Genomic DNA, 63,059 nt, shown 5'->3' with positions numbered 1-63,059 from the left:
TTTCCATTAATACCATTCATCTTTCTGCAATTATTATAATACATTTTTTTTTATTAAGTTTCTTTCCTTTTTAAGGTTTTTTTTTTAAAAAAAAAAATCCCCTTATATCTTTCCTTATAAAATTACGTCTTCAAAAAATATTAACAACATTATATATATATATATAATTTTATCATGAAAATTAAATATATTTAAAATTTTAAATTATTTAATTTTTATATAAAAGAGTTAAAATAAGTTAAATACATTTTTTAAAAACATTAAAAAATAATTTATTAATTTCATTTTTTTTTTCTTTCCTTCTCCTCACATTTCCCCTAAAACAATCCATAATAATAAATAACACTTTATTATTCCACATGGGAGACATTTAACCATAAAAGGTATTAGATCTCCTGATATTTGTATATTCCTTATAACTTTCACCCTCGATAATAATCTTTTGTTTATATAATAGCTTAATTTTTACATAACAATTCCATTTTTGCCATATACTATTGATTGAGATAATACTCCATGCCACCTTTGATGGTCCAGTCTCTTAATGGCTCCTCTCGTACGACCCATTGTCACTTCCATTTAAACCATTTATTACATTATATTATTGGTATCTTATTTGATGTATTTTTTAATCTCTTTTTACAGCAATATTTCCCTTTTCTTCTTTTTTTTTTTGTCTCATGTCATGTAAAATTGTTGAAATACATATTGTAAAGCTGAAGAGAACTTTTTCTGTCCGACTTTGTGAAATCATCCTTTCTTTTATATATATTTCATCTTGTATTTATTTATTTATTTATTTATGTTTGATATTTTTATATTCAAATTTGACTACAAAGTGAATACACTCGTCAACATCTCTTTTTTGTCTTTATATTCTTTGCTTGCAGGTGGTATCCTACCTTTGCGCTTTAGCCTCGCGCATGGATGCTTTAAGCTAAAGGAGTTGGTGACAACATTTGTGGGTTAAGGAAAAAAAAAAAAAAAAAAAAAAATTGATTTGGACCGTGTGGATTGATGTAGGGAGCTTTCGCCTGCGGCAATGAGAATTTCAAATCTAAGCATTGTTACTTTATCTTTGATTGGAGAGTCGTTGCTTTGCCCGTCCCCATGTGCCTAAAGAAATTTTATTTTATGCTTTTGAATATTCTTTATACTATTTATTATTAAAATTTTCATTTTACCTAGAATTTATAAATTGAGATGCTTAAGAGCGAGTCTTCAACTAATAAATTTGTGCCAATGATATTATAAGATACGTTTTGGTCACTTAAAAGAAAGCATAAAGATTTGAGTATGCTTTTCTAATTCCTATTGATTGCCAAGGGGTATGGTAATGTTGCAAGCTAAAGAAATGTAGGAGGAAGTGTGAAACTATAGCAATGTGATTCCACCTTGGGGTTTTGGACATGGTGGATAACTACCACCTTGGAAAACAAAGGTCAATGGTTTGCTAAAGCTAACAAAGGAATAAGAAAAAATGGAGCCAAATTGGGGTGCTTAGAAGCATGGTGATTTGTTCTAGTAAATGGACAAAACCTAAACAACGATGAAATTATAATGAGTTTTGAATTATAGAGGTCAACGATTTTTATTTTAGAATGTTTAAAAGTGTAATAACAAAAAAAAAAAAAAAAATCATCGAATGCCTTAATTAGCTGCAACATCATTGTTTGTGTTTATTTGACTAATCATAATTGAGTCGAGCTTTGAAAACCTCAATAACATATAATTATTCAATAAACATATTAAAAAAAACATTATTTATATGATTTGATTAAGATTTAACTTTCTTTGAAGTAAAGATCAAAGTTTTAGTATTATCCAAAATAATGAAGATAACCATATTTGAGTAAATTGAATCATCAATTTAAAAACCTGAGTCTTTAGGTTAAAATTTCTCATATCATAACATTCAAAAGTTTTTTCAAAATAATTTTCTTTGTAATTATCGACAAAATAGACACAATCTTGTTTAAATTCAATAAAGTCTTTCATTAATACTAAAATAGAATGATTATGATCCACAAATAGTGTATTATCACCTAAATTATTTATTTCATTCCAAAACAAATTTCTAAAATTGAATTTAAATATCTCAAAATTTGTTGTATGGTAAGGAGAGTCACCCTCATTCTCATCTTCCCAATCCAAGTATATTAAATATTAGTAAAAGATCTCTAAATGACTTCAATAAATATTTTTCGCTTCACGCATGCCATCCAAAAGGACGGTGCAAACATAAAAATGATTCTTGTAATATATAATATCACCATAATTATTTTTCTCATTTTTTTTGCATAATTTAGATGTTTAGAAGTTAATAGGATCATTATGTAGATGAAGTAACATTATTACTGTTGCTAATTTCATAAAAGTTCATTGATTCATGTTAATAGAGGTGCAAGCACGATAGTATTTGGAGATAACCATATGTGACTAGACCGAAACATCAGTCCACATACATGAGCCTTTAGATTAAAAATTCCTATATCATGGCTTCCGACAACTTTTTCAAAATAAGCTTCTCTTTATAATCATCAACAAAGTAGATACAGGTTTAAATTCATTGAAGTCTTTTGTAGATATTAAAATAGCTTGGTTATGACCCACGAATAATGCGTTATCACCCAAGCTATTTAATTCATTCCATACCAAATTTTTGAAATCTAATTTGAATACCTCAAATTTTGGTGTGTAGTGAAGAGAGTTGTTCACATTCTCGTCTTCCCAATCCAAGTATCGTACGAGTAGTAAAAGATCTCTAGATCACTCCAACAAATACTTTCGGTTCACACATCCCATCACAACGGGTGGTGCAAGCGGTATGACCTTATATGCACAGAACCAATGTCACATTGAAATACACCCAAGGGCCCAACAGTAATAAAATAGTTCTCGGAATATATGATTTCATCACAATTATTGTACTCGCTTTGTAACCCTTGGATTTACAGAATGCCAACTTTCTTCATGGTAGCACAATTGGGATCTAAAGGAGTTGAAGAAGGTATGGCTTTGTATATGAAACTCTCAATTGGTGCATCATCTACATCAGCTGGAGGATCTTGAAACATCTCTGGGAGAGGCAACTGGATTTGTGCCCTCGACATAGGATTAAAGAACTCTATTGGGTAGGGAGGAGAACACGTTATTGTTACTAATCATCCATTCCACGAATGGCAACACCACTTACCGTAAACCTCCGGGAGTGGAATCCTAAGAGCCTTGTTCTCGGAGAAGTCAAAGAGGTGGTGAACTTCATCATCTTTGTTAGAAGGCAATAGCAGCGTTGGACTGAGAGGCTTGAGGAGTTGAGATCTTGCATTGGAGGCAACCAAGCCCCATGACGAACATACTGCTCTGAACCTAATTATATCTGAAGATCAACTCCTGTGGTTCCTCTTGGCTGCAATCGACATAGGTGTCTGGTTGTGCAATTGTGTCATCTGTTTTATAATAATTTACATCACAGGTAATTCTGAGTGTTCATGCAAAGCATTATTGGAAAGAAAGAAAAAAGATTGTTCCTCTTAACATTACTAGTGAATGTGCAGAAAGTAAAGATTCAAGTGAATGCAGGAGATTGTTGGTTACATAATACAAGCCTAAGTTAATTACAGGGGACATGGACCCAAACAAGTGCAAGATAAATGACATTACCTCCTCCCAGCTTCCATTTGATCCAAAGAATCAGTAGCATCATGGTCAAGAGATAATGGCACAAACCCGTTGTTGTTTCGTGAAGGTTGCTGAGGTAAAACAACCTCCATTCCTTGCGCATCTTGCACATTCACAGAATCGGCTGCTTGTCTGTTGGCCCTCAACCCCTCTAACATTTTGAAGTATGCATAGGGGCCCGATCCTGTGTACAGAAAATCAGCAAGTGATTTTATCCAAAATCAATACACAAGTACCTCATTAATGGAATATCAATCAATCACTGGCAATAAAGCAGAGAAGAAGAGCACGTTACTCAAAATCTATACAATTGATGAAGCCAAATTTATTGCATAGAATTCAGTTGTCAAGACTACCTATAATGAAAACTTAAGCTTCTATCTAGCATCCCCCTTGCTTTCCAGCACTCAAAATAAAGGAACAAGGAAAAATAAGTTGGGCTTTAGTAGCTGGCTAAGCCAGAGATTTTAAGACCAATCAACTAATCATTAATTCTTGACAACTATACCCCATAAATAGAACATTAAGAAATAGTGAAGCAAACAGAACCAAAAATTTTTGGGCCTGCTTCTGAAGTTCATGGATTTTCTTTTTTGGTTCCATTATTATCTTATCTGGTGATTTAGTTGATCCTAAATGTAAAAACGTCTATGTTGTGCTGTAAACCACTGTGTGATGGACAATGAACTGATTCAATTTTCTTAGGATATCCAGATGCCAAAGTGAATTGTTTGGCTGAGCAACAATCTCTTTTATCAAATTAATTTTATTTTCCTACTTATTAAACAAAATGGGGAGCTAGACCCCTCTTGTCCCACTTTATGAAATTTGCACAAATAACCTTCTATTTAGATCTTCTTTTCAGTACCCCTCGAAATAAACCTCCCATAAGGTTAATCAAAATTGGGTTCAACCTGTTCTCTACCATAGTGCCAACATATTCCATTTTCTACTTTCCCATTCCAGATAAGGCATCCCCACAAAACAGAAGGCCCAATTTTCTTGTTGATGGACTTTTGACATACAACCGAAATGGCACTTAAAAGAAACAATTTTTTTACAAACCATAGTTAATAAAATGTAATTCAATGATCTGAAAAAGAAAATAAATAAATAAATTCTGGAAATCTTTTAAGGCAGATATCACAAGGATGTACTGACAACGGGCAACAGAAGTCAAGTGAAGATGAGAAAATTAGAAAATGAAGATTTTTACCATTATTATCATATGGAGGAGGGAAGAACTGCAGATAGCAAAAAAATGCAACAACAAGCCCTGAAAAAAAGAATCACATAAATCCAGTGAGATCAAACAATGAAAAAGCATTTCAGTTTACTTGACTAAAGGACAGCCTGCACTAGAACAAACCTAGAAGACCTCCAGCAAACACATCTTGCCAATGGTGCCAATAGTCATCCACCCGAGAAACTCCAACGAGAGATGCAGCAAGTAGAGGGAGGAAAACAATGCATAGTTTTGCAATATGCCCTTTGCGGTCAAATGCTTGAATCTTTCCTGTTAAGTACAATGATAGGAAACCCAGGCCTGCAAAGGACCCTGCAGAGCAATCATAAATTTCATCAGATATGAGAAAAACATGTACTATTCATTTGGTAAACTAAAAAGACAGAGCACACTTCAATCTGCATTTTCTTTCTATGAATCAGAAGTCTCTTTCAAGTTTGAGTTCCATCATTGAAGACACCACTACAGCAGCACTAGCAGCTAACTCAAATAAAAAACAATTGAAAATGAAGGCATTGTATAGTTATCCCATTGGAAGTATTTTTCTTGATTCCAAGAGAAAAATTTTTTAGTGTTTGCTCTTAAATGTAGGAGAGTGCTTCCTAAATGTAAACCAGAATAGTACCAAAGTAACAGCATCAGGTATTTTTCTTCTATTTTTGATCCATCAATTGACTTTTATTGTCCATTAAAACTTCTGCTAATATTATTCGAAGCTAAACATTAAGCACATAGCAGGAACTGTAGCTTACACGAAGTGTGACCACTTGGGAAGCTCTTATGTCCCTCCCTTATAACGCTATCCTTTCCATGGCATATAACATCTCCCCACTGATCATACACCTGAAGAGGGGATGAGAAATAAAATGAATCAGCAATCAAGAATCTAAAAATGCAAATTAACATAAAACCATAGTGACAAATTTTGAGAATCAATTTTAATCAGCAAGTAATATTAAATTTTATTGGAATGGTACATTAAATGAAGGAAAAAAGGTTGAAAATCCAGCAAAGTCAGTTCTGGACAGCATCAAATTCCAATTTTTTGGAATGATGCATTAAAATTAAGGAAAAAGGCAGGAAGTCCAACAATCATGTTAGTTTTGATCAGTAAATTCCAACATTTTAGGACAATAACTTAAAATTAAGGAAAAAGTTGGAACTCCAGCAACCATGACAAGATTTGATCAGGACATTTAAATCAATTCAGTGAAAAATTAGGCAGAATAAGTTCGATTATCTTAACAATTTACAGTACTAAATCTTGAGCCCTGTATTTGAATTGACCAACTTTCACAAATATTCATGGATATTAGGATTCTAAAAGATAAAATCTGGTAATTTTTGAAGATCAACTGCACAAACTATTATGAGGAAAAAGATATTCACCTCTCACAGTAACAAGGCATGAAAAGAAACTAGGGTTAAGAAATAGATATTGACATACATCTTTTCCATCAGGAAAGCAGCGCCAAAAGAAGTCTGGCCGAGGCCGTCCAACTGCATCTTTTATTGCTTCCGTAATAACCGCAGTGATCAGCATAGAAAAAAAGAGGCCTGCTTTCGTGAATTCATATCAGTCAGCAGATTTACCTTCATAGGCACTTCCTTTAAATAGGAGCAAAAAAAATTATCCCCTTTGGGGTTTTATATATATAATAGTACCTAGTATGCTGTGGTGCAGATCATATACATCCCTCCTACGAAGATAGAATAGAATAAAAATGACAATCGGCAACAGAACAGCATAGATCTGATAATCAAGGGAGAGAAGTCTTGGTTAGTTCCACTTGCTTGAGCAAATTAACGCAGATAAAACTAAGGTAGCAGGACAAAAAATGGAAGTTTGTTTCATTTTGATTTCTATAGCATTTGAAGGCAAAAATCTGGTCTTTCAAATGGAATTATTACCAAAAGGAAGTGAAATGAAGTCAATCAGTAAATCCTGTCATTATGTTAATTCGTTAAAAACACAAAATTAGTCTTATATACAAGTGAAATAAGTAATTTCAAATATTCAGGTAATATAGAATAAAATTGAGCAAATGCAATGTCAGAGTCAGTCCAAATGGAATTATTTTCAAGTTTCACTTGGTTTTCAGACACCCAGTTAAAAGATTAACATGCTATATAAAGGAAAACTTACTGGAATAGCCCACACAGGTACTGTGTTATCTTTCAAAGGATATTTAAGGTCATCCATCATATCTTTTCCCACAAAGCGGTAAAATGGATGAATGACAAGTAGAATGATCGCTATCATTACAAGAAGCAGCAACATAAGCCAATCATACTTGTGATCTTTTGCAACTTGGAGTCCATGAGATTTGATAGTGTGACAACCAGGTTCAACCTCCCTTATTGTGCCCTGCTAGAGCAGACAGAAGAAAAATTAGACATATTGGTGAATGAAGTTTCAAATTAAACACTGGCTTCCACCAAAAAGGCACAATCCAATGTAAGGGCAAACCACAATGAGACATTTAGTTATAGCAGGTAGTTACAAGTATCCTTAAGACTATTTTTTTTTCTTCTAATGTTTAACTGTTGCATGCCAGTGGCTTCATTTGGTGCAGTAAAAATGATTTCTTCAGAGAAACCTCATGTTCCATCTGGTTACCTCATTACACAAGCTGCTATTTAAGCTAATATGATGGCAGATAGATACACAGTTTTTCCAAAGTGTGTCATGGTCTTTGTCAATCTAGGATAATTTTCTTAGAAAAGTTCAGATTGAAGTAGTTTCCTTCAATTTTTGTTCAGCATGGAGACAAAGAAACACATCATATTACTATCGAAAAAAAAAGAACAAGAGAAAGATAAGAAATACATTAAATGCCTACCATTTGAAGTATTGTTATCTGTCATCTTTTTTTCTTCTAGGAGAGTTTCAATTGCAACAAATGGAACCATTATAAATAGGTCTTCACATACAGATCTCAACAGAATAGCATATCCGTTGAAATATTTCTCTTCATTTCTTAACTTTTCTTCTTCTATTTTTTTTAAAAGAAAATTTAGATGCTTCGGATTAGAAATAGCTAGTATCATGCTTCTTTACTCTGCATGGCAGTGGACAGGCACCATGGCACACCAGCATCTACAGCAGATAATGGAAAATTCTCAAATGTTACTTCAAAAAAACCATTTCTCAAGAAACTAATCCCATGCCCAAATATTATAGGCTTTCTTTTCCCAACGTGAAATGACTAATGAAACTAAAACTCGTACTCCTACCAGAAATATGCAGAACTACTGGTGCTTCCATGAAATCTCATGTAAATGTCAAGAAAATAGCTCCATACCTTGAACATCATGAAATCTAAACTTCAATAGCAAATAATAATAAGTCACTGAGGAAAAAAGTAGATGTCCAGAAATGTGATATGCATTCTTTTCTCAACATGGGCTAAAGAAATCAAATTAGAACTCATAATCCCCAGCATACACATGCACATAATCTTTTTCATATATGGGTGCCATGATTCACTTAACTCTCATATGAATTGTTTGGTCTTGTGTTTGCAGGATTTGGAAATCTAAACCAAATCCCATTCATATAGCACACAAAATTAACCAATGTTTAACCAGTGAAAAACAACCCTCAGTCCAACATGTTTTCATGTGTAAAATATGGATTAGGATATATGACACAAGAATTACAACACTTCCAGAGATCCCAATTTCTCAATCCCTTCAACATATGATTCAGTAATTTCATGCTATCTGGTGACTGGTCATGAACTCAAGAACTAAATTTTTGGAAAAGGCTTCTAGACATATTTTCTACAATCACAAAGTAAAATCTTAAACAAACTGGTATTACATCAGAACTAACCAAACCCCACCAATTATAATCCAGCATCTTTGGGGAAGGAAAAGCAAGTGATGAATTTTTATTTTTAATTTTTAAATCATCATTCCATGGTAGCCCTGTATCCTAAAAGTTTGGAAAAAAAAAATTACAATGAAGATACTAATAATTAGAAACATTAACAAGAAAACAAACTTACCTGAAAAACACTCGAAAAATTCCAACGGGAACCAAAAAGGCTACCCAGATACCTCCAAGCCATAGATCCACTGTCAGGAACTAAGGTCAAAATGTGCCTAACAAAAGTATAATTAAAAATCTTATATAAAATTTTCAGATAAAGGAGGACGACAAACAGAATCCTATGAGCGACGAAAAGAAAGAGCAGTGAGTCTGAAGCAGTGAAGGGAAGTGGGTAAATGAAAAATGAAGCGAAAGCAACTTGCTTCCTTACCTGGGAAAGATTGTAGACGTAATTTTCTGGAAATTTTGGGTTTTTCCAATCCGAAAATGGAATCCAAATGGGACCCAGGCGCAAAGATATCTTTATTGCTCCAATCAGGAACTTTTGAACCACGAATCTAGAGAGAAAGTGGGTTTTAGGGAGAGAGAGAGAGTTTGCAATGAAATGAAACGATACAACGACGGTTGGTGATATTCCTTGATCACCATTAACGGTACTGCTTGCAGGCTCCGCCCACGAGATAACGACTACATTATTTCAAATTTTATTTTAACAAACACACCCTGGAAAATTAAAAATTTAAAACATCCGATGGTCAAGGCGGCGACTTAGTTTTGATGAACCGTCTCCGCTCGATCCTTTAACTTTCATCCTGGCGGCTTCATGTTGGCTACAACCTACACCTACACGCCTTTCCATAGAGCCGTTTGGAGCGTTGTGGGTTGGCGACCAATGCTGCGACGTCGTTTTATTGATTGAAATGTTGTTGTCACGGGCTCACTAGGAAACGCCAAAGACTAGGTGGCTGCCTGGTAAAAGTGGACTGGCGGAGGGCCAACTTGGTGAGTGATCCTTGGGGTAATCAATGCGACCTGATGCGAATCACATCATCGTTGGGTGTTTTTCAATTTCAGCAAGATTTTAGCCCACCCACCACATACTTAAGGCCAATTATTGTCGAGTGATCATTTCTTTGATAGAATTTTAACACAATGAAAGAGATTTTATTTGCCGACAAAAACAAGTTACAAGTCTGAGTTTGATCAGTTTGATTTAAATATTTCAGAATAATTACATTTTACAATTAACAACTCATTGGGTCATTTTCTAAACTTACATTCAGGCATCTTGAATGCTTCGATCAGAGCAATTAGGATGGGATGGTGGCATGGTAAGAATTATTCTGGACCATATGTTAGAGGCGCTCATAAATATCTGATGGCATCACTTTTGAATTTCCTTTCATTTCCCATTGACAAGTTGGAGAATCACCCTCATTCTCATCATCTCATCTTCCCAATCCAAGTATCTTAATATTAGTAAAAGATCTCAAAATGACTCCAATGAATATTTTTTGCTTCATGCATGCCATCAAAAGATGGTGCAAACATAAAAATGATTCTTGTCATATATAATATCACCATAATTATAATATATTAATAATTATAATTATGTTACTTTGATATATCATTTTTTGCATAATCTAGATGTTTAGAAGTTAATAGGATCATTATGTAGATGAATTAACATTATTACTATTGTGTTGCTAATCTCATCAAAGTTCATTGATTCATGTTAATAGAGGTGCAAGCACGATAGTATTTGGAGATAACCATATGTGACTAGACTGAAACATCGGTCCACAATACATGAACCTTTAGGTTAAAAACTCCTATATCATGGCATCCGACAGCTTTTTCAAAATAATCTCTATAATCATCAACAAAGAAGATGCAGTCTAGTTTAAATTCATCATAGTCTTTTGTAGATATTAAAATAGTTTGGTTATGACCCAAGAATAATGCATTATCACCCAAGCTATTTAATTCATTCCATACCAAAATTTTAAAATCTAATTTGAATACCTCAAATTTTGGTGTGTAGTGAAGAGAGTTGTTATCATACGACTAGTAAATGATCTCTAAATCAACAAATACTTTCGGTTCACGCATCCCATCACAACGGGTGGTGCAAGCGTTATGACCTTATGCACAGGACCAATGTCACATTTAAATTAGGAATGGCAACGGGGCGGGTTGTCCCCATCCCAACCCCGCCCCGTTTATTAAAAATTATTCTCATCCCCGTCCCGTTTAAAAAATTAAACGAGGCGGAACAGGTATGGGAAATTCCCATACCCGTCCCGTCCAGCCCCGCCCCATTTAGTTTTTTTTTTTATTACTTTTAAATTTTTTAATTACATTAAAATAAATATATTTTATAAATAATAAATTATTATATTTTTATAACTTATTTTATTAAATTTTTTATTATTATTTATATATTAAAAATAGTAAAATAAAATTTAAATTAAATTAATTTTAAATTTTAAATTAAATTTAAATTTTATATATAATCGGAGCGAGATGGGGCAATACCTGAACCCGTCCCAAGTTTTAAAAAAAAAAAATCATATCCGTCCTAAACCCTTTTATTAATTTAAATTTCGTCCTATTAGGGGCAGAGCGGGACGGGTACCCGAAAAAACCCGGCCCGTTGTCATCCCTAATTGAAATACACCCAAGGGCCCAACAGTAATAAAATGGTTCTTGTAATATATGATATCATCACAATTATTGTAGTCGCTTTGTAACCCTTGGATTTACAGAATGCCAACTTTCTTCATGGTAACACAATTGGGATCTAAAGGAGTTGAAGAAGGTATGGCTTTGTATATGAAGCTCTCAATTGGTGCATCATCTACATCAGTTGGAGGATCTTGAAACGTTTCTGGGAGAGGCAACTGGATTTGTGCCCTCGACATAGGATTAAAGAACTCTATTGGGTAGGGAGGAGAACACGTTATTATTACTAGCCATCCATTCCACGAATGGCAACACCACTTACCGTAAAACTCCGGAAGTGGAATCCTAAGAGCCTTGTTCACGGAGAAGTCGAAGAGGTGGTGAACTTCATCATCTTTGTTAGAAGGCAATAGCAGCATTGGACTGAGAGGCTTGAAGAGTTGAGATCTTGCATTGGAGGCAACCAAGCCCCATGACGAACATGCTGCTCTGAACCTAATTATATCTGTAAGCCAAATGAAGATCAACTCCAGTAGTTCCTCTGGCAGTTGGCTCCAATCGACATAGGTGTATGGTTGTGCAATTGTGTCATCTGTTTTATAATAATTTACATCACAGGTAATTCTGAGTGTTCGTGCAAAGCATTTTTGGAAAGAATGAAAAAAGATTGTCCCTCATAACATTACTAGTGAATGTGCATTTCTTTACAGATACCACAACTGTAAAATATTTAGTCAATGCAAGGACTTGATTTACATCTTGAAGTTGCAGAAAGTAAAGATTCAGTGAATGCAGGAGATTGTCGGTTACATAATACAAGCCTAAGTTAATTACAGTGGACATGGACCCAAACAAGTGCAAGACAAATGACATTACCTCCTCCCATCTTCCATTTGATCCAAAGAATCAGTAGCATCATGGTCAAGAGATAATGGCATAAACCCTTTGTTGTTTCGTGAAGGTTGCTGAGGTAAAACACCCTCCATTCCTTGCGCATCTTGCACATTCACAGAATCGGCTGCTTGTCTGTTGGCCCTCAACTCCTCTAACATTTTGAAGTATGCATAGGGGCCCGATCCTGTGTACAGAAAATCAGCAAAGTGATTTTATCCAAAATCAATACACAAGTACCTCATTAATGGAATATCAGTCAAATCACTGGCAATAAAGCAGAGCAGAAGAGCACGTTACTCAAAATCTATACAATTGATGAAGCCAAATTTACTGCATAGAATTCAGTTGTCAAGACTACCTATAATGAAAACTTATGCTTCTATCTAGCATCCCCTTGCTTTCCAGCACTCAAATTCTATCTTGATGTTTCTCTTTATAAATTCCACATATGATATGGTCCCCTGCTTACTTTCTTGATTAATTTTTAAAATTCTTAATAATCCGCCTTGCAGAATGACTCAACTTCTGAGTTTGTAACAGTGATAAACATTAACATAGACCACATTCATACAAATTCCTAAGCATATATCTGCCTTCTAATTCACATAAACATACCCTGAAATAAAGGAACAAGGAAAAATAAGTTGGATTTACAGATATCAAGGTTTTAGTAGCTGGCTAAGCCAGAGGTTTTAAGACCAATCAACTAATCGTTAATTCTTTACGACTATACCCCATAAATAGAACATTAAGAAATAGTGAAGCAAACAGAACCAAAATTTTTTGGGCCTGCTTCTGAAGTTCATGGGTTTTCTTTTTTGGTTCCATTATTATCTTATCTGGTGATTTAGTTGATCCTCAATGTAAAAACATCTATGTTGTGCTGTAAACCACTGTGTGATGGACAATGAACTGATTCAATTTTCTTAGGATATCCAGATGCCAAAGTGATTGTTTGGATGAGCAACAATCTCTTTTATCAAATTAATTTTATTTTCCTACTTAAACAAAATGGGGAGCTAGACCCCTCTTGTCCCACTTTATGAAATTTGCACAAATAAATCCTTCTATTTAGATCTTCTTTTCACTACCCCTGGAAATAAACCTCCCATAAGGATAATCAAAATTGGGTTCAACCTGTTCTCTACCATAGTGCCAACATATTCACATTTTCTACTTTCCCATTCCAAAAGGCATCCCCACAAAACAGAAGGCCTAATTTTCTTGTTGATGGACTTCTGGCATACAACCGAAATGGCTCTTAAAAGAAACATAATTTTTACAAACCATAGTTAATAAAATGTAATTCAATGATCTGAAAAAGAAAAAAAGAAAAGAAAAGAAAAGAATTCTGGAAATCTTTTAAGGCAGATATCACAAGAATGTATTAACAACGGGCAACAGAAGTCAAGTGAAGATGAGAAAATTAGAAAATGAAGATTTTTACCATTATTATCATATGGAGGAGGAAAGAACTGCAGATAGCAAAAAAATGCAACAACAAGCCCTGAAAAAAAATAATCACATAAATCCAGTGAGATCAAACAATGAAAAAGCATTTCAGTTTACTTGACTAAAGGACAGCCTGCACTAGAACAAACCTAGAAGACCTCCAGCAAACACATCTTGCCAATGGTGCCAATAGTCATCCACCCGAGAAACTCCAACAAGAGATGCAGCAAGTAGAGGGAGGAAAACAATGCATAGTTTTGCAACATGCCCTTTGCGGTCAAATGCTTGAATCTTTCCTGATAAGTACAATGATAGGAAACCCAGGCCTGCAAAGGACCCTGCAGAGCAATCATATTTCATCAGATAGAAGAAAAACAAGTACTATTCATTTGGTAAACTAAAAAGATCTAGCACACTTCAATCTGCATTTTCTTTCTATGAATCAGAAGTCTCTTTCAAGTTTGAGTTCCATCATTGAAGACACCACTACAGCACAACTAGCAGCTAACTCAAATAAAAAACAATTGAAAATGAAGGCGTTGTATAGTCAGCCCATTGGAAGTATTTTTCTTGATTCCAAGAGAAAAAAATTTTAGTGTTTGCTCTTAAATGTAGGAGAGTGCTTCCTAAATGTAAACCAGAATAGTACCAAAGTAACAGCATCAGGTATTTTTCTTCTATTTTTGATCCATCAATTGACTTTTATTGTCCATTAAAACTTCTGCTAATATTATTCGAAGCTAAACATTAAGCACATAGCAGGAACTGTAGCTTACACGAAGTGTGACCACTTGGGAAGCTCTTATGTCCCTCCCTTATAACGCTATCCTTTCCATGGCATATAACATCTCCCCACTGATCATACACCTGAAGAGGGGATGAGAAATAAAATGAATCAGCAATCAAGAATCTAAAAATGCAAATTAACATAAAACCATAGTGACAAATTTTGAGAATCAATTTTAATCAGCAAGTAATATTAAATTTTATTGGAATGGTACATTAAATGAAGGAAAAAAGGTTGAAAACCCAGCAAAGTCAGTTCTGGACAGCATCAAATTCCAATTTTTTGGAATGATGCATTAAAATTAAGGAAAAAGGGTCCAACAATCATGTTAGTTTTGCTCAGTAAATTCCAACATTTTAGGACAATAACTTAAAATTAAGGAAAAAGTTGGAACTCCAGCAACCATGACAAGATTTGATCAGGACATTTAAATCAATTCAGTGAAAAATTAGGCAGAATAAGTTCGATTATCTTAACAATTTACAGTACTAAATCTTGAGCCCTGTATTTGAATTGACCAACTTTCACAAATATTCATGGATATTAGGATTCTAAAAGACAAAAATCTGGTAATTTTTGAAGATCAACTGCACAAACTATTATGAGGAAAAAGATATTCACCTCTCACAGTAACAAGGCATGAAAAGAAACTAGGGTTAAGAAATAGATATTGACATACATCTTTTCCATCAGGAAAGCAGCGCCAAAAGAAGTCTGGCCGAGGCCGTCCAACTGCATCTTTTATTGCATCCGTAATAACCGCAGTGATCAGCACAGAAAATAAGAGGCCTGCTTTCGTGAATTCATATCAGTCAGCAGTACCTTCATAGGCACTTCCTTTAAATAGGAGCAAAAAAATTATCCCCTTTGGGGTTTTATATATATAATAGTACCTAGTATGCTGTGGTGCAGATCATATACATCCCTCCTACGAAGATAGAATAGAATAAAAATGACAATCGGCAACAGAACAGCATAGATCTGATGATCAAGGGAGAGAAGTCTTGGTTAGTTCCACTTGCTTGGGCAAATTAACACAGATAAAACTAAGGAAGCAGGACAAAAAATGGAAGTTTGTTTCATTTTGATTTCTATAGAATTTGAAGGCAAAAATCTGGTCTTTCAAATGGAATTATTACCAAAAGGAAGTGAAATGAAGTCAGTCAGTAAATCCTGTCATTATGTTAATTGGTTAAAAACACAAAATTAGTCTTGTATGCAGGTGAAATAAGTAATTTCAAATATTCAGGTAATATAGAATAAAATTGAGCAAATGCTGTCAGAGTCAGTCCAAATGGAATTATTTTCAAGTTTCACTTGGTTTTCAAACACCCAGTTAAAAGATTAACATGCTATATAAAGGAAAACTTACTGGAACAGCCCACACAGGTACTGTGTTATCTTTCAAAGGATATTTAAGGTCATCCATCATATCTTTTCCCACAAAGCGGTAAAATGGATGAATGACAAGTAGAATGATCTCTATCAGTACAAGAAGCAGCAATATAAGCCAATCATGCTTGTGATCTCTTGCCACTTGGACTCCATGAGATTTGATAGTGTGACAACCGGGTTCAACCTCCCTTATTGTGCCCTGCTAGAGCAAACAGAAAAGAAAAATTAGACATATTGGTGAATGAAGTTTCAAATTAAACACTGGCTTCCACCAAAAAGGCACAATCCAATGTAAGGGCAAACCACAATGAGACATTTAATTATAGCAGGTAGTTACAAGTATCCTTAAGAATATTTTTTTTTTCTTTTAATGTTTAAATGTTGCATGACCATTGGTTTCATTTGGTGCAGTAAAAATGATTTCTTCAGAGAAACCTCATGTTCCATCTGGTTACCTCATTACACAAGCTGCTATTTAAGCTAATATGATGGCAGATAGATACACAGTTTTTCCAAAGTGTGTTATGGTCTTTGTCAATCTAGAGGATAATTTTCTTAGAAAAGTTCAGATTGAAGTAGTTTCCTTCAATTTTTGTTCAGCATGGAAGCAAAGAAACACATCATATTACTATCGAAAAAAAAAAAGAACAAGAGAAAGATAAGAAATACATTAAATGCCTACCATTTGAAGTATTGTTATACTGTCATCTTTTTTTCTTCTAGGAGAGTTTCAATTGCAACAAATGGAACCATTATAAATAGGTCTTCACATACAGATCTCAACAGAATAGCATATCCGTTGAAATATTTCTCTTTTTTTCTTAACTTTTCTTCTTCTATTTTTTTTAAAAGAAAATTTAGATGCTTCGGATTAGAAATAGCTAGTATCATGCTTCTTTACTCTGCATGGCAGTGGACAGGCACCATGGCACACCAGCATCTACAGCAGATAATGGAAAATTCTCAAATGTTACTTCAAAAAAACCATTTCTCAAGAAACTAATCCCATGCCCAAATATGATAGGCTTTCTTTTCCCAACATGAAATGACTAATGAAACTAAAACTCATACTCCCACCAGAAATCTGCAGAACTACTGGTGCTTCCATGAAATCTCATGTAAATGTCAAGAAAATAGCTCCATACCTTGAACATCATGAAATCTAAACTTCAATAGCAAATAATAATAAGTCACTGAGGAAAAAAGTAGATGTCCAGAAATGTGATATGCATTCTTTTCTCAACATGGGCTAAAGAAATCAAATTAGAACTCATAATCCCCAGCATACACATGCACATAATCTTTTTCATATATGAGTGCCATGATTCACTTAACTCTCATATGAATTGTTTGGTCTTGTGTTTGCAGGATTTGGAAATCTAAACCAAATCCCATTCATATAGCACACAATTAAGCAATGTTTAACCAGTGAAAAACAACCCTCAGTCCAACATGCTTTCATGTGTAAAATATGGATTAGGATATATGACACAAGAATTACAACATTTCCAGAGATCCCAATTTCTCAATCCCTTCAACATATGATTCAGTAATTTCATGCTATCTGGTGACTGGTCATGAACACAAGAACTAAATTTTTGGAAAAGGCTTCTAGACATATTTTCTACAATCACAAAGTAAAATCTGAAACAAACTGTATTACATCAGAACTAACCAAACCCCACCAATTATAATCCAGCATCTTTGGGGAAGGAAAAGCAAGTGATGAATTTTTATTTTTATTTTTAAATCATCATTCCATGGTAGCCCTGTATCCTAAAAGTTTGGGGAAAAAAAATTACAATAAAGATACTAATAATTAGAAACATTAACAAGAAAACAAACTTACCTGAAAAACACTCGAAAAATTCCAACGGGAACCATAAAGGCTACCCAGATACCTCCAAGCCATAGATCCACTGTCAGGAACTAAGGTCAAAATGTGCCTAAAAAAGTATAATTAAAAATCTTATATACAATTTTCAGATAAAGGAGGACGAAAAACAGAATCCTATGAGCGACGAAAAGAAAGAGCAGTGAGTCTGAAGCAGTGAGGGGAAGTGGGTAAATGAAAAATGAAGCGAAAGCAACTTGCTTCCTTACCTGGGAAAGATTGTAGACGTAATTTTCTGGAAATTTTGGGTTTTTCCCTCCGAAAATGGAATTCAAATGGGACCCAGGCGCAAAGATATCTATATTGCTCTAATCAGGAACTTTTGAACCACGAATCTAGAGAGAGAAAGTGGGTTTTAGGGAGAGAGAGAGAGTTTGCAATGAAATGAAACGATACAACGACGGTTAGTCATATTCCTTGTCACCATTAACGATACTGCGTGCAGGCTCCAGCCACGAGATAACGACTGCATTATTTCAAATTTTATTTTAAAAAACACACCCTGGAAAATTAAAACATCCGATGGTCAAGGCGGCGACTTAGTTTTGATGAACTGTCGCTGCTCGATCCTTTGACTTTCATCTTGGCTTCTTCATGTTGGCTACAACCTACACCTACACGCCTTTCCATAGAGCCGTTTGGACCGTTTTGGGTTGGCGACCAATGATAGGACGTCGTTTTATTGATTGAAAACAATTAAATATTCTTAGAATGTTGTTGTCACGGACTCACAGGGAAAAGCCAAAGACTAGGTGGCTGAATGGTAAAAGTGGACTGGTGGAGGGCCAACTGGGTGAGTGATCCTTGGGGTAATCAATGCGACCTGATGCGAATCACATCATTGGTGGGTGTTTTTCAATTTCAGCAAGATCTTATCCCACCCACCACATATTTAAGGTCAATTATTGTTGAGTGAATTTTAACACAATGAAAGAGATTTTATTTGCCGACAAAAACAAGTTACAAGTCTGAGTTTGATCGGTTTGATTTAAATATTTCAGAATGATTACATTTTACAATTTACAACTCATTGGGTCATTTTCTAAACTTACATTCAGGCATCTTGAATGCTTCGATCAGAACAATTAGGTTGGGATGGTGGAATGGTAGGAATTATTCTGGACCATATGTTAGAGGCGCTCGTAATATTTTTTATGGCATCACTTTTTGAATTTCCTTTCATTTCCCTTTGACTCTTCTTGTTGGGTGACTTAATGATCATTACAGTCGAGTGTTTTAGAACTTATGCTGAATTAGGTTAGGTAATTATTGGGCATTGGTTCGTAGGTTGGGTTGCATATTCGGCAAGGGGCCAGAGATACAAAACGGAATCGACACCTCCGGCCAATGGTCTGGGATGGCACGATTTAGAACTTGAGGTTTCTAACAATGATTTGAGATTTTTAACAACTTTGTTTTTTTTTTCTTTTTATTTTTATTTTCTAATTTAACTTTAATAACGGAAATCCATTACAAAAAGTTAGATGACAATTCTCCGTGAAGGATGATAAGACAAAAATGCAAAGAGCTCCACTAATAACAATTCAATTGATTAGGAATCTCGATTCCAAAATTGAATTGATTTTAGTTATGACTTAAAAGTTTTGGAATCTCCATCTTCTTTACAAAGAGTGTAACATACATTCAACACAATTCAATTCGATTGTGGATGGGTTTGGACCGTCATTTTTACAATTTGGGTTTAAGTAACAAAAGCTAATCTAAGTTAAATAACTTAGACGCCCTCCCTAGCTACAACAACCCAAGATAACCATAATTCTCAATACGATTGACAAAGAGTTGTATTTGATAAAATAAAAAAATTATATATAACAAGAAAATTTAAAAACCATCACCAAATGCCTACTTTAATATGACTAATCAGAAAAACTGGGGGTCACCCAAAAGAGTGGAGAGGTCCATATTTGATTAGATTGGAAGATTGGTTCGAAGCACTGATTCTTTAACTTAAAGACTCCCATATCTTGGCATCCACGTGGGTGGATTTTCAGAGTAGCCTTCCAAATAATTATCAAGATAGTAGATGCAATATTATTTAAATTCACTGAAATCTTTTGTAGATATAGAAATCGATCTATTATGACCTAAGAACAAGGCATTGCCACCCAACTCATTCACTTGACTCCATGTCAAACCCAATTTAAATACCTCAAACGTTGATGTGTAATAACGAGGAGGGTGTGCAGCATCAACATCTTCCCATTCAACTTCTCTTATTACTTGCAAAAGATCTCCGGATGACTACCAAATATGCATGCTCAAGGGCTTCAAGTTTAACCCGTGGTCCACCTTCTATCACCAGGTTTGCAGAGTGCCAATTCTGCCCAGTTGCAACAAATAGCCACAAAGATGCAATTGGGATTTGAAGGAGCAGAAGATGCTATGACCTTCTTCTATGAAGGCTTCAATGGGTGTTTGATGAATTTCGGGCGGAGGATGCTCAAAGGCCATCGCTGGGGGTAGCTGAATTTGTACCCCGGACATGATGTCTAAAAAGTTTATTGCATAAGGCGGAGTATAATCGATTGTGAGTAGCCATCCATTCCATGAGTTGCAACACCATGCACCATAAGTACCCTCAAGTTGAATTTCAACACCCTTGTTCATAGACAAGCTAAAGAGCCTGTAAGATTTATTATTGTTATTTGGGGGTAGCAACAAAATTGGACTGCTCGGCTTGAAGAGCTGCGTCACCTCTGAAGCAACCAAACTCCATGACTTACATACGACTCCAAACCTTAGTATGTCTTGGACATATTGCAGATGCACGAAGATGAGCTCCAGCAATTCCTCTGGCAACTCATTCCGATCATCAGTAATTACATCCATCAAGTGTATCCAACAACAATATATTAAGAAACAAATAGTGATGGAAAGAGAACTTGAGCACTCTTTAGCTGCAATGAAAGTTGAATATGAGATAGAGAGATTTTTATAGTGGCCAAGTTTCATGGAGGGCAGTTTGATGATAAATAGAAGTTATTAAATGTAATTGGGATTTCAATTTCTTTTCTTATTCTAATACCATTACAAATCTAAATTAATACATACAAGAAAATGAATCTTTAAGATACACTTTCTGTGGGACCCCCTCTATAAGGCCGTTTTGTAGTCCTCCTCTCCCTTACAACCGCCTAGGTGGGCAAGCCATATGGGAGACCGCTTTCAACCATATGACTCAATGGCTCTAAGGTTGAGTAACTAACATGTCTCAAAATAGGTCGGTCAAACAAATCTTACGTTGATATAGTAAGACAGACGCCCGATTGTCCTATGCGTAGATTGTGTGTCAGACACACTTCATATTAAATACAGTCGTTATTAAAAAACATGTGATCATCATCCGAACAACCTTTTATGCAAATACTACAATCGTCTACATCTTTGGCAAGCTAAACAAAACCATTGACTATGTCATTCATCTGATTTAAGCTAGACAAAACCATTCATTTGGACCATGTAACAACACTTTCTATTTTTTATTTTTAAAAGTAAAAACATTTATGTAAAAAAATGAATTCCTATATATATTTACCTTATATTTTTAAAAATTACTTTAAAAAGTTTTAAATTTATAAGGTAAATTTATAATTTTATATAAAAGTTATTGTATTTTATGTAAAATATATTATTATTTTCTATTTTTAAAACTCATAGAATAGGAAATATATCCAAAAAGAGCATCAACCAAGGGGTATTCCATGTTTGAAATGAAATAATTTAACTAACACTCAATAGTCAATACTCCCACCAGAAATCTGCAGAACCATTTCTGTTTCAATCAAATCCCAATTAAATGTCAAGAAAATAGTCTCACACCCTCATAATAATGGATCATTTAGGAAATAGGTATATGTCTAAAAATGGAGATATGCTATCTTATCTCAACATGGACTAAAGAAATCAAATTAGAATTCATCATCCTTGACCACACATATGCACATAATCTCTTTCACATACTGTGTGACTGGTATCACAATTCACACAATAATAGTTTGAATTGTTATCTTGGTCTAGTTCTTGTTAGGTATGTATGCACATAATCTTTCAAAATGTGTCTAATAAAAAGTTAATATAAGATTTTATGTAAAAATTCACCCCCACTTATATAGATATTGTCCACTCTGAATCCAAAATGATTCTCACGACCTTAAAACATATTTATATAGTTAAGAGGAATTCATACTTACATAGCTCAAATAATTTTCTCTCATATCCAATATGGGATGTTGTTTTTCATATAGAGGTGTTTGAGATATCTCACATAGGATAAAGGAAAAAATTTATATCGCTATATATGTACGGACTCCTCTTAATCTTATATGTGTTTTAATATCATGAAGGTTCTTTTAAGTTCAGAGCGAATAATATTTACAGGATTGGACGTGAGGAAGAATCCTAAAAAAATTTGAATTTAAAGGAGACCAGAATCATGAACTTGTGAACCACAATTCTAGAGAGAGAAAGTGGGCTATTGGATGTGAGGAAAAACCCTAAAAAAAAATTAGGGACAATTGTGTTTTGAACCTAATTAGGCCCAAAAATTAAGATTTGGGTCCAACTAGGTCTAAAATACAATTGTCCCAAAAAATTACTTTAAAGGGGACCCAGAATCATGAACTTGTGAACCACAATTCTAGAGAGAGAAAGTGGGCTTTGGAGAGAGATTGCAACGAATGGGTACAGCACCGATTGGTGATATTCTTACACAGACTGGGATGGCACGGCCTGGTAGGCTGGGTCTTGTTGGGCTGCACCTGGAGGCCTAATGGTCCCGCCCGTGGCCCATGGAAAAAGGAACCTCTTCAAAGTCTCATTCAAAAATGCATCCTTGATCATATCCCTAAACGGATTGCCACCTTCAGCTCAAGAAAATGGAAGGTGCAGGCCAATTATATCCTTTCACGCTTGCAGATACATGAATTTCAGCATAATCAACGCAGATTAAGCTCATTAAAACCGCCCCAAATTTGAAACAATTATAAAAATCATGTTTTATGCCGAGTATTCGTTGGATAATTTGGCCCGTCCAGGCCCGTTTTGAGCCACCTCTACGTGGGTCAGAAGTCAGATCAATCCTCCATGGACCCAAAACTTCAATGGCCACCCAGACTGTCAGCCATTAGGAATCGGAAAAGTCAGATATATGCACATACTATGATGCAAGTTCCTTTTTTTTTAACAGGGATGAATTTTTTGGCTTTTAATACAAATATTCAAATCAACTTAAATTAAAATAAACTCTAAACATAAACAAAAGAAAATTATTATCATTGCATTATATTAGTCATTTTCATTTCTATATTAAAATTATATATAAGACCCTCATCATGCAATATTGTCACATCCATGTTTCATGTCTTTGATTAGTAAGTTGAAGACCGTCCTCTCCATTGTTATTGGCTGGATGAGTATGATGTCGTAATTCATGCACTTGAAATTCAACCTTGATTCCTCATGCATTAAATTTTCCAACTTTGATGTGCCACCTTACTATGACCCGTCATTTCCCTTTTATTTTTTAATAAATGCATCTAAATTGGTTGTTAGAATTCATGAAAGGGACATCTCCATCTGCCAATGAGAACTTTTACCATTCATTTAGAGGTGAAACTAATGTCAAGCAATGAAAGAAATGTTTTAAAAAATAAATAAATAATCTGCATGATATTAACATGAGACACTTGATGCTGAAAAAGCTAGGAAGCAATGGGGATAGGCCTTTGGTCCAAGCTCTACAACACCAGTAGTGTCGGACTTTTCACAAGAGTAAAGTAATTTTAAAAAATTATTCTTAAATTATCATAGCAGAAAAAGTTATTTAAAATGTACGATAGTTTTTGCCAAATAGGAGAAAAGGGCACGGACAAAATATTTTTTTAAACAAAATCGTCTTTTGAAAAAACAATTTAAAAAAAATTAAATTTAAAGAGACGATTTCCCTTTCAATTTCAAAGGGAAATCGTCTCTTCAAAAGACGATTTCCCATTAAAAAAAACTAATATAAAAAAATCTCAAATTAAAAAAAATTAATATTACAAAAAATGAATTTTAAAATAAATAAATAAATAAAATCCCAAATTAAAAAAAATTAATATTACAAAAAATTGGAAATCCAAACTAATTTTAAAAAAAAAATCAAATGGGAAATCATCTCTTCAAGAAACGATTTCCCATTTTAAAAAAATTAATATTACAAAAACTATTTAAAAAAAAAATCCCAAATTGAAAGAAAAAATTAATATTACAAAAAATTTCAAATCCAAACTAATTTAAAAAAAAAAAGCCCAAAAGGGAAAAAGTCTTTTGAAGAGACGATTTCCCATTAAAAAAAATTAATATTACAAAAAATAATTTTTTTTTTAAATCCCAAATTAAAAGAAAATTGGAAATCCAAACTAATTTATAAAAAAAATTCAAAGGGAAATCGTCGAGATGATTTTCCCATTTAAAAAAAACATCAAAAGGGAATTCCCATTAAACAAAATTAATATTACAAAAAATAATTTTAAAAAATCCCAAATTAAAAAAATTAATATAAGAAAAAATTGGAAATCCAAACTAATTTAAAAAAAAAAAATTCAAAGGAAATCATCTCTTCAAGAGAAGATTTTCTCATTTTTAAAAAAAAATTAATATTACAAAAAATTGGAAATCCAAACTAATTTATATATATATATATATATATATATATATATATATCAAAGGGAAATCGTCTCTTCAAGAGATGATTTTCCCATTTTTTTTTAAAAAAAATTCAAAAGGGAAATCGTCTCTTCATTAAAAAAACAAAAAAAAAGTTCCCGTTAAAAAAAATTAATATTACAAAAGAAAAATTGGAAATCCAAAATAATTTTAAAAAAAAAATTATTCAAAAGTAAATTTCCCATAAAAATAAAAAAAAAATAAAAAACCCCAAAAGGAAATCTTACTACACTCACCAATTCCAATTGAAATTTGAAATTTGAAATTCAAACTTTAACCACTTATCCTATACACTATACTCTTACCTATTCATATACTTATCCTATGCACTACTGTGGACCCCGCATTTCGGCTCATGCGTTTTCCACTCGATGACGAGCTGATTTTTATTTGAAAAATGATTTTATTGATTAGGAAAAATGACTTAGAGTCGCCACTTATTTTTGTTTTATTTTTAAAGGGTAAACAAAATAAGAAAGAAAAACCTTAAGTGTGACTCTTTATTTTGGAAAATGTGGTCTGTGAAAAACCGGATTGGGTTCGGGGGTCAGGTTACTTATCGTGAAGGTACGATAAAGACCGTAGCACCCTTCTAAGCCTCTAAAGTCAGGTCTCTACTAATAAAATTAAGCAATCATAGAAATTAATGAGGGAATCAATGAATACTCAGAGTAATCATGCACATGTGAGAATCTAAACATGCATACGGAAAATGACTCGAGCGAATGTGGATGCGTACCTGGGCAGTGATCCATAAAACGCTATCAAGAAGTGAGGTTAGTGCACAACTAAGGAATAATTTCGAGCATGTCATAGAGCAGAATAAAATCAATCATGCATGACAATTAAATCAAACAAACAATTAATCAATCATAAGGAAATCACATATGTTGGGCCCCCACCAAAGCCCGATTTATATTGCATGAATTAATCCCATAAATTCCATTATTCGGAATTACGGAAAATTCGTTCCTGCTTATTAAAGTCAAGAAGAGTAGAAGATTGTTTGAAAGCCAAAGCGGAATTAAAACTATTCGGGAAAAAAATTAGATTTTTGAAATTTAATTGAAAAATTGGAATCTCGAAGATCACTAGAAAATTGAAGTTTTAGAGTTTATTTGGAGATTAGACTTTTAGAGATTGAATGTGAGAATGAGAATTTTTAGAAACTGAATTTGAAAGAGGTTGGAACTTTGAAAACGATTTAAGGGTTCGGGATTTTAAAGAAAGATTAAGTTGCGAAAATTGAGATTTTGGGAGTTGAATTTTGAAAGAGATCAGAATCGTAAGTTATTTGAGAAGTAGAAATTATGAAAGTTGATTTATGAAAATTGGAAATCTCGAAAATCATTTGAAAGCGGACTTTTTAGAAATGAACAAATAAAATGGTAATAAAAATAATGATGATAACAAATGAGTAACTGGGTAAATACGGTAATCGGAACATTAGGAACGGAAAATTAAGTTCGGAGATAGGACACTTGGAATTTTAGATAGCTAAATTTAGAAATCGGAATTTTGAAGAGTTAGGCTTTAATGATTGAGATTTTTAAGAGAAATAAATGGGTAAATATGGAATAATGTTATTAATTAATCAAAACGATATTTGAACGGATGAATAGTGAATAGTGGGGTTTGTGAGATTAAAAATTAAATTGGAAAATCGGAATTTGACGAAAGTGATATTTGAATGGATGAAAGTGAATAGTGGGATTTTGAAAATTAAGTTTGAAAGTCGGATTTTTGAATAATTGGACTCTAATTATTGGAATTTTTAGAAGAAAGAAATAAGTAAACGTGGAATTTATAACAATGATAACAAAGATGATATTTGAATGAATAAAAGTGAATGGTGGAATTTTTTAGTCTCAAGGTTAAATTTGGAAATTCGGTTTTGAAGAATTGAATTTTAATGATTGAAATAAATAAATAAATAAATATGGAATAATGATACTAATTAGCAAAAATAATGTTTAAACGAATAAAAAAAAAGAATAGTGGAATTTTTCTAATTAAGAATTTGAATTAGGGCGTTGGATTTTTAAAGGATATGACTTTGAATAAATAAGTAGTATGAGATTATAATACTAATTAACGGGAATAATATTTAGGCGAATAAAGATGGATAGTAGAATTTTTGGGATTGAAGTTTTAATTCAGAAATTGGATTTTTGAAGAATTGGACCTTATATAAATAAATAGGTATGGAACAAGAATCCTAATGAACAAAAATGACATTTAGACGAATACTGGAATTTTTGGGATTGACAATTGAATTAAGACACAGGGTTTTCGGAAGATTGGACTTTGAATAGATATGGAATACTGATTCTAATTGATGAAGATAAAATTTAGACGAATTGTAAAATTTTCAGGATTGAAAAATTGAATTAAGACAAGAGATTTTTGAAGATCTAGGTTTTAAATAAACAGATGAATATGAGATAATAATCCTAATTGATAAAGATAATATTTAAATGAATTACTGAAAAACTAAATTAAGATAGAGGATTTTTGAAGGATTAGACTTTGAATAACTAAATAAACATGAGATAATAATTCTAATTGATGAAAATAAGATTTAAACAAATATTTGAAGAATTAAATTAAAACATAGGATTCTTGAAGGATTAGACTAGATGGATAAATGAATATAAGATAATAATTCCAATTGATGAACATAAGTTTTAAACGAATATTTGAAGAATTAAATTAAGGCGTGGGATTTTCTTGATGGATTAGACTTTGAATAACTAATAAAATAGGGGGATGATTATAATGAAAATAAGATTTAAATGAATTGTGGAATCTTTGGAATTGAAAAATTAAGTTAAGGAGTTGTATTTTCGAGGGATTAGACTTTAAATAAGTAAATAAATATAGGATACTAATTCAAATTAAAGAAAGTAACATTTAGGCAAATAGTAGAATTTTAGGATTGAAAATTAAATTATGACATTGGATCTTTTAAAAAGATTGGATTTTGGATAAATAAACTAACATAGGATGATAATACTAATTAACGAAAATAATCATTTAAAACGAAATAAAAGAATAGTGGAATTTTTAGGGGTTTGAAAATTAAGTTAGGACATCGGATTTCTGAAGGGTTGGATTTTAAATTAGTAAATAAATATGGGATACTAACTCTAATGGATGATAATGAGATTTGAACTAATTATTGAAGAATTAAATTAAGATATGGGGTTTTTGATGGATTAGAATTTAACTTTGATGAGTGAGATTTTAAAAGATGATAAATAGATATGTACGAAATAATAATAATAGTTGACAATCATAATGTTTAAACTAGTGAAATTGAATAGTGTAAATTTCAAGATAAAAATATAATTAACAATAATAATTTATCTTTTAATTGTCTTTTAGTTGAATTAACTAAATTGGTGAAGATAAAATAAGATAAAAATAAGAATAAATAATAAAAAAAAGCATGAACAAGTTAATAATTTACTAAGGTTAGAGATTTAAAAAAAAAACTTGCTTAGACATAATGTAGCCAAATGGGCTAACCCAACATGGACTTGGGCCATGAAGATGGCTAGCATAGGGAGCAAAGGGGCCTTGCATCAGCAACTTTGGGCCTGGGCTCCAACTTAAGCCCATGCCTGCCACCATGGGTAAGCCCAAGGCACCATCACCATGATAGCTTGGGCCCGGTGTCTCAATTCAAGCCCAAGGCAAAGCCAACATGGGCAAGCCCACAAACAAACACCATCAACAAGCCCAAAACAAACAACCCCCCTCCAACACTTACTCCTCCGCCGAGGCTACATCCCCCTGAGAAGGTCGCTGCCGCCGGTAGGACGAGGGGCGAGGCTGCCACTGAGATGGAAGGCCTCGGACTCGCGCACCGCCAACAGAGACGACGGGGACGACGACGAATGGCTGAGAGAAACGACGGTCATGGAAAATGGTGGTGAGCGTGAGGGGAAAGATGGCGGAGACGGTCACGTTCGCTGGTGGTCGCATTGCCACTACCGCCGTCAGCGCTGCAGGTCTCGCCTCCTTCGCTGCCACGAGGCGAGGATCTCAATGAGAGAAAGGTGGCAAACCATGACGTTGGCTGATGGGCTTCCTTCTCCGACGACGGCGATCTGATGGATAAGGTGGCGGTTATGAGGCTGTCCAAGGGGACGCGAAGGGGTGAGGGTGCAGCCTTTGGCCTCGGCGGAGGCGGGGAAAGCATGGGGGTGGCACCAAGTGGACTTCCGTCCATTGAAGAAAGAGGAGAACGTGGGTGAGGCAGGGACGAGCATGGGTGTTGGGGGGTGTTCACGTGGAAGTTACAGGAGATAGTTGTGCATGGGGTTCGGAAAGAATGGTGCCAAAGCAATAATCAACAAGCCCAACGACAGAGAAGAATAGATTCACAGCACGAACTGAGCAAAAATAGCGAAAAAGAAAGATCAGAATTGAGGAGATGGCCATACCTAAGCTCTCCAGCTGAAGATGGTGCCGCCTGCCTCTTTTTCTCATTTCTTCTCCTCTCCCTTTCTCCCTCTCCTCCTGACCTCAAAACCCTCCTATCCCTCTCACCTACTCTCCTATGTCCTCATCAGCAGGCATGGCCCCTGAAATCATGGCCATCCCTGCTCCTCTTTCCTCTTTGCAGCCGGTCCCTCCCTTTGTTTAAAAAAGAAATGCCCAGAAGAGAGAGAAAAAAAAAACTCTCCTCCCGGGCCCCCCCAATAAAAGGGGTCTACAACTACACTCTTACCTATTCCATACCTATTCATGTGTTGTCATATCCAACCATTTAATACTCCAATTTACTACACTCCACCAATTTCAACTTCTCATACACTATTTGATTTATTATATATAAAGTAATTTAACACTAATATAAAATAGTAACGTGACTATTAAATGTATGTAATATATATTTTAATATTAAAATATTATATACATTTAAATATCCATTTTAAAAAAGAAAGGAAAAGAAATATATAATCGTAAAATATTAGAATATATAATAAAATGAAATAAATAAATTTAGTAATGATGGTTAGTTTGGATTTTATTATTATTATTATTATTTAATTTAGTTTGGATTTCCAATTTTTTGTAATATTAATTTTTTTTTTTAATGGGAAATCGTCTATTCAAGACATGATCTCCCTTTGAATTTTTATTTTTATTTTTTAATTTAGTTTGGATTTCCAATTTTTTATAATATTATTTTTTTTTAATGGGAAATCGTCTTTGAATTTTTTTTAAATTTAGTTTGGAAAATCATTTCCAATTTTTGGTAATATTATTTTTTTTAATGGGGAATTTTTTTTTTTTGAAATTTCCCTTTGAATTTTTTTTAATTTAGTTTGGAAAATCATTTCCAATTTTTGGTAATATTATTTTTTTTAATGGGAATTTTTTTTTGAAATTTCCCTTTGAATTTTTTTTTTAAATTTAATTTGGATTTCTAATTTTGTGTAATATTAATTTTTTTTAATGAGAAATCACCTCTTTAAGAGACTATTTCCCTTTGGGATTTTTTTTTTTATGGGAAATTTACCTTTGAATATTTTTTTTTTAATTTAGTTTGGATTTCCAATTTTTTTAATATTAATTTTTTTCTCTTTAATTTTGGATTTTTTTTATTTGTAATATTAATTTTTTTTAATGGGAAATCGTCTCTTCAAGAGACAAAAGACGATTTCTCTTTTGAATTTTTTTTTTAATGGGAAAATGGTCTCTTGAAGAGATGATTTCCCTTTGATTTTTTTTTAAAAATTAGTTTGGATTTCCAATTTTTTTTGTAATATTAATTTTTTTTAATTTGGGATTTTATTATTTTTTGTAATATTAATTTTTTTTTTAATTTGAGATTTTTTGTTTATATTATGTTTTTTTAATGGGAAATCGTCTCTTGAAGAGACCATTTCCCTTTTGATATTTTTTCCTTTTGATTTTTTTTTAAATTAGTTTGGATTTCCCTTTTGATTTTTTTTTTTAATTTATTTTTTGTAATATTAATTTATTTTTTAATGAGAAATCCTCTCTTGAAGACATGGTTTCCCTTTTGAATTTTTTTTATTTTTTTTAAATGGGAAAATCGTCTCTTGAAGAGATGATTTCCCTTTGATTTTTTTTTTTAAAAATTAGTTTGAATTTCCAATTTTTTTGTAATATTAAATTTTTTTAATTTGGGATTTTATTATTTTTTGTAATATTAAAATTTTTTTTAATTTGAGATTTTTTGTTTATATTATGTTTTTTTAATGGGAAATCATCTATTGAAGAGACCATTTCCCTTTTGATATTTTTTTCCTTTTGAATTTTTTTTTAATTAGTTTGGATTTCCAATTTTTTGTAATATTTTTTTTAATATTAATTTTTTAAAATTAGTTTGGATTTCCCTTTTGATTTTTTTTTTAAATTTATTTTTTGTAATATTAATTTATTTTTTAATGAGAAATCGTCTCTTGAAGACATGGTTTACCTTTTGAATTTTTTTTTTTTTTTAAATGGGAAAATCGTCTCTTGAAGAGATGATTTCCCTTTGAAATTTTTTTTTTTTAAAATTAGTTTGGATTTTCAATTTTTTTTAATATTAAAAATGATTTTTTTTTAAAATTAGTTTGGATTTCCCTTTTGATTTTTTTTTTTTGTTTGAGTATCTTAAAGAGACGATTTCCATTTTTTTTTTAAATCGTCTTTTCACGATTTTGCTTAAAAAATTTTTTATCCATGGACCCTATTTCCTACCTGGCAAAAACTACCATATATTTGGAATAATTTTTTCTCATACAATAATTTAAGAATAATTTTTTAAAATCACGATAGTCTTATCAAAAGTCCCAATAGTGCCTCCATCCTTGGTCTATCTCATACCTTAGGTATAGAAAAGTATCAGAGCATCCTCCCTATAAGGATTTCCAAATGATACTTAAAACATGAAAAATAATTTTATATTTTTAATTCTTTAAATGAGTTTAGCATTTTTGGAAAAAAAATCAAAACATTTATAAAATTTTTTATAAGAAATTTGAGAGGAATTGTGAGAAAAAGGTAATTTAACACTGTATATGCTTGACAAAACATATTATTTTTTTAAAATAATTTTAATTTCAAATAACAGAATTAAGATGTTTGTTATTGGTTTAATAATTCTATTTTTTTATTTTTATAAAATAAAAATCTAATTAAAAACCTAAAATATTTTTAATATTTAATGTTTTATTTTTAATTATTCTACATATTTATATAATTATTTTTTAAAACAATAAAAAATAACAATATTCTCTTGAAACATCCTATTTTATTTTTCCTCGAAAAAAAAAACAATTTTTACTTATAAAATATATTTTTTATACTTTTTATTTTATAAAATAAAAAACATTTCCACCCAAATATCTCTCTTAGTGGCGACCATCAATTTTGACTACTTGTGGAGGCAGCGAGGATGAATGATGGTTGTTGGTAAACAGTCCACGTAAAACAACTTTTGGTCACATCATGATCATCCTCTAAAGATTGTGCAGAACCATAAAGGTATCCTAGGAAAATTTAATTTGTCCATCTCAATGATATTTACAACACAACGTTAACTAAATCATAGCTGTCTATTTCACTCGACGGTTTCAGCTGGTCCCGCCTCCTTTCCTTTCAATTTTCTGGAAAAAGCTTGGACGCCCATTCACAAACTCACCTTTGTTTGAATAAAAGCAACACCCTCCCCCCATCATCTCAAAATTCCCATTTACAAAAATGAATTAAAAGGGGAAATAAATTTTATTACAGTCGTCAAGAGGACCACATCCTCTGACTCAAAAGTATGAGCAGTAGTAGGGTCAGAACAACTGTTTAACCATATGCAGGTCTTTTTTTTTAATCCCAATCGAACTAAAAAATTATGGATATGGTACGTGTGTCATGAGGGGGCATATTACTATATCTTGATGCTGATTCCTCCAAAAGATGGGTATTTTTTTTGGCTATTTATATGTATATACTATTATAAAGTAGGGGCTGAGCCGCGTGAAATAATTCCCATGTAGGAGATGAAAATGAAGTAGAATTTATTCTCGTTTATCCCAAGGGATCCACCATAGCGAATCCAACATTTCTGGTCTTCTGCTTTCGTAGAATCTAACGTTTCTGTGTGCCATCGACTTGTGTGAAAAACAGACGTGGTGCTGACTCAGGTGAAAGTGCCCAGTACGCTCTCTTTCTCTCTGCATTTATTTTCTCTTCTCTATCCGAACGCCTTTTTCATGGTCAACTGATTTTTTCCAAGTATTTTCTCCATTCCAATTCAAAGTATTCAAGAATATGAAAGCATACCCTTGATGGGGAGTTTGGGGTGGTCTGCATTTCTGATACAGCCTTCAGACGTAATCAAAAGGGGAGAGGGGGAGTGGGGGTGAAATCTTGGTGTCTTTATAAGGTTGAGGACAGGTCTGGGGCCCAAGGAAAAAAATGACCCTCCTCCTCCTCAGGTGGATTAGCTGTTCCCTAAAGTGGTCCCATTCTCCCAGAACGGGGATGAGCTGTTTTCTTGAACAACTTTTATGGAGTTGGGTTGGAAAGCAGAGATGGTTCCAGTTCTCAGACAAACCCCATTTATTAAGGGAGGGGTTGGGACTCCTTTTGACTGGATGGTCTGGCCTGACTTGCATACACGTTACACTACACGCCCTCCCCCACTTTCCCAGGTTCCTCACATTCAATAACGTTTCATTTTGGGATGAATGAGGGGGGATTAAGAGTTTTCAATTAAAATAATTCATCATCGTCACGCCACAGTTGGTGTAGGACATGATATGCTATGAGCACTTGGGAGATGCCTTACAATCGGGTCAGTTTCTTATCTGCAAAAACCAAGCTCAGTAAGGGCACTGTCAGAGGAAACACTTTTTCTTCAAAAATCAGCAGACTGTACTACAAAACAAAAGGAATAGCAAACAACAACAGCTCATGAAACTTTAGTCATATTCCAGAGGAATTTTGATTGATCTGTTCGTTCATTTTAGGGTGCCATAGAGGTAGGCTATTTTAAAGCATTTCTAGCTCGTATAATTGGAGCTTGTCAGCACAAAAAGGAAGGAAAAAAAAAAAAAATTCAAGTCATTGTCGAGAATAATTTCCTTTATTAACCTGTTGCCGGTTCTATTAATTCTGTGGAAAAACCAAATTTGTGGTACGTAATCACAAATGAGTCAGACCCTCACTAGATCAAATAATGTGGGGCATGATTCCTAAGCTACGTCACGACGTGCTTTTATTCCTTCTATATCACATCCAAATCACAAAATCACAGAAATAGTAGTAATCAAGTTCGTTCAAATTTGAAATTATTCAGAAGTAAGTTAAAAACCGATCTTATATTAGTCAATTAGGTGAACAAAATTCATGATACGTTTCAGGGAAAGAGTTAGCAAATTGGGTGGACTACTCTCACATGTCAGCAGCATTTCAATGACCTTTGCCTCAAGGCATGGATCGTTATCATTTTGCCCCCTTTTTCATTTTTTAGAGTTAATGGGACATGAACTGCTAACCAACCTTATCCTCTAGCATATACGAAAAAGGCCAAATGACAAAACCTTTGATTAGGCGTGACTGAGGAGTGAGTTCGACCCACCATTCCATGATCCCTACAAGATTCTGTAGGCCTGCCTTGCCATTTTCATGACGTTGATTAGGCCAAACTTGCTAACATTAGTCCGTTTGCATTTATGTTAGGGCAACTTGTTTGGTAGATGAGAAAAAGGAAAGAAAAAAGCTATGGGCTCACAGGCATATATGAATGAGCCTTAGATGCATTACTAATTTGAAGGCAGATAAAAGGTGGATGGATCAGGCTAGTTGAGGTGGGTGTAGTCTCAAAAGATAAACCCATCGAAAGTGATCCACCCATGACTTCGTTTTGGTCCAGGAATCATTTTATACTATCGTATGATTCGTATTAATATAGTTATAATTTGTCGACACACGAGCAAGTCAACAACTACGATAACACCAAATATAATATGACAACAAAGGATAATGAAATTAAGGTGGTGGGTGAGCTAAAATGCTTGTTGAGGCGCCACATTACTCAAAAGTTTATTGTATTTATTGGTTCCAAATATGACCAATTTGCATTTTGGAATCCTGCAAATGGCCACGTTGGAGGTTGTGATTGTGTGCAGCGAGTCAACTCCCCACTACCCACTACCCACTTCATTACAATTTACAAAGCAAAATTGTTGAGAAAAATTCTTGAGCTCCATCCACCCCTGTTGCTTGAAATTTGATTTGCGGGGGACAGAAAAAGAGATTAGAAAGTAGAAACAGTGAAGTACTGTTGTGGAGAGGGTGACACAAACACATAGAATAGAGGCTAGGGTACGGACCCTACGTCGTAGGGTAGAGATTAGTTCCGTGGACTAGATGTTTGAGAATAATGCCTCCCACACTTCAATTTGAAATGGTTTACCTTGGTACGAAATATTCACTTAATGATTCTGAACTTGACTAAAATCATAAAGGAATGGCTAAGAAGAAAGGCATTTGATGCACCCCTTTGTCCTTCTTGGGAGGGACAAAAGAATTAGATGGTTGTCTGTGCTTGTAATCCCACTTAGTACCCTGTTTTGTGGCGTTTCTTCAGCGCCCAGATCAGGCACCGGGCTTTTGTGGTGGTGAATTATGAGTGGAGACGTGAGTCGTGACTTCACAGGCATGCCTGTATGACGCATGCGTTGGACTTGGAGGGAGGCATTTGGGGCACCTTCATCCCTTGTTGGACGACTAGAATATTGTGATGGAAGTAAACTTCTGGTGCATTGTTTACTAGTTCGAAGTGCCAACGATGTGAAGACTCTCCCGAGCTTACTATTAAAAAGATCCCAAAAGACAAGATTTTCCATGTGAAATGCAATGGAATTAAAAGTTTCTATAAATTTGGGTTCTATGTATTGCATAAATTTAAAATTTTTAGAACATTTTTTATTGGTCTATTATTATTCTGACAATATTTTATTAATACAAATTTGGAATTTGAGAAATAAGATAATAAGATCAAAATTAATTAAACACACCCTATTTAGCACTTACCAAATTTTAATATATTCCATATTATCTATTTTATGTAAGAATAAATAGATGGCAAAAATTATTTTTTTTATATTTTATATTCATTCTTCCAAATTTAATTTTTATACCGTAATTTTTTTTTTCACATTTTCTCTAGCTCTATCATATTTTTTTTGTATCTGAATCATATTTTGCATACTTTAATCATATTTTTCATATTTTAATCACAGTCTTCATATTTAGATTATAGTTTTTGTATTTTCGTATTTTATAACAATTTTTTTTTTTTATCTTAATCACATTTTTTATAATTAAACACATTAACTATATTTTTCATATTTTTTTACACTTTAATATCATAATGACCATACCTTATCATGCTGATCATATATAGATATGTATAGCATAACCAAATTCTTGGATTTATTTTTCCAATTAAATTAAAAATTGTTACAATAATTCTTCAATATGGTAGAGTTTTCTTTGTTCTTATTCTCAATTATTAATATTAATGTCTACGAATAAGTATTGTAATGTGGAAATATTTTTCTCTTGCATGGTAAAAAAGAAAGAGGTGGATCAAAATTTCTGAAATCTTCAAAAAGACGGCAAAATTCTTAGATAGTTGTGCCATGCGTCAAAAGGAAATGGTTACTACTCTAGACCAGAAGCACCTGATTCGTTTCAGGGCGCCGTCTCGTGATGCTCACGCGCCGTAAAAACACGCGCCAATCACAGGCTGGCCCCTGCAGTTGACAGCCAATTGGGAGAAGCGTTGAGCCGCGTGGCACGTGGTTCTGACACGTAGTCGTTCTTTTCTGCGGAGTTTTCTCTTACGGCTACTTTATAATTAATGATTTTTAAAAAATCGGGGAATGATATCGTCCCCTGTGGGGTATACTACGAAGACATGGTTGCGGTTCATGGGGGTCGAGTTGACAATGTGAAGGCATGGGTTCCTCTCCCCGGTGATGTCCACTCGTTTTTAAGTGCTTTCCCTCCATCACTCCATCCCACAACACGCTTTGTGAATATTTGGATTTTTTTAAAAAAAACATATTTTATACTTTTGGAATTTAAAATAAAATTAGATATTAAATGTAAGGGTATAACGTCACGTCCTTTGGCAATCCCAAATGAACTCGAGTTTTTTCTCGAAATTTTATAAATATCTCAATACACAATATCCTCGTTATATCCCATATTATTTGGGATCGGGGATAGACTTTGACATCATTTTATAAAAACTTATAATAATTAGCATTTAAATATGTAGTTATCATCCCTCTAAACTTAAACAATCTTTATGGCTTTAAAACGTATGTATATTATTAAAAAAAAAATTATCAAAAACTTTTTTTCCCATATGATACCACAAAGAAGTCCAACCACTAAACCTTTATTAACAAAAAAAGTAATAAGTATTTATTAATATATTATTGAATGGGATTTGAATTATATAATAGGAAAGAAAGTCCAATTTCTATAATGTTCCAACATTATTGATATTGTTACAGCAGTTAATTCAATTATCATATGAGATTGCTATCTAGATTTATTGTAATATTTTTCAAAATTTCCTTTATTTTCTCTCACTTTTATATCATATTATTTTATGTTTAAGGCATGGAGGGAAGTGGTGGTTTTGGTGGAAAATGCAACAGCTGGGCCCACGGAAATGGCAAGGGAGTCCGATTGGGAAAATAAAATAAAATAAAATCTCCCAATTAGGGAAATGCCCAAATCACACACAAATGCCATGTACACGTGGAAGTAAATGTCTGTCTGTCAAAACCATCCCACGGTACACAGTTTTAGCTGTGATCGTGCTGCCAAAACTCCCTCCTATTTTCCTTTTTCTTTTTCTTTTCCGTGAGGGCATTGTGAAATAATATAAATAAAATAAAAAATAAACGGCTGGGTGGACTATAAGAGCATCTACTTCCACGATATCGTCCCCTTCTCTTTCACTCTCCACCGGAGGAGCCACTGAAGACAACCGCTGCACACCACCTTACATATGGAGGCGCCACCCGTAGTACCACCAGCGCCGCCACTATCCAGCGGCCTCGGTGTAGGTGTTGGAGGGCCCCACATGAGCTACCCCGATTCGGTGGACTCCTCGCCGCGGTCCCGCAACACCGACTCCTGGGACGACCCTTTGCCGTCCGTTCCGGGAGCAAAGCTGCGGCTGATGTGTAGCTACGGCGGACACATATTTCCCCGGCCGCACGACAAGTCGCTCTGCTACGTCGGAGGTGATACTCGGATCGTGGTCGCCGATCGGAACTCTACCCTAGCCGACCTCTCCGCCCGACTCTCGAAGATACTTCTCCAGGGCCGTTCTTTCACCCTCAAGTACCAGCTTCCAAACGAGGACCTTGATTCCCTCATCTCCGTCACCACCGATGAAGACCTCGAAAACATGATCGATGAGTACGATCGAACCTCCGCCCTTAAACCCTCTCGACTCCGTCTCTTCCTCTTTCCGAACAAGCCGGAGTCGGCGTCGTCGATCGGATCCATTCTGGACAATTCAACCAAGTCGGACGATTGGTTTCTCAATTGCCTCAATGGTACTAATCTTATGACCAGAGGGTTCTCGGATTCTGCGTCGGTGAATTGCTTGTTGAGTCTGGATGAAGATGCTGTCGCGAATAATCTGGATTCTTCGTCAGCGAGAGACTTGGAGGCTTCTCAGCCAGGAGGTTTTGGTACTTGCAAGACTGTTAAGCAGGGGCAGGATGTTCATTCGGTGCCTGATTCGCCGATGTTGGAGACGTCTTCATCGTTTGGGTCCACTTCATCTTCGCCCTCGCTGGCAAACTTGCCGCCGATAAGGGTTCATGTGGAGGATGGTAGTGGAGGTGGTAGCGTTAGGTTGCAGGATCAGAAGTTGGGGATTGAGGAACAGTTCGCCCAGATGAGTGTTGCTATGCAGAAGCAAGATGAGGGTTTTGTTGTTCTGTCTTCTCCAGCTACTGCCGGGGCCGCTGTGCCTGTCATGGCCGGTGGCGACTACCCTAATCGGGTTTTCTCCGATGATGAGAGATCAGATCAAGGGATGCCGGTGGGTTACCGGAAACCTCCACCGCCGCAGCCGCAGCAACAGCCTCTGCCCCCACAATCACAGCAGAAATCAGTTGGTGGCATTGATTTGGCCTCCCCAGATTCAGTTTCAAGGTACCCTTTATTTCCCTACACATTTTCTTCATTTGGGTTTATTTATCTTCGAATTTGCTTGATTTTACCCCATATTTCAAGATTACATTTATTTGTTTTGTGGATTAGGGATAAAATTCTGAATTCAGTTCCTGTTGTTGTGTTAATTTTTACAGTGACAGTAGTATTCCAAATGCAATATCTCGCCCCAAACCCATGATTTATCAAGAACCAGTCATTCAAATTCCTTCTGGAACCAATAGGGTTTCTTCTAACCCTGTTGAGCAAAAGATTAATCTCTTTGATCCAAACTCCCGGATTCATATGCAACAACCTGTTCAGGATTCTGGCTATATATTGGCACCCCAATTTGATCAGCAGCAACAGCAACAGCAACAGCACCAGCAACAGCAGCAGCAACAGCAGCAGCAACAGCACCAGCAACAGCAACAGCAACAACCCCAACCACAGCCACAATCACAGCCACAGCCACAATTCATTCATGCTGGCACACATTACATCCACCACCATCCCACAGGGCCACTACAAGTCCCCTCCTTCTACCCAGTGTATCCTTCCCAGCAGCAACACCATCACCATCACCCTCACCAGCTTGATCCACAGTACCCCATGTACTTTGTGCCCTCCAGGCAGGCCCAAGCCTACAACTTGTCTATGCAGCAATCTAATTTCAGTGAAGCTGCCACTGGAATTCCATCTAGCCGATCCCAAGCACCTTCTGCTCCTGCCATGGTCACTTCTCCTGCAGCTTACAACCCCACAAGGAATGCTCCTCTTCAGAAGCCTGAAATGGCTGCAGGCATGTACAGAACAGCAACTGCAGCCGCTCCATTGGTTCAAGTGCCCTCTAGTCAGCATCAGCAGCAATATGTTGGTTACTCTCAGATCCATCACCCATCACAGTCTATTGCCCCTCCTTCTGCTGCTACTGCAAATTATGCTTATGAATTTTCTGATCCGGCTCATGCCCAGATATTCTATGCTCAGGCTATGGCACCCACATTACCTCAATACCAGACCATGACATCAGCTCCTGCAGTGGTGGTACCAGAAGCATCTGCTCAGCTTTCCACCGACAACATCAAGCAGCAGATCAGAACTTCTCAGCCATTGTAGGTCAGTTGGGCAAGAACAAACAATTTTGAAGGAATGGGTTTGCTTAAGCATTTAAAGTGTCCAAGTATCTGTCTTGTTATTTTTATTGTTTGTGGCATGTATTTGTGATAGATAATAAGGGAACTGAGAGTCTTCCTTTTCTTCTTCTTGTATGTTATATTATTGCTATTTATCATAGGAAGTGAAAGTGGTCTGAGAACAATACTGTAAAAGCCCAAACTCATATATTGTGTGTTTGTTCAGTTCATATATCAGTTAATAAATGTAATATAGGTAGCAAGAGCTTCAAATTAAATGTCTGTTTCAGGTGTTTTTCACTTGATGAATAAATATAATGAGTAACAAGAACTTCTAGCTGAATGCCATTTCAGGTGCTTGTGGTTCATGGTCCATGAGACAATGGATTGCGTGCAGAAATATTTTTGTTGAGGGTATATAAATGATTTATTTATTTATTTGCATTTCTTTTTATTTTATGGTTTGCTTGAAGGAGACATTCCCAGGGTGGAGTGAACTGTGTTTTTATACCTCAAATCAACTCAATGATCCTTTTCCCTTCTGACAACTTGGGTCTGCCCGTTTTTGTCTTCCTTTTGTTCCTTTTGCTTTTCCAACTGGAACCATATAACTCCTAATTGTAGTTATCAGTCACCAAATTCAAATTCTCTTAACCAGTTTTCTCTGGTCTTGTCCCCAATTGGTGCCATCTCTAGTTGCTGGTGTCTCACTGCACATTACTTTCAAAATCTATCCTTTCCTGTTTTTCCATTCAGCATCCTTATCTTTTGCATTATATAGAAGCTGTATGCCATGAATCATTGCCTTCCACAATTTTCTTTAATTTGATAGATTTCTTTTATTGGCCAGCAAGAAAGCTAAAATCACCCTCCTACTTTAGGGACAACATGCTCTTGTGATTATCACTCGTAAGTTTGATACTAAGATAACCAAGTATCTGGCCATATGGAGCTTTTCTTCCTCTTTAGGGTTTTGCTGAACAATTGTTTAGAGTTGGCTTTGCCTGTCACGGCCATTCGTTCATCACCCTTTTTGGAGCTTCTCTTAGCCTATCAAATACAAATATTCTCTTTTCTAGTTTCTCTTGGGTTAGATAGCTTAATTACCCACAGAAATTACATTATTGTATTATTCATAATGCTTTATCACTGTTGTGTTTTTTGTTGTTTTTCTTTTTCTAGCATTTAAAGATTGTAAATTACGAAATTCACTGAGATTTTCCCTATTCTATCTTGTGTGCCGTCCCATCCCGGGTCTTTCAAATCATTTGTGCCAATGTCATGGTCAAGGACTCTCAAGATCATTATGTTTTGAATCATTCTTGGGGCAATTCTGAAGTAGGGACTCTTCTATGTTATGATTTTATGAACTTTCTTTCTTCCTCTTCATTGATTTAGTTATTTATTTACTTTTGATTATTTTGGATGATTGGGGAAAAAACCTAGCTACTATACAAAGAGACTGATGGGTGGATCCAGTGATTCTTATCATCCAATCAGGATGGCCTATGACAGCATTTTTGGAACACATCAAACTCTGGCGAAACCCATTGTGATTATACAAGAATGGTCGGATGTACTGCCATTTATGTCTTAAAGTTTGCCCAAAAAACAAGAAACATATGTTACAATATTGGATCCCAAGTAGCTGGTATTATAAACCAAGCAAACTGCAAGAGTGAGAGAGCACATTGTATGTCTGCCACTGATTCTCATGAGATTCTTCAGTGACACAGCACTTAGCGACTGTTTTTTTATCATCTAAGATCGCATTAAGCTATTAATTAGTAGTTAAATTATGCCTAAACATCCTAAGTTTATTTGCGTTTTCGAGATGGTAGGAATTATTGTGATTGAGATTACGCGTGGTTCAACGTCGCTTAACACATTTTCTATTGAGTTTTATTTGCCACTTGCACGAAAGCTGCTGCCTCAACTCCAAGCCACGATCCTCGTCTGCTGACTCCACTCCACGTCACTACCTAACACCATCTACTATTCCCTCGTCTCAATGAGAAAAAGGTCATTGCTGCTGCTCATGGTTTTAGCGTGTCTTCTTTGGATGAATCACACAATTCAATTCATGTCAGCATCCGGCAGTTTCTGCCTTCCAGTTCCCTGCCATTCATCTTTCAAACTCCCCATCAACACCTCTTACACGTGAAGCTAAAAATTGCACGATAAAAAGTGTGTTCAAGTGATTTAATTCGCATGGAGTTTCCAGAAAATCCCTTTTTTTGTGGGATTTCGGCACCCAACGCCGCATTCACACCAAGGGGATATTTTTGAGTAATTACTTGAAGAATTTTTCTTTGTGATATCAATTAAAGCCCGCTTGGCTTCATTTCTTTTAGATTGTATCCTATGATTTGAAACTCTGTTAGGCTTTGATTCCCTTAGGAAATTTGAGACGTGGGTCCCAAGCAGATCGTCTTGTCCAACACTGATGGGAACATTCTTCCATTTGCAGCCATTAAAAAAAGTCTTAAGTGCAAGTAGAAGAGCCCCCTTTTTCTAACAAACAAAGAAAATTCAAGGGTGGTTTGATGGCTTCAACATTCAATGTTCCACTAGTTAGGCATATGTCAACACCCTGCCATGCGAAGGCGGCATTACCAGTTCTCACGTAATCCTTGAATGAGAAAGCCCAATGTGAGTATTTTAAAGTTCATTCAATCAGTGACTAGTCATACCTTAAGCTTCTTATCCACCACCAGTACTGCCTTCCCATGTCTCGACGTGGCCTACTTTCCTAAGAAGAATTACCCTGTTAGCCACGAGAAAGGCATAGACATAACGAGGTTTATCTAGTATTAAAAAGATGGTGGCTACTCGTCAAAGTGCTAACCTTCACCCCCCAAACTAATGATTGGTGTTCTAACTAAATACTCCTTAACGCCCTACGATCGATACCTGATCTTGCAATCTTGTAATTAGGCCTACACACGTCACAACTTGCAACCAGGCACCCCCCAAGTGGTGGTCAAATTTAAAGAATATAGTTCATGAATCAGTAGATAATTTTCTTCCAAGAATCGTGTTTAGATTCAGGCAAATAGCACCAATGCTTTTTTTCAGTAATAAGAATAAAACAATTCGATGGGTGCTTTACTATTGTTGGTATCAAGATCAAGGGGCAGCTTGCAAAAAATTCCCCATAAAAATTGAATTCCCCACTAACTTGACTCAGTTATAATTACTATCCGTACAAGAATTAATAATCTGATTGTATTTTACGCAACATTGACCTCAAAAATTCTCACACAATGATCAGCTCCACAAGAAGCAAGCAGTACGCTTTTGCAATCTCCACTTGCCTCAGACTTCCTCCATGCTAAACGCTGCACAGAGGAAACATGGCACATAAATGGATCCAACCGTCTAACAAGAGCAGCAGTTACACCTGGTACTGTCATGCTACCATCTTCGGTTCTGGTCACCGTAAGGCTCCACAATTCAATGAGTCCACTTTCCATTCCAACAGCAAGAAACCCATTGTTTCTCTGATGATCAAGAGCAAACCAAGATAAGGCGGTGACACTACTGGTGAACTGTGGCAAAGTCATGAGCTGCTTAACTGAAGATCCCTTGTCTACAGCCCAGATCTTCACAGTTTTGTCCCTTGAACCTGTTGCAAATTCATGACCAAATGGGTTCCAAGAGCATGCCCATATTATTCTTTTGTGTGCCTCCTGCCTTGCTATAAGCTGGTGACTGACTTCGTCCACACCTAGGTTCCATAAGAGACATGTGAGAGAGGTACATTTATGATCTCTTGCAAGCTTTATAAGATAGAAAAACATGAAGCATTTATGATCTCTTGCAACCTATCCTGAAGTTTTTCATTGCTCGGTGCTGAGAAATTGAGGGAATAGGACCCAAAAGAAATCAAATTCTTTTTTTCATTGCTCAATGCTGAGAAATTGAGGGAATAGGAACTATAAAAGAAATCAAGTTCTTTTAATACTCATGAGTAGAAAATGAAAAATATCCAAAAATGCTGGACCAAAGGAAGCAGTGGTCAAGGTAATGCCAGAAGTAATAGAGGTTGTAGTGGTGCTGGTGCAGGAAGATGCAGAACTGAGCATTCTCCACCTTTATGCTATAGTTTGAAAGAACTATACTTAGAAAATACAATTATGTTTTTCAATGCTTTCTTGATGCAAGAAATGCAAGATTTCAAATTCTTCTTTTCCCTCTGTTCTATCAGCAACCAAACAGAGCATGATAAACTAGTCCTTCCAGATTTATTACCATGTTATGATCTTTTAGTTTTTTTTTTTTTTTTTGATAGATAAACATAGAAAAATTTCATTAAAAGAGGGAAGCAAGAAGGCAACCCGAAGCATACAGGGAGTATACACGAGAAGCCCCAAAAACAAAAAGCACAAAGAAGCGTACACTCACCAACCCTCAATTAGAGCCCAACCAATCTACAAAGTTTTTTTACTGCATTAAAAGACTGTTACTAATAGAAAAACAAAAATGAAAACTGTTCATTACACTACATGTGAACAACCAATCAATTGGAGAACAGTAATTACATCATAATGGAAATTGTTACAGGAAATAGTGAGAGTTTAGCATACCTGTTCTTTTTATTGCAAAAACAGAAAACTGGCGATCCCTGGAGACAGACAAAAGCAGATTGTCATCATGAGAAAATTCAATCTGTGTCACTGTTAAGCTGTGAGATTGCAAGCGACCAACTGCCTTCCATGAACCCACTTGCCATAGCCATATTTCTGCAACTTTCGCTGATTGAGCCTGCAAAATATGCAATCTATGAGCAATAATTTGCAACAACTTCTATGCCTATCAAAAACACGGAAAAAAAATGCAACTTCTACATACAGCTATACATCATCGGAGTGAACAGAGCCAAATTTCATTCAGTATTTGCACTTTCATTATTATTTTCCATGATGGTTATATTCGAGAGGCATTTTTTTGTTTAAGCAAAAACTATGCTAACCTCCCCTGAAGTTTTATTGAATTATAAGAACTTTCTCTGAAATTGGAAATGGGACATTGCCTCCTCTGAAATTTATTTTGTAACAAAAACCTCAGTTAGGTTGATCACGAAATTCGCTGACATCATCCATTTCTTTAATATCTATTATGCCCTTCATAGAACCTCAAGGGGAGGTAAGTTTACTTTTTCCTTTGTTTAAATATCCCAAGAGTTCTATGAATATAAACATCTTAATATTCTGATGCCTATTATACAAGAAGGTATCATCACTGCAATATCTCAAAACGTGGCTATATTAAGTCATCTAGAAATTAGAAAATCAAGTAATATAACACTAGCAAAGATAAAAAGATATACCTTACATGATGAAGCAACAAGCTTCCCTCCCTGGTCACAGCACAAAGAAAACAGCTCATTCCCGTGACCATAGAGTTTGTGCGACTCTGGCCAGAGTGTATGCCATGCCAATTTTTCTTCAATGGGGGGTTCAGTTAACACAACTGGTACTGCATCTGGAATGGTTTCAAGTGTGTCAAGGCCATCATTGACATTTCTTTCTGGACTCTCATGTGTGGCTGCATAAGGGAATGGTCAATTAAAATCATTCTTCATTCACATCAAATGTGCAAACCAAAGATTAACTTAAAGACCACAAAGCACAAACAAGGTAAATCCACATTATTCAACTGGCAACAAGTCATGCTTTGATCATCTAGTATTTACCTATGCAGGGTAACCTTAAATTTGATTGGTGGCCAAAAATGAGAACTTGTGGCAGTTTTATTTCAAATTGATATTGTTGTCCTTAAATTCAGAAGTAGCCCTTTCAGAATGGCAAAATGGCATCCACAATTATGGGTGAGAGATGCACATGTCATTCAATCTGAGTGCAAAAGAAGACAACTCCTTTGGAGAACTATAAAAAGATTTAAAAAAAAAAAAATGTTAATGTTTAACTCTTTGTTCTGCCTTAATATATATGGCTAGGAACCACTCCGAAAGAGGTCCTCACTGCCGCATCCATTTACTTTAGACTTCAAAGCACCATGTTGAAGCATTATAACAAGACCTCTCTGCTATCATTGCATTCCTGAACAAGAGGTTAGGTCACCTGGTCACCTACTGGTCACATTCGATTTGCAGGAAAAAGGCATGAGGGTTTCTAATTATAATTTTTTTTTTTTTAAAAAAAAGACCATGGGTTTCTTCCATGTGAGATGGAGACATATTTCTGTACATAAACAACCTAACCACTGAGATTTTTTACCTGAACTAGCATTCATGAATCATGGTCATGCAGCAAGATAATCTAATTTGATATGCAAGAGGTAGTCATGGCTAATCAGACAATGGTGTTCATGTTCCTGTTTAGCAAATATCAAATATTAGACCTTTGCTGCATCTCAGAGATCAGACCATTCTTGTCGTAATATTTCTATTTCCAGACTTTGCTTAGCCAATTGCATGTGCTCCACCAATTTAAAGGGTCAGATATTCAGGATACAGAGTTCCATCCTACTAAATTTATCTTCAGGCTACTGAATCCACCACTTCAGGTGGATGGGTGTGGACTGTCGACTTGAATTCCCATCAGGCTATCTAACAAAAGGAATATGCCATTTTGGAGCCTAATCTTCAGGATACATATAGGGAATTAAAAGATACTCAATGTAAAGTGATGTAATCTTCAGAAGGGGAAAGAAGATGCCTATAAAAGAAGGAACTAAAGAGGCATTTGAGGCTTGCCTCAAGTGGCAAGGAGTTGGGGCAGGAATGTAGGAGGGAAAAGAAAAAACACCAAAAAAAAAAAAAAAAATGCAAACAACTAAACAAACAAAAGAGAATTAAAAGATCCCCCATGACGATTAGGTGAAATGGGAGAGAGGTATAACTAACTCTAAAAGCCTGATCTATAAAGTAAGTCCAACCACCATAATCTTATTCCTAAACCCCCAGAAAGTTGTTTACAAAACACCATGAGAAATAAGTACAGGCAATGTCAAGTTCACATACTCCAGCAAGAGGAAATAGAGTTCATGACACTTGGATGCATAAGACTACATTATAGATCCAAATTGCATTATGGCATCTTTATGTCATGTACAAATGTGTCTATGAGAGAGAGAGAGAGAGAGAGAAAGGGAGAGAGAGACTCACAATGAACATAAATAGGTTTCTGTGATAGTCCCAAAGCTGACATATTTGCACCCAAAATCTGAACATCGACTTGAAAGTCTTCAGGAAAACTAGATTTTTGTGAAATGGCATGATTTAATGTCTTTAGAAAAGACAGAGGAGCCTCAAACACTCTGGCAACCTTCTCATCAGCTCCACTAACAAACCGATGGTTCCCTTTTCCATGGATGATTGTCACACAGTTTATGTCATGACCATGAACTTGAGGGCGAGCAATTTCATGCCAACAATCGCTACCTCCAAGACTAGCTTCATTTTGCCAAGATGCAAAAATTCGAGTTGTCTGCAAAGTTGATGAAAATTTTAATATTGGTTATGCCTACATGTAACAGCATAATCAATAAATACTTGTTAAATCTTCCTGATAACAACCTCTAGAATTTGAAGTATATTGACTAGGTACCAAATTTATCTAAGGAAAAAAAACAGGTGTCTAGCAGTTTATGCCCTTCAAAAAGACCTCTTCCATTTTCTTATGATGTAGCCTCCGTACCTCTGTACCAAGTACAAAAACCAGATTTTTACTGCAAGCAGTATAATTTAGAATATGAATTAATACATCACTTTAGGTTCTAACTTTAAAAGGGAGCATTTCCAGTACCCCAACCTGACAATCTGTCATTTTACAGTAAGAGAATACCGTAACTGCTCCCATTTAGCAACAGATATTCTGAAGTCTGCTACTAATTTAGCACTTAATTCGCATTTCCCACCACTTCAGGCAGGCTACAAATCCAAGATGAATTATAGTTTGTGCCCTCCATAGAGCCTATTTTGTTTTCATACAATATAGCTACTATTATTCTATATCAGTATGCAAATTTTGAAAATAGATTTACTTCCATCAGTATAGCAGTAGGTCAATACACCTGACTTCTCAATCAGTATAGCAGGCTACAAATCCAAGATGAATTATAGTTTGTGCCCTCCATAGAGCCTATTTTGTTTTCATACAATATAGCTACTATTATTCTATATCAGTATGCAAATTTTGAAAATAGATTTACTTCCATCAGTATAGCAGTAGGTCAATACACCTGACTTCTCAATCAGTCATTTCAGAAGAAATAGAATATTGTAACTGCTCTCATATACTTCATTCTCATTACCACATACTTCAGGTAAACCATGACAAATCAAACTCTAGTGCAAGTAAGACCATACCCATACCAGTGGCATTTTTTCCCAATTCCATTACATCTTAGTAGTTATTTCCCCACACATGAATTTAGGTTTGTGTATGCCTAGTCTTATTCATACTTTATCGAATCTACATCCATGTTAGGTAGAAAAATAAGTTACATAAATTATTAGACACAGTATCCCTTTTCTCTGAGTTATGCAAGCACGAGCAGATCACATACAAGAATTTTGAAGGTATCTGAAACAACCATCTCCTATAATCTTAGTCAGCGTAGAATTTTCTATACAGCCTCCACACAAGCAGCCAAATTTACAAGTTGAAACATGTTCGGCATGAGTTTCCGGAGTAGAGAAACAATTTACCCTATAACAAAAATCAGCACTGAAAGCATATAACAGTGTCATTGCACAGGCGAGTAAGACAAGTTCACAAAATACTTTTTGTACCTCAAGCAACAAATTACCTGGTCAGCACTGACTGAGAGCAAATATTCACCAGACCTGGCCCATGCAATATCAGTCACTGCTGCATAGTGCCCAGAGGGAACTTTTTGTGGTTGCCAATTGTCATATTCGATACCAACATTTTTCCAGAGATGGAAAGATCCACCGTAACCATGAGCCAAAATTGAATCTCCATTTGGGCTCCAATGGCCACCATAGAACCCTAAAGCACAATGACTTAATTCCCCAACAGTGACCACATTCATCCAGATACCAGTAGTCCTTTCAGGTTGCCAGATCATCATTGTCTTGTCCATAGATGCAGATAAGATGCTTTGTGGTTGATAGTAGGCAAACCCATTTGCAGATGTGACTGAAGGGGGTTGCCACTCCACTGAATATACCCAATCCTCGTGTCCAATAAGAAGAGATTCCAGAGATATCTGATACGAGGATGAGCCAGCAACAAGTACAGGACCTTCAATATAAGATGCCAAGCTTATCTTTTCCTCCCTAAATGTACCCTTAGAATTGGATTGAGAACTACATGAAGCCATCTTCCATATGCGTATGCCTCTGTCCTGAGATGAACTTACAAGTAAAAGACTGCTTGTTCCATCATTGGTGCATATAGGCAAGGAGAAGTCCAAACTCCGGATCCAATCTGTATGCCCTTTTAACTCACAAGCATGAACAAACTGCTAGCATAAATGAAACAAAACAGAAAAAATTTCAAGTTGCAGAAGGCCAAATGCAGGAAACCGTAATGAAGATGGATAAGCCGAAGATTACGTACCTTTCCTGTCCTCTCCCCGCAATAAAGATGAACTTTATTATCTAAGCCCCCAGCTGCCAGGACTACATGCCCAGTATTTCCAGGCAATTCTGATAATGAAAGCGCCACCATGGATTTTGAACCAACAAAAACAGATTCCAGAAATGACAATTTGCAGTCACCTAAAAAATACATTGTTCAGTAACTATAGATGATGATAAACTCCAACAATCCACACTACCTGATTGAGGTAAATTATCCATTTTCTCTATGTTTCTTTTCCTCTTCAAAAGAAAAAAATTTTACACCCCAGCTTCCAATAAAACAACAGGAATCATAGATGCAGATTGATATCACAGAATAATACATATTACAAAACCATATTGTTTATACATCAAAAGAGCAAATTATTCAGTTGGCACACTATGTTGCAACCACAATTTTGTTTTATTTTCAGACCCAGCTTGTACAACATAAACACAACGGTAACCCTTGCGCTCAAAAGAGCAACATCAGTAATTGAATGAAAAACTCTAAATGTCTATCAACATAAGAAGGTATGGAATCTCAATTTCTTTTTAGACAAATTGGATGAAGCAAATCTATTTAGATTTGTACATCCTAATAGATCTGGGATAGACAATCAGTAACCGTTTTTGTAATGTCAAAGGAAGTCTGGACAGAGAAGATAAATCACATCAATATACTAGGTACAAATGCTACAACAATAATTGGACAACAGTTTGTCTCCACAAATCCAAGTCTGAAGAGGATCCTGGTGATAACTTCTGGTTTGAATGGCTCACATGCTAATAATCCTCGGAGAGAATTTCCTTTGGCACATTCTAACTTCAAAAGTCCAAAATTTAAACCGAGTTCCATCAATGATAACCACATTTTAATTAAAAATTTCCTCACTACCAGTAATACTATAACTTTCACAGCCATTTATAGAATTCTTTCATTTGCCCAATTCCTAAACTGACAAGTGCGTCTCCAGCAGACATAATTTCATTTGTTCATAGAGGTGCAGAATTCTATAGTTCCACCTAACTGTGATCTTATTAGTTGAGTTTTTTTAGTAACTTTCCTCCAATAATGCAACTCAACCTGGCCATAAACTTTAGAAACTGGTCAGGCATAAGTGACATGCAAGTTGGGTACCAAGACCACCAATGCTTTAAAATACTTTTATTAAGGACTTCCAAGTTCTAGAGCAAAATTTAAGCAATTAGTGTGCTTGGAACGAATACATCTGTATGAGATCTTCCTCGTATGGAAAATTTTATGATGAGGATAAATCTTCAAGATATATATCAAGAAATGGAATTAGTATTAGTTGTAATTAAAGTAGGATTAATATTTGTTGGAATCAAATTATGATTAGCTAGTTAAGTTATAATATAATTAGAATTTGAGTCATGATAGGTTATTAGAGTCTTGATAGACTTTTGATGTTACAATTAGAATTAGAATCATAATAGGTTATTAGAGTCCTAATAGGCTTTGGATTTCTTAGAGAAGCCTATAAATGGGCTAATCAATGTAAATCAAAGGGATGATTGATATTAATAATATTATATTTTCTTTCATTGCAAGGTTGCAACCCTCAATGGTGAGACTCCATTGATTTTCTTCTAGGTGAGACTCCTAGAAGGCCTTAGTGAGACTCTAAGGTTTTCGATCTTTTCTTCATTGTTTTTTCTTTCTCTCTATTTCTTATCTTATATTTTTCTATACCATAAAATTGATTCTTTGTTCCTCTTCTTACACCCTAAAAATAAAACACTAGCCCACCTACCCTTGAGTGTAGGCAACCCTCCTAGGGTTGTCCTACATCATTTTATATACAATAGATACCTATGTGTTTACTCATCTTTTGCTAGAGGCTTCAATAAATAAAAAATCTTGTCTTTCCATGAGAAAGAACAATATCAGATCACATCATATCCCATGGGTGGCCGTCCATGCATTTTCCTAAAATGTATACATTTTTTTATAAGTAAGCAAGAAAATACTATAAATAATAGAGAAGAAATCTATACATCAAGGTGCACAAGCTGTGTACGAAAGGAGCCAAAAGCATTGCCATAATAGAGAGTACAAAAAACACAACTCCTCTCAGCTAAAGCCCATCCAATCTACCAAATTGATTAAAGGCATTGAGTTTTCTTCTATGTACAAAGTAACCCACGACCTAAGATTGCCAAGAAAAGTGTATTTTCAAGCTTGAACTATCTGCTACTCTCTCTCAAACACCCTTTGATTCCTTTTCTTACAAATTGTCCAGAAAATGCATAGGTGAACGGCTTTTTCTTCCCACAAAAGTGTAGTACCAACTTACGAGAGTCTCTTTGACTATATAGCAAAGGACCTATGCAATGCCAAACAAAGATGATAGAAGTTATCATAGAGCCCTTGCTTTGACACAATGGAGGAGAATGTGATCTATTGATTCCTCTTCACCTTTGCATAGATGTGTTCTACTCCCCAAAGACCATTCTTTCTTTTGAAACTAATCCCTAGTCAACACTTTGCCCTAACTAGCTTCCCAAGCAAAAAAAACTCAATTTTGATGGACCCATGAATTCCAAATGACGACATTTGTGAAAGGAATTGCATGCCTTCACTCCATCATGGAATATATATTTTTTTTTATTGGCAAACACACAAAGAGCATATATTAGCAAGGAGCCCCATAAAGCAGGCCCAAAAGCATACAGGGAGTATACAAGAGGTGCCCAAGGGCACAAAAAGAAGAAGAAATACAATACCAGCCCTCACCTAGCACCTAGCCAATAAAAAAAACCGAGTAAAGAGAGAGGACCTTCATTTACAACTGATTTAGACCACACCCAAAGGTTACAAACAAAATAATTTTCAACCTATTCATCGATAGCTCCTCATTGTCAAAAGCAATCCTATTTCTTTCCTTCCACACCACCCAAAAGATACACGAAGGGGCTGCCTTCCACACCTTTTTGCGCTTCTTGCCCATATTAAAGTCACTCCACCCACTAAGGGTATCTCTAACCGAATAAGGCAGGACCCAAGAAACACCAAAAAGAGCAAATAATAATTCCCATAACACTCTAGCCTTGGAGCACTGAATAAGAATATGATCAATAGATTCTTCTTCCTCACAGCAAAGAAAGCATCTATTGGCTAAACACCGACCCCTCTTTTTGAGTTGATCCAAAGTTAACACCTTACCCCAAAAAGCTTCCCAAGCAAAGAAGCACACTTTAGTAGGCACACAAGGATTCCATATAATGTTGATAGGGAATTGAACACCTCTTCTTGAATCTAAAATACTATAAAGAGATTTAACTGAGAAAATCCCATTCTTTGTCTCTTTCCACAACAAACAATCTTCTGCAAGAGGATTAAGCCTCCTCCCCCGAATTATCACAAGTAATCTTTCCACCTCCTCCACCTCCCAGTCATTAAAGGGCCTAGAAAATCTGGGACTCCAAACCCCTTCACCTCCAGAATGATCCCACATCTCCTCTATCCAAGCCTCTTTATAAGATGCAAAGGCATACAAAGAGGGGAATGAATTACAGAGGGTGGAGTTCCCACACCAATTATCTTTCCAAAATTTCACCCTTCTACCATTCCCCACAGAGAAGCCCACCCTAATTTGCAAAAGAGCAGCTTCCTTCCTTATATCCTTCCAAAAACCAACTCCAAAGCCCTTCCTGACCTCTTTAGAATACCACCCCCTTTCTTCCTCCTCGAACATGGAATATATAGATTTAATGGAGAAGACCCCATTCCTGGAATCCATCCACACCACTCTACAATTCTCTTCTCTCTTCCCTCCTCACTAGCCTCCATTGAAGCCTCGAGAAAAAGGCCCCTACATCATCTACCTCCCAATCCCAATTATGAGAAGTGAACACTTAAAAAGCCTTTTTTTTTTTTGCCCTTTGCTATATTTGTATACATCATGTATACTTTTGCCCCCTTTTTTATGCTATTAACATATCTGTTATTTACCTATAAAAAAAACACTAAAAAAGCTTTTTCATATAGATTTTGACACACTTGGTTTTTCCTGATCTATGTACCAAAAAATACTTTCCAAATCTATACACTCATGAACCTAAAGCTAGAGTTTTTATATTGCTAGAAGACAGATTTGATAGCTATTTTTAGCACAACCATTTCTGAAGCAGTGTTTTCCCTTTAGCTATGCTTCCAACTTATACATGCAAGAAGATCCTGTTTAGCAGGGAAAATGTGGAAATCTGGCTCCAAAGTCAATGATAACAAGCATAAAAATACCACACAAATATATTTATCATTAGATTGGCATCATCCTCCATAAAACCATGAAGCAAAAGAGGAAGGAAAAAAACCTTAATGAACTTACACACCAACAATCCTCTGAGCATCTCAATCAGGAAAAAAACTGTTTGAGAAAAAAGATGTTCTTGCTTGGGAATGCAATACATAGAACAATTTTGTTGAGTTTATTTTCACCAATGCCAAACACAAGTATGCCATGTAAAATGAAGGATATAAATCCACCTAAAATAGAAAACCATAACAAGAACGGCCTAATGACAATGACATGGTTTTGATAGTATCCAAAAACAACTACCTATAGAAAAAAAAACAGATATTATAAAATAAAATAAAAACAAAAAAAAACTGCTGACTCACCTCCAATAGTGGATGGAAGGATCAGTTCCCACACATTTATTGTTCCATCTGAAGAGGTAGATGCAAATATCACATCAGTTTCAGAAACCATAATTCCAGTAATGCAAGTAACACCCTTCTTATGTGGTTGTGGTACTTGTAACACATGCCTCCACTGTAAAAAAGCAAGGAGAATAAACAATAAAACAATTGTATGTAGAACATTCAAAAGGATGCCATTAAGAAAAAATAATAAATAAAAAGTGAATCATTGATAGAAAGAACTAGAAGTATTACATCTCAGAAGTCACTCATAACAGTAAATGAATATTATTGGCATTTAAAAGGGAAAACATCCAGCAAGTAAGAAAAAAGTGAACTTCCAGGAAATAATTTGCATGAGAGAGAGGTGTGACAGTCTATGCCATTGCCCAGACTGTATGTTTGTGTTGAATGCAGCAACCAATCTCCATTCCTAAACAGTTGCTCAAAGAGAATGAAAAATGGTTTTCACCTTTAATCGCTGACTATTGTCATATAAATTTTGCTCAATTGTTATTCCTAACAGATTCTAGATATTGCTTTTACACTTGAGCTGTTGTAACAAAACTCTACAATCTACATATTTTCTAAACCCCTTTTTCTTCTTTCACTCACCACCTATCTTCCAAATCTAAACCTCATCTTTCCATTATTATAAAACACAACACTAAATCATTATTATCAAACCTATTATTTGAGGCTATGTTTAGTTCCCGGAAAATTTGAAGGAAAATGTGAGGGAAAGAAAATAAAGAGAAAAAGTAAAAGGAAAGAAAAAGTAAAGGAAAATAAAAAATAAATTCAAAGTCAATAAATTATTTTTATATAATACTTCAAACTTTTTCACTTATTTAACTTTTCTATATAAATATTAAATAATTTAAAAACATACAATTTCTTAATAATTTTAATTATATTTGACTTTCTTTGGCATTTTCTATAGTAAAACCAAACATGAGAAAATAATTTTCTTTAATGTTTTTTTTTTCTTTTCCTAATACTTTCTGAGATCCAAACATAGTCTAAATAAACCAGAAGATATAAATTTTAAACTCTCTTAAATATTTTAGAATATGCTTTCAATCACCAAGTTTTCAAATTATAGCATCATGAAACTAAATTCATTTTTATTGACAGACATATTATAATGCATGAGTTCCAATCATTTTATTGGACCAAAAGTGAGCTATAGGGTAAGTAAATTCACATTCTTTTCAGTTAACTAATTGCTCTTTGTGAAAATCCATCACACCTCACTCTATTAATATGTCTGCAAGCAAGAACCCCCCAACAACTACCTTATTGTCTGCAAGAGATAATTCCCATAACAGAATAACACCATCTGCATCACCAGATAGCAGATAATGCCGCTCTAGCTGTTTTTCTGTGGACAAACAACAATAATCATTAATCAGAAATTCATCCACCAAACAATGGCCACAAATTATCTCTTAAAACTCAAAACATCAAATGCTCCATTTGGTTTCTGAAAAACCAAAAAAAAAAGAGGGGAAAAAGGGAAAGAAGGGGGAGAGAAAAAAAAAATTTGAACCTTAAACATGTTAGATAATTAAAAAGCAAGCAATATAAGGCAACAAATTTCTATTCCTTTTTCTTTCCCACATCTTCTCAGTAACCAAACAGAACCAAAAGAACCTTTCTAGCGTTTGAGATGACTACTACTTTTATGTGATAGAATAATTCAAATCAACTAAAATTGAACCTTTGAACGCAAATTTAGAACTTGGAATCCAATGGGTGCAGTTGACAGAAGCCTTGTGACCTGGCAGTGTAGTCAAAATCTGAGCTGCCTGCAAAATCAAATATAGGTAGTTCAACAATCTGCAGTTCAGAGTTAGAGGGAAAATCAAACTAAAGAAAGAGTAGCAACCTTAGGGCAGAATATAGCGACGCCGTTTTCGGCACCAAAAGCGACTAAATTACACGCGCCCCAAGAGACGTTGTTTACTATTCTGTTGCATCCCGCTCCTATAAACACTCTCTCCACTCCAATCCCATCAACAGACATGGCTTGCTATACTCTCCAAATAATCAAAACCAGAAAGAGGGACGCAGTTCACAGGGCGAACGCCGAGTCCGAGGAAGGAGGTGAGGGAAAGAGCGGAGAATAAACCGCTTTTTACTCTGGGCTATGGGCCGAATTAGTTGTGGGCTAAAGACCCAAAACTCTGCGACATCATGGGACGCTGGGTCTTGGAGGCTCCGAACCCAATCCACGTTACAGTGGGGTGGCCAGAAACACAAGGCCTTTCTGGGCTCAATGCGTGGCAATTTTTCTGTATGGCAGCAGCAAGACTTAAACAATATGGTCCGTTGATTCTTTTACAGCTCTGATCGCAAAATGGGGATCGAGGCCACGTCAAGTGGATACTGATGTTGATGTCCGCATGGGATTCTCGTTTTCCCCAGGACTTTCTCCACGAACCAATCACGGCTTGAGGTCAGCAAAGCAATGCTGCAGGCGGCTGCTAATTTGTAGGCAATAAAATTGAAATATCCAGAAACAAAGGAATTGCTTCCACAAAATGGTAGGGCTTCAATCCGATATACCTTCCACGATTGCGAGTCGCGCAGCTTCCAGCTTCCGCAATCTCAACCCCGCTGTCTTCTCCGCAAGCGCCACGGCGCCTCTCACATTCTCACGAACCTTATGGCCGTCGACCACCACCTCGCCGGTGAGGCTTATTACGAGAGCCTTCTCAACCGGCGCTGGTGATGTTGTCGAGAAGATTCAAGAGAAGCCTTCGATCTGTACGGCCGACGAGCTTCACTATGTCTCCATGTCGAATTCCGATTGGAGACTCGCTCTGTGGCGCTACGCCCCTTCCCCTCAGGTCTCTTTCACTCTCCTTTCTCCACGGATTTGTATTTCCTAGATAAAATAACACATGATAAAATTGGAGGAAATAATTTTTTTCCCAGAAGCGTTTCTCCGTTGAACAAGTAAAGGCGTTTTTTCCTGTAAAAAGCATTCCAAATTAATCATTGCAATTTTTTGGTAATTGTTTTGTGTGGAATGTGAAATGATAGGCTCCTCCAAGGAATCATCCGTTGTTGCTTCTATCAGGTGTGGGGACTAATGCCATTGGGTTTGATCTCTCTCCTGGTGTAAGTTTATTTAATTATTTATTTATTTTATTTGTTCAAATCTGGGTTTTTCAATCATGGTTTACCATTTCAATTTTTTAGAGAAGAATGCTTTTGAGATGGAACATGTTTGTAGAGTGATTGTGTATGTTAGATTTCTGAAGAAGACTAAACTCCAACTAAGTGAAAGGCTCCACTACAATTACTGCAAATGATATAGCTTTTTATTGATTTCCAGAGATGCCTAACATCATCATATTTTGGGAATCAGTTGGGTGTCACACATACCGTAGGGTAGTTGGTGTTATGTTTAGGTTTTCATGAGTCACTATACTTACGTCATAATGCCCTTGCTTGTGTCAAAATGTGAAACTTGTGTGTCCGCCCAATAGTCTTGGCAAAAGAAATGAGAATCAGATGATCTTCAATTTGCCACACAACTTTACTCTGTCCAAAATCTGATAGTTAAACCCTACAACAAAGACCACTTAGTGCAAATTTCACACAATTGAAATTGACTAAATAAGTGGGATAGTTCACTGTGTGTAAGCAATTAGAATTAACATTAGATTGCATACATTGGGGCAACTTATTATTAAAAATTAGTATTTCTTATTTAACATTCCTTTTAACATTGAATTATGTGGTAGAAGGAAGTGCACCCTTTTGTTTTCCTGAGGCAAATGCTGCAGTCTTGATTTAACCAAATTTAACTGGATGGGATTATTGAATCTTGTGTCAAGCTCACAAAGCAAAGTGAGATTGTGGTTCAGCTTTGGGCTTGCTGCAAGGCTTAAACATGAACTTAGGCTTGGCTGTAATGAGTGCTTGTTACTCCAACTTTTCTGTAGTTAGTCAACAGTTTAGAATGCCATCTTCCAATTCTTAGTTATAACTTGGGCTCTTTGCTTTAACAATTTTTTGGTACAGCATTGCTAATGCATCTGTTATATTTGCAGTCTTCATTTGCCCGTTACATGGCAGGCCAGGGATTTGACACATGGATTCTTGAATTTCGAGGTGCTGGGCTGAGCATGCAGGGTTTAAATTCCAAACAGATCAAGCAGTCTGCCAATGCTATATCTCAGCAGATAAAAGCTGCTGCAAGTGCAACAAATGGAAGTTTTTCTAAAGGCCAGCAGTCTAACATTTCTACTGGTGCTGAGTTGAGCATGTTGGGATTAAATTCGAAAGAATTTGAACAGTCTACCAATGTCTTATCTGACCAGATGGAAGCTGCTGCTAAGAGCGCACAGCAGTCAAACATTGTTCCAGGAGCCCTGGAAGAATCTAAAATCTCTGCTGTTAAAGAAGACACAATGAGAATAGCAACAGTATGGGATGAGTCTAAATTAGTGACGAAGTTGACGGAAACTTTCATGCTTTTATCAGAAAGACTTTCTGGGTTTCTCAGTGAGGGCCAATTGAAGATTATGTCTGCTAAATTATTTGATCAAATATCTAAACTCATAGAAGATTCTCAACTATCTGAACGTTTTAATGAGGTAAGGGGAAATCTTTCAAGGTTGTTGGAAACAAGGCAAAATTCAGGTATCACTAGCCAAATCAGGGATCTGAGTCAACGGCTTGTAAATATTATTGAAGAAGGTCAACGATCTGTATCACCTCAATTGTTTGACTTGCAAGAGCGATTTTCTTCAACCATAGAAGATTTCCAGAAGCAACTTGACTTGATTGTGAAATATGATTGGGACTTTGATCATTATCTGGAAGAGGATGTTCCTGCTGCGGTGAGGTGACATTTCTCCTTGCTGGAATGCTGTAAACATGATTACCTTTTTTTAAATTGACTCTCCCGATTTAACTTTGTGGCATTAAAATTAAGATTTCTTTTACATATTTTTTCATCTGGGTTAACATTTGATATGCTATGCCACCCTCACATGATTAAAGACAATTTTTAATTTTGCCAATACAGATGGAATATATAATGGCTCAAACAAAGCCAAAGGATGGTAAGTTGCTGGCAATTGGACACTCCATGGGAGGCATATTGCTATATGCAAGGTTATCAAAATATGGTAAGGGGCCATAACAATTCCATTTTTCTTTTCTTCATAGCCACATGTAATTCTGATTTATTTTTAGAATAGTAATCAATTTAGTGATTCAGTATGGTTGTTTCCTGTACCACACTTTCTGGATGAGGTGTCAGAGACCTGAATATTTGGCAATGGCTGTGGCAGCAGTTTGCACATGCTGCATGGGAATGGCTGTTATAAAAAGTTAAAATTGTTTTAGTAGTGTCTTTGTTTTAGCACTGATCGGCCCACCATTTTAAGGAGGACAACCAAGCTGGATGCCATAAAATAAAATCATAGACAGTTCTTTTTATGTCTATTCAAAAGAGGTGCCTATGTCTTTATTTTACAGCATCCAACTTGGTTGTCCTCCTTAAGATGGTAGACTGATCATTGCTATGTGCCGCTGAAAATAATGTCCTTGCATAATTTCATGATCCAGTAAACAATGCCTTTAATTTGCCCAAATTAAGTTACAGGCCTGTGGATTATGGCCAGGCTCTATTTTGGCTATATCAGTGGGGATGCATATTATTGTTGAGATGTTCATGAGAGGTGTCTGATTTTGTTATTTTTATTTTAAAAACAATTGTCAAAATGCTTTTCATTATATTGACAAGGTTTTGAAGGAAGAGATCCTAGCTTAGCAGCTGTTGTCACTTTGGCATCCTCGCTTGACTACACATCTTCAAACTCATCCCTTAAAATGCTCTTGCCCCTTGTAAGTGAATGAAAAATCTAGTTATGTGGATTATCTCTTTCACTCTTTTTCTATTATTGCACTATTTTTCCGACCATTCCCTTTCTGCAAGTGGAATAACTTTGTTGAGTATTAATTCATTTGTCACACAGGCTGATCCTGCTCAGGCTCTCAATGTTCCTGTTGTTCCTTTAGGGGCATTATTGGCAGCCGCCTATCCTCTTTCATCTGGCCCTCCTTATGTCTTGTCTTGGCTTAATTATCTGATATCAGCAGAGGATATGATGCATCCCAAGTTGTTGAAAAAACTTGTCTTAAACAACTTTTGTAAGTGCAAACGTACTTTCCCATTATTTTTTTGTGGTTCCAGTTTTATAGGTAGCCTTGCTTGTAGATATTTGATATCATGTGAGGTAAGATGTAAACCTCAAAGTATATATAACATGTAGCTATGAGTTCTCTTTCAAAAATTATGCATTTAAAAAGGAATTGAAACCTTTGATATGAAACCAAAATAACAGTGAATAACATTTCTTTAGGGCCATATGGGTAGCGTTTAATTGTGGAAGAAGTAGAAGCAGAATATTTGGGGAATTATATGTTAAAAGTACTTTGTTTAAAAATAAGGATAATTTTGATATTTTTAAAATTTTAATTAAATAACAATCCGTTTCCTTTTTAGAAGGAATCCACACTTGAATGTTTTATCCAAACATCTTAAAAATTACATTTTATGTTCTTACATTCAAACATTGCATTTAATATTTAAGAAGCTCTTTGAAATAGAGGTGTAGGGCCCACATATGATAGCAGTTTACTTGTGTTTGACTTTTGCATTTAGCAATAATAAAAGAAGTAGAAGTAAATATTATTGAAACTGTATTTAAAAATACTTTTATCAAAGATAAAGGCTTACTTTGATATTTAAAAATTAATAATTAAATAAAAACATGCTTCTGGCACATTTGAAGAAAAACATGGCTCTAGATAAAGGTAAATTTTGACATATTTAAATGTTTTAGTTAAATAAAAATCTTTTTCTGCATAAGCCCTCTCAAACGGGGGCTTTAATGAATTTCAGCATTTTATGGTTGAGTGATAAACCATGTTTAGCCCTTTTTTCCTTTGACAAAGAACCAAAGCCAATATGGTTTCTGTGGAATGGAAAAGGGAAGATAAAAACTTTACTCTAAAAGTAAATGCTATTTCACATTAACTTTAAAAAACCTAATATGCAAAGGGTCACTGTTCCTTCAATTCAAAATTTTATAGGTTGTTGGAATTAATCAAAACTTTTATTTTTACTATTCTTATCATTGCTAGTTGTTCAAATATAAAATCACCCTTTTGTTTCTTTTCCCAGTTTTTCTCATACTAACTTTGGTTCAGATTTTTTGTTAAGTTTTTTTTTATTTTTTTATTTTTTGCTTTACTTGTTTAGTTAATTTGAATTTTTAAATGTTGTTGAAGTTAATTCACACTCTTTGTCTAATGGTTAATGGAAGATAAGTATGGCATTATTCATTTGTTGTTTTCTCTATTTGAAAGTGTTTGTATATTATCGAAGACTAACAAAATGAATCCATAACCTTTTAAATTACTTAAACCAGCTTCCATGACCTGCAGGAAAGTTGATGGGGGGACATTTACCTATTGTTTCAAAAAAAATTTGCTAGAATCCAATTAGATCATTTATGGAAGGAACAAAGAAACAGGACCACCATGTGGGCATTAAGATGCTGACATGACAACATTTTTGTTTCCTCATCAAAGTTTTTATTTTTTAAGTTATATAATTTTGAAAGCAAACTATGTAATTAACTTGATTTTTTTAATTGGAAAAAAGGCATTTTGGTACAGTAAAAGAGGTATTCATGACTGTAACATTTATCACAATAACAATCATTCAAGTCCTCTGAATTTTTGGGGCAGATTGATTTAATGAAAAGTGATACTTGAAACAAAAGCACGGGAAAGTCTATTTGGGTCATGGATCCTGAGAGAAATTTCTTTCTTAGGCTACTTATGGAATATATGGAGAAAGAGTGATCTGAGCATGGTTTTTATGGACTTACAGAGAACATTTAGTGGGCTCCTAGAAAGTTAATGAGCAAGATGTTATAGAAGGAACACATGCCAAATGGGTAAACTCACAATCTTAAGAATGTCTATGATGTGTGCACGGAGAAAAAGATGAGTGAGTGGAACTGAAACACAGGCAGCTTCTATCATGGATTAGCATTGAGCCCCTGGCTTTTTGTTGATTATGATTATTCACAAGGCATGTAGAAGAGGAAGTACAGCATGGTTTTAATTGAAAACTTGAGGTGGTAGTAGGTATATTTATAATTTAAAACCATGGGGAGATTCTTTGAAGTGGAAGGGTTTGTAGATGAGTTGGTGTATGATAATATATTGGTGTAAACTTTGTAAAATTAGAACTAGAAGGTATATTTAAGAAAGATGATTATGGGTACCCAAGAATTATCATTTCCAATTGCATTGGTTCAGTTAACAGTAAGATGGGCGAACTAAAAATGTTGTTAATCATAGATTGTGGTTAGACTGGTTGAGGTAAGTGATGCATGAATAGTGTTGAATAGGGTTGTATGATTGATGAAGCATTTTTTATAAAAATATAAGACCAACTGGTCACTTTGTATAGGATGATGGCCACTTAAGTAACATATCCATATCTGGAGATGAACTGAAAATGCTTAGATGCATGGGTAGAGAGATGAGCAGATATTTAATTTTGAACATCTTAGCAGATGATTAGGTGCAACACCATTAGCTGCAAGCTGAGGGGAAGTTGAGTGAAATGTCTGGGCACTTGGGGCAAAAGCCACCAACAATAGGATGAAGTGCTCTGGGTCCAGAGCAGAATTAGAGGGCATTGTGAGGACATGAGAAAGGTTAAGGATCTGGGTTGATGTCATGTGCAAAAACCTGGTTGCCTGGTTGCCTATATGATTTAATAGAAGTATGGTTCTAAATAGAGAAATGGTGATACAAAGGTTATCTTGTGAA

General features: G+C 35.2%; 5 protein-coding genes across 24 annotated transcripts in view; 2 read left to right on the top strand and 3 right to left on the bottom strand.

The window, feature by feature from the left end:
- Positions 1 to 2,751: 2,751 nt before the first annotated feature.
- Positions 2,752 to 9,613, bottom strand: LOC117913859 (putative lipid phosphate phosphatase 3, chloroplastic). 9 transcript variants are annotated; one of them, XM_034828952.1, is made up of 10 exons: positions 9,196 to 9,613; positions 8,941 to 9,037; positions 7,074 to 7,298; positions 6,593 to 6,680; positions 6,375 to 6,484; positions 5,680 to 5,770; positions 5,051 to 5,239; positions 4,898 to 4,957; positions 3,664 to 3,865; positions 2,752 to 3,449 (listed from the first exon to the last, which is right to left on the bottom strand). In XM_034828952.1, exons 2-10 carry the CDS (start codon positions 9,001 to 9,003, stop codon positions 3,446 to 3,448), a joined length of 1,032 nt encoding a protein of 343 aa, XP_034684843.1. In that variant the 5' UTR covers positions 9,004 to 9,037; positions 9,196 to 9,613; the 3' UTR covers positions 2,752 to 3,445. The 9 variants fall into 9 exon arrangements, with proteins under 9 accessions (XP_034684843.1, XP_034684879.1, XP_034684896.1 ...); XM_034828988.1 differs by lacking the exon at positions 9,196 to 9,613 and adding exons at positions 7,771 to 8,027; positions 8,165 to 8,232 and having other exon boundaries at positions 2,841 to 3,865; positions 8,941 to 9,166; XM_034829005.1 differs by lacking the exon at positions 9,196 to 9,613 and adding exons at positions 7,771 to 8,027; positions 8,165 to 8,232 and having other exon boundaries at positions 2,841 to 3,865; positions 7,074 to 7,295; positions 8,941 to 9,166.
- Positions 9,614 to 12,104: 2,491 nt separating this feature from the next.
- On the bottom strand, positions 12,105 to 18,478 carry LOC117913822 (lipid phosphate phosphatase 2-like). Of its 8 annotated transcripts, none has more exons than XM_034828877.1 (9): positions 18,082 to 18,478; positions 17,828 to 17,924; positions 15,956 to 16,180; positions 15,477 to 15,564; positions 15,263 to 15,372; positions 14,573 to 14,663; positions 13,946 to 14,134; positions 13,792 to 13,851; positions 12,105 to 12,528 (listed from the first exon to the last, which is right to left on the bottom strand). In XM_034828877.1, exons 2-9 carry the CDS (start codon positions 17,888 to 17,890, stop codon positions 12,323 to 12,325), a joined length of 1,032 nt encoding a protein of 343 aa, XP_034684768.1. In that variant the 5' UTR covers positions 17,891 to 17,924; positions 18,082 to 18,478; the 3' UTR covers positions 12,105 to 12,322. The 8 variants fall into 8 exon arrangements, with proteins under 8 accessions (XP_034684768.1, XP_034684785.1, XP_034684775.1 ...); XM_034828894.1 differs by having other exon boundaries at positions 17,828 to 17,907; XM_034828884.1 differs by having other exon boundaries at positions 17,828 to 17,897.
- Positions 18,479 to 37,599: 19,121 nt separating this feature from the next.
- LOC117916782 (ataxin-2 homolog) lies at positions 37,600 to 40,297 on the top strand. The gene is made up of 2 exons (XM_034832953.1): positions 37,600 to 38,821; positions 38,977 to 40,297. The coding sequence occupies exons 1-2, from the start codon at positions 37,659 to 37,661 to the stop codon at positions 39,935 to 39,937; spliced, it is 2,124 nt and encodes a 707-aa protein (XP_034688844.1). The 5' UTR covers positions 37,600 to 37,658; the 3' UTR covers positions 39,938 to 40,297.
- A 2,794-nt stretch (positions 40,298 to 43,091) lies between these two features.
- LOC117931463 (elongator complex protein 2) lies at positions 43,092 to 56,440 on the bottom strand. 3 transcript variants are annotated; one of them, XM_034852818.1, is made up of 10 exons: positions 56,071 to 56,440; positions 55,903 to 55,990; positions 55,478 to 55,563; positions 54,159 to 54,312; positions 49,509 to 49,669; positions 48,733 to 49,413; positions 47,087 to 47,408; positions 45,287 to 45,504; positions 44,544 to 44,721; positions 43,096 to 43,684 (listed from the first exon to the last, which is right to left on the bottom strand). In XM_034852818.1, exons 1-10 carry the CDS (start codon positions 56,206 to 56,208, stop codon positions 43,188 to 43,190), a joined length of 2,523 nt encoding a protein of 840 aa, XP_034708709.1. In that variant the 5' UTR covers positions 56,209 to 56,440; the 3' UTR covers positions 43,096 to 43,187. The 3 variants fall into 3 exon arrangements, with proteins under 3 accessions (XP_034710054.1, XP_034708709.1, XP_034709359.1); XM_034853468.1 differs by having other exon boundaries at positions 48,733 to 49,410; XM_034854163.1 differs by lacking the exons at positions 55,478 to 55,563; positions 55,903 to 55,990; positions 56,071 to 56,440 and adding an exon at positions 55,432 to 55,451 and having other exon boundaries at positions 43,092 to 43,684.
- A 186-nt stretch (positions 56,441 to 56,626) lies between these two features.
- The window catches only part of LOC117933432, an 8,438-nt gene continuing 2,005 nt past the window's right edge, over positions 56,627 to 63,059 (top strand). For 2 of the 3 annotated variants that reach the window (XM_034855158.1, XM_034816716.1), the window contains exons 1-6: positions 56,627 to 57,034; positions 57,231 to 57,308; positions 58,247 to 59,038; positions 59,227 to 59,329; positions 59,950 to 60,050; positions 60,182 to 60,356. In XM_034855158.1, coding sequence (XP_034711049.1) covers positions 56,726 to 57,034; positions 57,231 to 57,308; positions 58,247 to 59,038; positions 59,227 to 59,329; positions 59,950 to 60,050; positions 60,182 to 60,356 — 1,558 coding nt within the window. In that variant the 5' untranslated portion in view covers positions 56,627 to 56,725. The remainder of the gene's footprint in view (positions 57,035 to 57,230; positions 57,309 to 58,246; positions 59,039 to 59,226; positions 59,330 to 59,949; positions 60,051 to 60,181; positions 60,357 to 63,059) is intronic. The other variant, XM_034855887.1, reaches the window with a different exon arrangement.

The sequence above is a fragment of the Vitis riparia genome, chromosome 1 (genome assembly GCF_004353265.1).
Source record: "Vitis riparia cultivar Riparia Gloire de Montpellier isolate 1030 chromosome 1, EGFV_Vit.rip_1.0, whole genome shotgun sequence".
NCBI lineage: Eukaryota > Viridiplantae > Streptophyta > Magnoliopsida > Vitales > Vitaceae > Vitis > Vitis riparia.
This window is presented reverse-complemented; position numbering and strand designations above follow the sequence as displayed.

Excerpts from the sequence above, each read along its gene's own strand:
- LOC117916782 (XM_034832953.1), top strand. The coding sequence starts at position 37,659 with ATGGAGGCGCCACCCGTAGTACCACCAGCGCCGCCACTATCCAGCGGC. Across the intron at positions 38,822-38,976 it reads TCCCCAGATTCAGTTTCAAG|TGACAGTAGTATTCCAAATG; the intron begins GTACCCTTTATT and ends TAATTTTTACAG.
- LOC117913822 (XM_034828877.1), bottom strand. The coding sequence starts at position 17,890 with ATGGCTTGGAGGTATCTGGGTAGCCTTTATGGTTCCCGTTGGAATTTT. Across the intron at positions 14,664-15,262 it reads GCTTTCCTGATGGAAAAGAT|GTGTATGATCAGTGGGGAGA; the intron begins GTATGTCAATAT and ends TCCCCTCTTCAG. Across the intron at positions 14,135-14,572 it reads CCCAAGTGGTCACACTTCGT|GGTCCTTTGCAGGCCTGGGT; the intron begins GTAAGCTACAGT and ends ATTGCTCTGCAG.
- LOC117931463 (XM_034852818.1), bottom strand. The coding sequence starts at position 56,208 with ATGTCTGTTGATGGGATTGGAGTGGAGAGAGTGTTTATAGGAGCGGGA. Across the intron at positions 55,991-56,070 it reads TCGCTATATTCTGCCCTAAG|GCAGCTCAGATTTTGACTAC; the intron begins GTTGCTACTCTT and ends TTGATTTTGCAG. Across the intron at positions 49,414-49,508 it reads GCGGGGAGAGGACAGGAAAG|CAGTTTGTTCATGCTTGTGA; the intron begins GTACGTAATCTT and ends CATTTATGCTAG.
- LOC117913859 (XM_034828952.1), bottom strand. The coding sequence starts at position 9,003 with ATGGCTTGGAGGTATCTGGGTAGCCTTTTTGGTTCCCGTTGGAATTTT. Across the intron at positions 7,299-8,940 it reads ATTTTTCGAGTGTTTTTCAG|CAGGGCACAATAAGGGAGGT; the intron begins GTAAGTTTGTTT and ends TGTCTGCTCTAG. Across the intron at positions 6,485-6,592 it reads TCTGCACCACAGCATACTAG|GCCTCTTTTTTTCTATGCTG; the intron begins GTACTATTATAT and ends TCACGAAAGCAG.